The sequence below is a fragment of the Vitis vinifera genome, chromosome 9 (genome assembly GCF_030704535.1).
Source record: "Vitis vinifera cultivar Pinot Noir 40024 chromosome 9, ASM3070453v1".
NCBI lineage: Eukaryota > Viridiplantae > Streptophyta > Magnoliopsida > Vitales > Vitaceae > Vitis > Vitis vinifera.
In genome coordinates this window covers 13,688,414-13,760,502 of record NC_081813.1, presented here as the reverse complement: position 1 = coordinate 13,760,502, position 72,089 = coordinate 13,688,414, and the positions used below count along the sequence as shown (strand labels likewise).

The window sequence follows — 72,089 nt, the reverse complement described above, 5'->3', positions numbered from 1 at the left end:
ATCAATAAAGGAAAAACAAAGAAAGAGATAGGATCAAATTTTTTATTGAAAATCCTTCAAAAAACCATGGTATCTAGCCCAGGCAAAAGCAATGCACTAGGCAAATTTGAGTTTATAAGGAATGCTAATGATCACTAAAATCAAATAGTGTGAACCTTAGTTGTTATATTTGAATCAAAAACTTCACAAGAAACAAATCTACAAATCATATGGGGACTTACAAGCCGCACCATTTGAACCCATAAGTCAAATTTCTCAAACTACAAAATGAAGCCATAAACAACAAGCACAACACTCAAAATCTACAAGTTAAAGATGGAATATAACTGTTATTATGCATGTCTTTATCAATTTATAACAAAAAAAAAATGCAGATTAAACCTCTGCATGTCTTTTTATTCTGTGTTTTCTATCACAAATTACTTAAGAAAATATACCATCTAGATGTATTAGAGGAGATTGTAAATGAATTGAAGTTGTATTGGCAATTCCATGACCGTTTCAATTGTTAGCTTTGGTTTAGGATTGATAACTACTTCCAAGTACATATGATTAATTGATGACACCATCATGTTCAGATTCAAGCTTGCCATAATGCTCGACTAAAGATAATGCCAATTTGATGGTCAAGATAATGTAGGCTATAGAGATGAAATTGTTTCAAATCACATAAGATTAGATTGCAATCGTATAGGGGTATTTGAGGCATTGTGATGGCATATCGAGACCACTGAGGAAGCCCAAATGCTTGGGTAATGCTAGATAGGGAAAGTGATTAGAAAGGGCATGAAAATCAACATTTTGGAAGGTGACCAAATTGCCCATGGTTTGGACTCCTAACTCATAACGGATTGACAACAAAGGAGCACAAGTTAGAAAGTGGCCAAATTGCCCCGTAGATTGGCAACAAAGGAGCTCAAAACAGTCTCACATTTTAGAACCATTCCCTATTTATGTTTTAGCCCTTATCATACATCCTTCATCTATTCAATTCACTCTATGACTTGAAAACTCTAGCTTCCCACAATTCTGCATCAGAGAACCACAATCCAACTTCCTATCAAACTGCCCTGTGATTTGGAACTGCTCCCTAGGCACGGTTGATAGCTCACTTCTTCTTTAACAATTCTGAATTACCCCAAGGTTTTGCTTCTTCTGAGGTTTGTGGTGTAAACTCAAAAAAGGATAAAAATATTGGATTTCACGAATATACCGGTAGTTGGATTTTAGAAATATATTAGGATATATCATGAAACATTGATGGAAATTTTGACAAAAAAATATGTTGGAAGAAATTTTGAGGAAAAATTTAAAAAAGAGAAAAGATAAAACAAGAAATAATACACATATTAAAGTCGTTACTTCTAAATAACTTCTTAAAATGTTTATAATTTTATTTTTAAATTTATACTTTTGTTATATTATATTAATATAAAAAAGTTATTAACCAAGACCCATTAAAAAATTATGATAATGGTTTTTATATTTTTAAGACTTGATCATTTGAATTTGAATAAAAGATTATTAAAATTAAATTATTTATTGAAGTTTTATTTTAATATTTTTGTTTGATAAAAATGTATTAAAAATATATTCATCTCCAAAATTCATTTTTTATTAAAATGAGAGATGAAAAGTTAAGTAAATACTACATATATTTGTTAGCAATTATGTAATGAAGAACACATTAGTTCAAGTGGTCATGGACTCTTTTTTTATGTAGGAGAACAAGGAGGGTTCAAGTCCTAGCATGCTTTTCCAAAAATTTTTGGAGCTTTGACCAAAACATTGGCCATCGAAAAATTGGGAAAATCAGTATTTATCAGAAAAAAAATTGAGAAAAATCCTGAAATATCAACCAAAAGATATATCAACTAACATATCCTATAGATGGCCATGGAAATATGATATTTCAAGGAAATATCAGCAATATTTCCCAAAATTCTTATCCCCAAGCTTAAGAACTACTCTCCATAGAAGAACCAATTGGGATTCTCCACATGGCATTTTCTCTCTCTCTACACACATATGCTATAAATAAAGCCAACATGGCATTTGTAACAACTCTCAACAGTTCTCAACGAAATCGCATTAAGAACACATTTGAGAGCATTTTTAGGGCTTGAATTGAGCAATCCGATTATTATGTCAGATCATGAGAATTTCATCTTAGATTTGAATTAAATAAGGATTCTTGTGATCCTTATATCCCTTTTGGTGAACAAATTCAAAGCAAGTTCAAAGATCAAAGCCAAAGTGATTCCAAAGACTAAAGTTAAAGGGACTTCAATAATTGGCATGAAGCTGCAAATCTCGGGGTATGAGCAGGTCCAGGATTCATTTTGTGCATTTAGTTTTGGTAAGATATATTTTTGTAATCTGATTTTGATTAGTAGATGTTGAGTAGTCGAGATGGCTACTAGTTTTTTTAACTTGTAAAGAGGTTTCCACATATATTATTGTGTTTTATGTGGATGTGATTGGATTTCTATTAGCAAAATCCACAGCTTATTCAATTGAGATTAATTATGATCAGATAGAGATAGACCTCCAAGGTTAATTGCAATACTAGTCCTAGTTGAGACTTGGTTGTATTCCACCAATTGAGACACTTCCAAATCAAATTTAGAATTTTTCATGCTTGAAAAAACTTCCAAGAAGATCAAAGAGCCAAAAACTCTGCCACTTGTGTGCTCCTTGATTGATCGAACAAATTTTCACTAGATTGATTGAACTAACTTTGCAAGAATTTACTAGCTTTTTTGTTACTTGAATCGATCAAGCAGAACCTTCATTAAATTAAGAGTTTCTCAAACTCGAACTCCTTTCATCCAAAAACAATTCTAATCAATCTAATCACGGTTTAATTGTGATACTAAGAACTAAACTAGATTGCCTCCTTCACAATGCCTAAAGTTTGCTGATGAATTCATGCTTGATGATCTTCAAGAATAAACATGCAATACATCTTTCTGACACCTTTCTATACTACCTATGTAATTTGGTGGGCCATATTTTGATTAGGCATTGTTTATAATATTACTTTTTTGCCTTTAAAAAAATAAATAAATGAACAAGCAAAACAAGCACTCAGGGCATAGTCAAGGTGTATTGTTATGCAGACAATCTTGACATCATAAATCAATTTCATAACAAAATTTTCAAACCATATTTTTAAATTAAATATCCTACCACTAACAAGCATCCTAAGGATAAATAGACCAACTGAAAAGAAATTCCATGTTTGTGAAGGCCATGAAAAGCTTCTAAGGCCCAGATTAACAAGAAGATGACTTCACCATTCATTCTATCAAATTCAAGCAAAATATCATAAACATATGGCCAAAAATTTCTAGGAAAAAACAGATTGTATTCTAATCAAGCCATCAATAAGGTAGGAGGTATATCAAGCATACTACATTTAGAGAATTCCAATCTCCATGTAGATTGTACAGGACTTCTTAGTTCTAATGGTATGCCATTGCTTGACACTCCTAACCAGTTCTGTGAAAACAATGAATTGCTATTAAATTTCAAATTGAAGCAATGGAATTAAAAGCTAAAATACAAACCTCATACTTGTACTGTGCTCCTGATTGGAGATCAGTCTCAACTGCAAGGCGATCACAAAATATAGATGAGGGCATAATTAGGAAGAGCATTTTATAGTAGTAAAAAAAGGAACTAAGAAGTCTCAGTCTTACAATTTCCAGGATCAATATATGCAATAGACACAAGAAACCCAGGACCCATATATGCAAATAAGTTTTTCCAGCTTTTCCTCTGCACGATAAATCATTTAAGGCCATCAATCAAGGTATTCACATAAAGTAACTAATCTCAGTTCCAGCATGTATTATGACAGCATAGCCTGGAGTAAACCATCAAATACCTTACATTACTGACAAGAGAAAATAATGTCAATCAGGTAGGCGCTCAAATATATCACCTTGAAAGCATTTCTTGTTTAAATCTGAAGGCTACTGGCTCTCAAGATTGTCTTACAAGTTACAACTTAATTCAGTGAGTTAGATGGAAAAACAATAAATGTTTGGTGAAGTTGATCATCCATTGACAGTGTAAATTATAAACATCTAAGCTACTCATTAATCTTGCAAACTACATGTCAGGATCCACCACAGATCAATGTTGTGCTAATCAAATATCTACACTTAAATCTTTTGTTGGGCCCACTCTTAAGTTTGGCAACCTTCTTCACTTTCCTCACTATCTTGAATCAGGTATGTTTTCTTAAAAAGAAAACAAATAGGTTAAAATGCCCTGATTCTCCCTCTTATTCAATTAATCATACAAGTGATTTTTTTTTTGGCTATTAAACATAGAAATTCCTCAAAGTTGCCACCATATGAAAGCCAGAGTCTCATTTTGGAAACCAAATCCTGAGTTCAACGCCGGAGTCTTCTATGCCTCATCTAAAACCACAGACTTGTCAAAGACGAAAACCATAGGATAAACTCAGAGCCCAAAAGACATCCACAAAAATATCGAATCGTACTTACATCAGGCACAACAATCTGATCAGATTCGGGATTCTCGATGAGTAGCGCATTTGATAAACTTCTATTCCCAGTGCTTGCAATGAACTGTGGTTGCACCGGCGTGGAAGCCATTATGGCCAACCTCCTTCTCTACCTATCCAGATGAAAGAATGAAAAAAACTTCAAATCAAAAGTGACGGCGTGTATACTTCAATTTGTACATCATTGGAAACCTTTGCTCTGTTTGGTTGCTAAGAAAACAGAGGAACCAAAAGGGAAAAAAAAAAAAATCATTTTAATCTTGTCTTGGGGTTTGTAAATAAATAAAAAATAATAAAAAAAACCCTCGATCCAAGACCAAACACCTGCATTAAGATTCAAGTCTTCTATCATTTTGGGATTCAAGTCTTCCATCATTTTCCCACATTTTCTCAACACCCAAAAAGAAAGCAAAGAAGGAGAGCTTCACAAACCTAAGTGCCGCTGCTTCGGAGTGGGAGGGTGTCGGGCCTCCTCGCTCTTTTTATACAATCCTCTACTTTGTGTTTATATAGAAATGAGTATCGGCCACTTTTTCACAATAATTAGTTGATAATTCCCAACTGGGTACACATTTTCTCAATTAGTTGATAATTCCCTGCTGGGATACACATTTTCTCTCTCTAAAAAAGGAAGGGCGTCTGCATGGAGATGGAGGGAATCACAGAATCGGATCTCTCCGAGGAAAGGAGTGGAAGTGCGTGGGTCGCACGCATTCGGCATTTTTTTTTTGATATGAAGCGCTGCAGAAGTGACGCGTAAGCAAAAAGAAAATCGGAGTGGACCAGAGACAAAGTGAGCTTTTGACTCAATGTGGGTCCTTCACTGATCCCTGTACTTGATGAGATTGCCTTTTAAACGACGGCCGACGGTGGGTTTTCTCTTCAATGGAAAGAACCACTGACGGTGGCTTTTCTACCACCTATGCTTTTGATGATATGGATTAAAATCTTGGGTATATCATCCATATATCAGCATTATATCTAACATCTGTAAATACCAATACAAAATTCGGAAAGATACATCCGTTAACAAATATTTTGCTGATATTTTATCAATTTTTTTATTATTTTTTCGATAATTTTTTTATTTTTTTATTATTAAATAAATAAATTATAATTATTTTATTGTAATATTTAATTTAATTTACTATCAAAAATATAAAAACATAGTTTTTTAATAGGTCTTTTTTATATAATCTATATATTTATTAAATATAATAAAATTAAATATTAAAAAATTATATATATATATATATTATTATTTATTTGATATCATTAAATACATTTAAATTAAAATGGACCATAATTTTAATATTAAATATATTTTAAAATTAGACATATTATCATACTAATATTATATAACAATATATAATGCAACTTGATAATAAATGTACATTTATAAAATTTATATTTGTTATTCATGTAGAGGATATTATTATCAAATATGACAAATTATATATATATATATATATATATATATATATATATATATATATAAAATAAAAGTAACTTTAAAATATCTATTTTTACTTCTTATATAATTTTTTAATATTTTTTTAATATTTTCAGGATTTTATTAATTTTTACTTCACCAATATTTTGTATTAAAATATCCGTCGATATGCCTTCAATATATCTATAAAATCAAAGTATCGAATATATCCGTGATTATCAATATTTTCATCATTAATCCTAATTATGATGATAATATCATAAGCTGGCTCACAAAAATGGTAAAATCATAAGGAATTCAGGGGAAAAAGGGTACCCAACAAGAAAAACAAAAGAAGATATTTTGTACAATAATAATATAAAATTTTAATTAGGACAACACCCTTGTGCCCCATGAGGGTGGGGGATCAACTTTGATGCATTTGATAATGATTTGCATCTGACCCGTATAAATATTATTTGCTCTAGGCACAAAGAGACCCCACGGCTTTCAAACGCGTATATAGAATTAATAGAAATTCATACTTATATAGTACCAAGAATTTTCCTCCTATCCGAAGTAAGATGTCACAAACTATTTAAACATAATTTCAAATAATAATAATAATAATAATAAATCCAAAAGAAAGATAAACATTTGTCAATGTTGATAATATGATAGGAAATAAATAGATGACTCATTAAAGAAGTGAATATATTTCAAATTATTTTTAAATAGATGAAAATAATACCAATTTAAAAAATTTGAGGTTAGTTTTTCTATCCTAAGACATTGACCAACTTCTAAAATTTTCATAGAAATCCTTCGACTACTTAAAATATGCATAAAAATTAATTCCAATTTCTATTCAAAATAGAAAGAAAACATAAGTAAAAGTGGAAGAAAATAAATAAAAAATAAAAAAATAAAAAATAAAAAATAAATCTAATGTTTTCTACTTCAAAATTTCATTTATTTTAATTTAATTAATATTAAATAATTTAAAAATATATAAGTTTTTAAATGATTTTTAATTATATTTGATATTTTTCAATAAAACTAGATATGAAAAAATAAAAATTTTCTTAGCTGGGTGCATAACAGGGCTAGTTGAATTCAAAATATCCAAAGTTGCATGGAAACAAAACAATCCACCAACCTCGGTGGAATCAACTTTTACAAAATCTAATAAATTAAATAATTTATTTTAATTATTTTTTAAAATATTTGTGTAGGATAACTAAATTGACGTTTAATTTTTTTTATTGAATAGGAAAAGTTAAAATATTTTATTTTTTTATATTTAATAAGAAATAATTTATTGATATTAATCAATAATCCTAAATTGAATTTATTAAAATCTTAAATATGTGGGATAATCTTAATATATTATTTTTAATTGAATAGAAAAAATTAAATATTTTAATTTTTTTATATTTAAAAAAAATATAAAAAAGAAAAAAAATCACCCCACCCATCTTACAAGAGATGACATCGGGAACCAATTACTCTTTTTATAAGATGTTGAAAGAAAATCTTCAACCACTTATGACTGAAAGCCGTAATGTTTGTAAAAGGTTGTCTTGATATTAAAAAAGCAAAGTCGATCATCTTTGGCATTACGTACAAAAGGAGCCGAAAGAATAACAGGACTTTATGATAAATAATAAATATAATTTTAAATTTATCCTTAAAAGTATAGTCACTAATTATTATTTTAAATTTAAATTTAAAATCATAATTTGTAACTATAATTTTATAGATTTAAAAAAAAATTATAACTATCGATCATGATTTTATGACATGGATACCTAAAAAAATATTTGTCACATGGACTCCAACCATGATCTTAGAAAATTACACAAACACCCCTTGTTATTTTAAGTGTTTTGTTACCAAACAAATTGAGAATATTCACACAGGTCAACGCCATAGTCACGCACTCCAATGCCGTCTTAGCAGTCCACATGGATAGACACGTAGGATTGAAAATAAAATATGAAAAAAAAAAGAGGAAAATTTATGTAAACATGGTGCATTATGAAATAAAAGAAGAAAAGAGAACTCAAAAATGATCATTTAAGAGAAACTACATTTTAATAATAATAATAATAAAAAAAAAATCTCCATTTCATGCACTATAATAGTGTCATCCTCATTGTGCCCGAAAAAGCCCTTCCACCAATTAAAAGTAGGTTGTCAAGACAAGCTGATAAATACACCTAATTAAACCCACGTACATAGATATCATATCACCCGTCACCACTTCAACCTTTACATCCAACATGCAAGTCATTAGAAATAATAACAATTTTTTTTACCTAAAAATATCAATGTAAATATATATTTATTATTCATCACTGTTTTAACCTCTATATTAAATATGTTATTGAATATAGTAATATTGTTTTTACCTAAATAACTAAAAGTATTATTATAGATAATAAAATGTATTAACTTATTATGTGCTTTTTATTGTTAATGTTATGAATTTGACAATGATTGTTAAATAATATGTCCAAAAAAAGCACATAATGTACTTTTTATTAACATTATTTATTAAAATAAAAATAATTTTAATGATTTAAATTTTTAATTAAACAAAAATGTACTTTTTTTAAACATATTTAATAAACAACATTAGTTTTTTTTTTTAATGTAATATGATGGGAATTGTGAATTTATTTTAAAAAAAAATTAATGCAAAGACTTTTAAAATTTTAATTTTATCTACCTTCAAATATTGTTTTTAAAATTAAATCCTCTTAAAAATGATCAATTACTATTTTTTTTTGTTAAATGAAATTAAAGGCAAGTTAATATTTTTCTAATATTATTTTTCTTTTTTTATTTTGAAGAAAACAAAAAATTTAGTTTCAACACATGTGGATTGTGTTTTTTATTTTTATTTTTTAAAAATCTAGGTTTAATATTCTATAAAATATTTAAAAATAAAGAATATAAAAAATGAAATCCATAATATAAGAATTATAAATATAAAAATAGTATGATTGTGAAACAAAATAAAATATTATCTATATATATATATATATATATATATATATATATATATATATATATATATATTTGAAATCAATATTATTTAAAATATTAGTATATGTTTATTTTTTTATTAGATTATTAATTATAGGTGAGTATATTTTTATATTAAAAACTAATTTATTTTAATGTATTAATTACACATGATGTTAAAATAAATTTTTAATAAAGAAAATGAAATAAATAATGAATAAATGAATTGTATTTGGCTCAGCCATTGTATTGTGATTGCAAATTGCTTGTAGTCAGTTAATGCGGTGTTCTTAAAAAACTGAAGCTGATATTAAGTTGTAAAAGGGTCTGATTTTCAATCATCTGATCCATGATGTAAAATATGAAAGCATGAAAATATTACAAAGAAGTGCAAAAATATTGAACCACTGGGAATTTTAAGCTGGCTCATTCAGTCTCAGTCTTACAATTTCCAGGATCAATATATGCAATAGACACAAGAAACCCAGGACCCATGTATGCAAATAAGTTTTTCCAGCTTTTCCTCTGCATGATAAAACATTTAAGGCCATCAATCAAGGTATTCACATAAAGCAACTAATCTCAGTTCCAGCATGTATTATGACAGCATAGCCTGGAGTAAACCATCAAGTACCTTACGTTACTGACAAGAGAAAATAATGTCAATCAGATAGGCGCTCAAATATATCACCTTGAAAGCCTTTCTTGTTTAAATCTGAAGGCTACTGGCTCTCAAGATTGTCTTACAAGTTACAACTTAATTCAGTGAGTTAGGTGAAAAAACAATCAATGTTTGGTGAAGTTGATCATCCATTGACAGTGTAAATTATAAACATCTAAGCTACTCATTAATCTTGCAAACTACGATGTCAGGATCCACCACAGATCAATGTTAATGTCCAAGTGCAAATGATGTGCAAGGATCCTGCCTAAATTCAGCTATGTTGATTTGATGGAATGTCAGCCAGTTTTTTTGTCACCCCTGAACTATCATGAGAATCATTGTGCAAAATGAGTGAAATATTGAGCTAAAATTTTGCAGAAATATGAGAAGGAAAAAATGGTTCTATTTTTTATTTCTTGAATAGAGTAGAAAATACACTGCTATAAATAATGAAGTGATTGAAAATACCATCCCATTATTCACATGATACATCTACTAACTTACCTAGAAAGATTCTCTAATTTTAGGAAACAAAATAACTATGAGATTTGATAACATGCCACCAAAATCTCCTTATTATAGAAAATACCAAACACAATCAATTAATTCCACACTCCCCCTCAAGTTAGGTTGTAGATGTGATAAAACCTAGCTCGGTATCCTAATCTTCAAAGTTGATCCTCGGTAGAGCTTTAGTGAGGATATTTGTTGTGTATCTAGCTGGATTTATCCCTTCATCTATTTTTTCCTTTATGAAGTGACGATCTTCTTCAAATTGATAAATGGTAGTTTTTTCCATTCATACTTTCATTCGTTCATGTACAGAGAATATATAGAGGGTAATCACCATTCTAAGAATGGGAAGGAATGATACAAGGAAAGAATGATATAAAGAAATAACAACTAATATCCTAATATTTCAACTTTCCTAATATCTCAATATTTTTAATATCTCAATTTTCTTAATATTTAAACATTCCTAATATCTCAACACTAAATAATATAAGAAAAGAATGATATACGGAAAGCATTCCTAATATCTCAACACTCCCCCTCAAGTTGGTGCATAGATGTCACACATGCCCAACTTGTCTAAAAATTTTGAGAACACTTGACTTGAGACAGCTTTGATGAGGATATCGGCCAATTGGTCTTTTGATTGAATCTTAGGCAATTCCACAATCTTATCATCCAACTTTTCCTTAATGAAGAATCTATCCACCTCGACATGCTTTGTTTGATCATGTTGTACTGGATTATGAGCAATGTCACATGCGGCTTTATTGTCACAAAACAATCGGATTGGTTGCCTAGATAGGTAACCTAAATCCTGTAAGAGAAGTCTTAGCCATAATGCCTCACAAAGTCCTAGAGTCATACCTCTAAATTTTGCTTTTGCACTTGAACGAGCGACGACATTCTGCTTCTTACTTTTCCATGTCACAAGATTACCACCTACAAAGGTAAAGTAACCAGATGTAGATCGCCTATCATCCACTGCACCGGCCCAATCAGCATCAGTATATACTTCTATACTCTGATGATTAACATTTTTAGCGAACAAAATTCCCTTCCCAGGAGCATTCTTCAAATACCTCAAAATACGCATAACTGCATTCATATGTTGCTCTCCAGGATTATGCATGTATTGACTCACTACACTCAATGCATAAGCAAGATCTGGTCTTGTATGAGCTAAGTACATTAATCTCCCCACAAGTCTCTGGTATCTTCCCTTATCGGTTGATACTTGATTAGGCTCAACACACAATTTCAGACCTTCTTCTATTGGTGTATTAACAGGTTAACATCCCGACATTCCAGTCTTCTATAAAATATCTAAGGCATACTTTCTTTGAGACAGAAAAATTCCTTCACTTGATCGAGAAACTTCAATCCCAAGAAAGTATTTCAGAGGACCTAGATCTTTCATTTCGAATTCTCTAGATAGATAATTTTGCAGAGCTTTTCTTTCTTCAGGATCATTCCCTGTAACTACCATGTCATCCACATATACGATGAGTGCGGTAATCTTACCATGTTACTTTTTCAGGAACAAAGTATGATCTGAATTACTTTAACGATAGCCAAAAGCTCTCATTGACTTTGTGAACCTTCCAAACCATGCTCTCGGGGATTGCTTCAACCCATACAATGACTTCTTCAATTTGCACACCTTCTGACATTGCTTTTCTGACACCATGCATCCTGGTGGAAGATCCATATATACTTCTTCAGATAACTCGCCATGCAGAAAGGCATTTTTCACATCGAACTGTTGTAATGGCCAATCTAGGTTTGCAGCTAAAGACAGTAATACTCGAATTGTGTTGATCTTAACTACATGTGCAAATGTCTCTGTGTAGTCAATTCCATAAGTTTGAGTGTACCCTTTTGCTACCAGTCATGCTTTAAATCGTTCAATACTACCATCTGCCTTGTACTTCACAGTATAGATCCAACGACACCCAACTGGCTTCTTTTCTGGTGGACATTCTACGAGTTCCCATGTTTCATTCTTCTGCAATGATTTCATCTCTTCATTCATGGTTGTTTTCCACCTTGGATCAGCTAAGGCTTCCTACACACTGTTAGGAATAGCTACAGTAGATAATTGATTTACAAATGACTTATTTGATTCAGACAAACGATGGTTAGACACATAGTTGCTCATGGGATATTTGACTTTGGTAGACAATTCAGGTTCATATGTGGGTTTAGAAATACCTCTATTATGACGGTGTGATAACCGTTTCATGAATGGATCAAGTTCCAAATTAAGAACACCTTCAACAGACGACGATTGGTTTGGTATTTCAATGAAGACATCTTCGGACCCAAATTGTTGACCACTCATATCCAACTCACCCGCTTCTTGGTTCACTAGTTCAGATTGTCCAGATTAATTCTCCTTAAAGATATGATAATCATAATCGAGAGTCTGAATTTCCTTATGGTACTCCCCTTGAAGTTCAGACTCAGATGAAAAATACATCGAATCTTCATGAAACACTACATCCATTGTAATATACATTTGTCGAGTTGGAGGATGGTAACATCGATATCCCTTTTTGTGCAATGCATATCCAACAAACACACATTGCAATGCATGGGAAGTTAACTTGGTGTGTTGGTGTTTGTGTAGATGCACAAATGCCACACAACCAAAAACACGAGGAGGTAGATTTGGGACAGTTGGGGCAACTACGACATTAGTAAGAGCTTGGAGAGGTGTTTGGAAGTTAATTGAGTTGGAAGGTACCCGATTGATCAAGTATGCGGCAGATGTGATTGCTTCTTCCCAATAAGATATCGGTGTTTTTGCTGCTATCAAGGAAGCACGAACAACCTCTAACAAGTGCCGATTTTTTCGTTCAGCGACTCCATTTTGCTGGGGTGTATTGGAACAAGTAGTCTGATGAATGATGCCATGTCCTTCCAAATACTTTTGAAGATCAGAACTTTGATATTCTCCACCATTATCACTACGCAGAACTCGAACCTTTGCATTGTACTGAGTTTCAATCATTTTATGAAAATTTTGAAACAACAAGTTCACTTCATCTTTGATCTTCATCAAGCATAACCATGTCATTCTGGTACAATCATCAATAAAAGTAACAAACCAACGTGAGCCACTCAAAGTTAGGACTTTGGATGGGCCCCAAACATCAGAATGTATAACCATAAAAGGAAACGGACTTTTGTTCAAAATTAACGGAAACGAAACACGATGGCTTTTAGTCAATTCACAAATATTACAACGGAAACCATAAATATCACTCTTTGCAAACAAACTAGGAAACAATTTTTTTTAAATAACCAAAGGAAGCATGTCCCAAACGTCGATGCCACAACCAAATTTCAGAATTTTTCTTCTCCCCCTCAGATCCATCTGCCATCAAGGCTTGTTGCAACTTATTTGAATCCTTTGACTGCAAGTCCAAGTAATAGAGTTTTCCCCGCTTAATACCACAATCAATCGTCTGTCTTGTTTGGATGTCCTTAATCACACAAAATTCAAGCCAAAAAATGACAATACAAGATAAGGCTGCGGTGATTTGAGAAATTAACAAAAGATTGTAATCTAAAGATGGAACAACTAAAACAGAATCCAAATTCAAAGTATCAGTAAGAGTTAAGGATCCTTCCCCAATGACTGGGGTTGTGTTACCATTGGTTGTGGAAACAATTTTTTGTGAGGAAGGTCTAAGGGGTGAAACCTGTTTAGAATCAAAAAGTCATATGATCTGTAGCACCAGAATCAATTATCCATGCACTATTAATAACAGGTGTAAAAGTATTTAAAAACTTACCACCATGATCTGTAGCGGCTACCAATGTAGAGGCTTTCTCAACAACATTAGCCTCTGTTTTTATTTCGGCAACAGTTGCAATCGAGGTTTTCTTGGAATCCTTCTTCTGTTGATCACGATTATTATCATTAATAACAAAGTGTTGATAGTCTAAACATGATCTAAAGGTCCATGGTTCAAACCCTCGGTTCCTCATTGTTTTCCTGGTCATACCAAGAGTCGTTGCTTTGAAATTATGGGATATCCAGATTGGTGGGATCAATAATATTAGGGCTTGTCTTAGGATGGATGATTGCTGTCGGACTACCATAGCGGCAAAATATCCAGGATTTCAGTTCCATGGCTCTGATACCATCTTCAAATTGATAAATGGTAGTTTTTTCCATTCATACTTTCATTCGTTCATGTACAGAGAATATATAGAGGGTAATCACCATTCTAAGAATGGGAAGGAATGATACAAGGAAAGAATAATATAAGGAAATAACAACTAATATCCTAATATCTCAACTTTCCTAATATCTCAATATTCTTAATATCTCAACTTTCCTAATATTTAAACATTCCTAATATCTCAACACTAAATAATATAAGGAAAGAATGATATACGGAAAGCATTCCTAATATCTCAACAGATCTATCTCCATAGGTTTTGTCCAGTCATGCTGAACTAGATTCTTAGCAATGCTTATGACTGGTTGTTGCAGAATATCTTCATAGGTTTCTCAATTAAAAATAAAATATGAAAAAAAAAATTATGTAAATATGGTGTATTATGAAATAAAAGAAGAGAACAGAACAAACAAAATAATCATTTAAGAGAAAGTATAGTTTCATCCAAAAAAATCTCCCTTTTATAACAATTTTATTTACCTGTATTAATCTCTATATTAAATATGTCACTGAAGTTAGTAACATCGTTTTTAGAAGTAGCAATGTAAGTGGTTAAAAGTACTATTGTAGATAAGAAAATATACTAACTTATTAAGTTTTTTTATTGTTAATGTTATGACTTTGGCAATGATTATTAAATAACATGTCAAAAAAACACATAATGTACTTTTTAAAAATCATTATTTATTAAAATAAACTTTTTTTAATAATTTAAATTTTAATTAAACAAAAATGTACTTTTTTTAAACATATTTAATAAACAACATTAGTTTTTTTTTTTAATGTAATATGATGGGAATTGTGAATTTATATTAAAAAAATTTAATGCAAAGACTTTTAAAATTTTAATTTGATCTACCTTCAAATATTGGTTTTAAAATTAAATGCTCTTAAAACTGATCAATTACTAATTTTTTTGTTAAATGAAATTAAAGGCAAGTTATTATTTTTTAATATTATTTTTCTTTTTTTATTTTGAAGAAAACAAAAAAATTTAGTTTCAACACATGTGGATTGTGTTTTTATTTTTATTTTTAAAAAATTTAGGTTTAATATTCTATAAAATATTTAAAAATAAAGAATATAAAAAATGAAATCCATAATATAAGAATTATAAATATAAAAATATTATGATTGTGAAACAAAATAAAATATTATCTATATATATATATATATATATATATATATATTTGAAATCGATATTATTTAAAATATTAGTATATGTTTATTTTTTATTAGATTATTAATTATAGGTGAGTATATTTTTATATTAAAAATTAATTTATTTTAATGTATTAATTACACGTGATGTTAAAATAAATTTTTAATAAAGAAAACGAAATAAATAATGTGTTTGTTTTTTTAATTAAGTAGATTCTAAAAAAGATGAGAATTGTTTTATAAAATTAATTGAAATCAAAGTATTAAAAAAAGAGCAAAATTTAATTTATATAATTATAATATAAAATTTATAATGCGTTTGATAGTAATTTTAGAAAATATTTTTAGATTTTTTTATGCTTAAAAAATAAAAAATTTTAAGTGTTAAAAAAATTAAAAATATTTTTTAAAATTATCATCAAACACAATCTTAATTTAATTTGGTGAGAATGTGAGAATAAGGAGGCAAAAAAGAAAACAGTAAAAAGAAGAAGAAAAACAAAAGGTGGGGGAAATTGGGTCGTTCAACTGAGGAAAACAAAGTCAAAAAAAAAAGGAAAAAGAAAAAAGGGTTTTAATTAGTTGAAGGACATTTTCGAGAAAAATATGGAGGACAGTGCATGAAAGGGTTTTTTTTTTTTTTGTCAAAATGTACTTTTCCTGAAAAAAAAAATCATTTTAATCTTGTCTTGGGTTTTGTAAAAAAAAATGGAAAAAATAAAATAAAAACCCTCAATCCAAGACCAAACGTACAAAATCCCAAGATTCAAGTCTTCTATCATTTTGGGATTCAAGTCTTCCATCATTTTCCCACATTTTCTCAACACCCAAACAGAAAGCAAAGAAGGAGAGCTTCACAAACCTAAGTGCCGCTGCTTCGGAGTGGGAGGGTGTCGGGCCTCCTCGCTCTTTTTATACAATCCTCTACTTTGTGTTTATATAGAAATGAGTATCGGCCACTTTTTCGCAGTAATCAACTGGGATACACATTTTCTCTCTCTAAAAAAGGAAGGGAGTGGAAGTGCGTGGGTCGCACGCATTCGGCATTTTTTTTGGATATGAAGCGCTGCAGAAGTGACACGTAAGCAAAAAGAAAATCGTAGTAGGACCCAGAGACAAAGTGAGCTTTTGAATCAATGTGGGTCCCTTCACTGATAACTGTACTTGATGAGATTGCCTTTTAAAGAACGACTGACGGTGGGGTTTCTCTTCAATGACTCACTTTTGCTTTCGATGATATGGATTAAAATATCGATATAAAATTTGTAAAGATAATCCGTTAACAGATATTTGATCAATTTTTCAAGTTTTTCCTGTTTCAATCGATATTTCTAGATATTTTATTGATTTATTGATTTTTTTTATTAAATAAATAAATTATAATTATTTTATTTTTATATTTGATTTAATTTACTACCAAAAATATAAAAACATAATTTTCTCAATAACATAGTTTTCTTAATAGATAATTTTTATATAATCTATATATTTATTAAATATAATAAAATAAATATTAAAAAATTATGCATATATTATTATTTTTTTATATCATTAAATACATTTAAATTAAAATGGACCATAATTTTAATATTAAATATATTTTAAAATTAGACATATTATCATACCAATATTATAAAATATCTATAATACAACTTAATAATAAATATACATTTATAAAATCTATATTTTTCTTTTATCTATGTAGAGGATATTATTATCAAATGTGACAAATTATATATATATATATTAAAAATAATTTTAAAATATTTATTTTTACTTCTTATATAATTTTTTATTTTTAAAAAAAAATATTTTTATGATTTTTATTAATTTTTAAAATTGTGATTGCAAATTGCTTGTAGTCAGTTAATGCGGTGTTCTTAAAAAACTGAAGTTGATATTAAGTTGTAAAAGATCTGGTTTTCAATCGCCTGATCCTTGATGTAAAATATGAAAGCATGAAATATTACAAAGAAGTGCAAAAATATTGAACCACTTGGAATTTTAAGCTGGCTCTTTGTTCAGTCTCATGTTTTGCCTGTTGACATGTTTTAATTGTACATTCCAAAACTCTGTACCTACTTTGTACCCGTGATTCTGTTGTAATATGCCACCAAAATCTCCCTATTATAGAAAATTCCAAACACAATCAATTAATTTACAACCGTAAAACTCCAAGAAATTAGACCAATAATTGAAATATTTCCACACTTCCCCTCAAGTTGGGTTGTAGATGTGATCAAACCTAGATCGGTATCCTAATCTTCAAAGTTGATATTGCTATTTGAAGGCATGTTGGTGTGTATACTAGCTGAATCTATCCCTTCTTTCATTTTTTTCCTTCATGAAGTGACGATGTATCTCCATAGGTTTTGTCCTATCATGATGGACTAGGTTCTTAGCAATGCTTGAATCTATCCCTTCTTTCATTTTTTTCCTTCATGAAGTGACGATCTATCTCCATAGGTTTTGTCCTATCATGATGGACTAGGTTCTTAGCAATGCTTATGACTGGTTGTCGTAGAACATCTTCATATGTTTCTTAATTGAAAATAAAATATGAAAAAAAAGAAAAAATTATGTAAATATGATGCATTATGAAATAAAAGAAGAGAATAGAACAAAAAAAAAAAGGCCATCTAAGAGAGTATAGTTTGATCCAAAAAAAAAAAAAAAATCCCCCATTTATGCACTGTAATAGTATCCTCCTCATCGTGTCCAAAAAAATGTGGTTCGATAAATTAAAAGTGGGTTGTTAAGGCAAGCCGACAAGTACACCTGATTGGATCCACGAACATAGTTGTCATATCACCCATTATTACTTCAACTTTTACATCAAACATGCATGTCATTGGAGATAGTAACAATTTTTTTTTTATTATCTAAAAGTATCAATGTAAATACCTATTTATCATTCATTACTGTATTAACATCTATATTAAATATGTCACTAAAGATAGTAATATTGTTTTTAGCTAAAAGTAACAATGTCAGTGACTAAAAATACTATTGTAGATAAGAAAATATACTAACTTACTAAGTTTTTTTTTATTGTTAATGTTATGACTTTGACAATGATTATTAAATAATATGTCAAAAAAACACATAATATACTTTTAAAAAATCATTATTTATTAAAATAAAAATAATTTTAATAATTTAAATGTTTAATTAAACAAAAATGTACTTTTTTACATTTTTAATAAAAACCATTAGTTTTTTTAATGTAATATGATGGGAATTGTGAATTTATATTAAAAAATTTAATGCAAAGACTTTTAAAATTTTAATTTTATCTACCTTCAAATATTGTTTTTAAAATAAAATGCTCTTAAATCTGATCAATTACTAATTTTTTTGTTAAATGAAATTAAAGGCAAATTAATATTTTTCTAATATTATTTTTCTTTTTTTATTTTGAAGAAAAAAAATTAGTTTCAACACATGTGGATTGTGTTTTTTATTTTTATTTTTTAAAAATTTAGGTTTAATATTCTATAAAAAAATTAAAAATAAAGAATTAAAAAAATTAAATCCATGATATAAGAATTATAAATATAAAAATATTATGAATGTGAAACAAAATAAAATATTACCTATATATATATTTGAAATCAATATTATTTAAAATATTAGTATATTTTATTTATTTATTAGATTATTAATTATTATAGGTGAGTATATTTTTATATTAAAAACTAATTTATTTTAATGTATTAATTACAAATGATGTTAAAATAAATTTTTAATAAAGAAAATGAAATAAATAATGTGTTTGTTTTTTTTAATTAAGTAGATTCTCATAAAGATGAGAATTGTTTTATAAAATTAATTAAAATTAAAGTATTAAAAAATGAGTAAATTTTGATTTATTCAATTATAATATAAAATTTATAGTGAATTTGGTAGTGATTTTATAAAGTATTTTTAAAATTTTTTATGATTGAAAAATAAAAAGTTTCAAGTGAGAAAAAAAAAAGTCAAAAAGAAAGAACGAAAAAAAGGTATTAATTAATTGAAGGATATTTTCGAGTAAAGTACGGAAGACAGTGTTACTGTACATGAGAGGGGGATTTTTTTTTTGTGAAAATGTACTTTTCCTGATATGGTCATTTTTGGGTTCTATTTTCTTCTTTTGTTTCATGATACAACATATTTACATAATTCTTAAAAAAAAAAACACAGAAATCCCAAAATCAATTGAAGAACCCAACTTGTTTTGAAAAGCAAATCCTTGGGTTATTGAAAATGTCTTTTTTTTTTAATACAACGCATACGTGTATAATTGCCCCTAATAAATAAATCACAATGTCTTTTTAATTTATGTGAAAACTTTTTTTTTTTTTAATCTATTTGACTCTTTATGAAAAAAAACATAAATGCTATGTTTGGTTCCCGAAAAATTTAAGGAAAATATAAGGGAAAGAAAATAAATAGGAAAAGTAGAAAAAAAAAGAAAAAGTAAAGTAAAATAAAAAATAAATTTAAAGTCAATAAATTTTTTTTATTTATTATTTCAAACTCACTTCACTTATCTTAACTCATTGATATAAAGATTAAATAATTAAAAAATATACAAATTTATAATTAGTTTTAATTATACTTTGTTTTTTTCTATCCTTAATACTTTCTAGAAATCAAACATAGGCAAATAATTTTATAATATTTATTTTATTAAATATTTAGAAATGAGTTTTAGCTATAATAACAGATAAATTTATTTTTATCCATTTTTATTATTATTTTCTCATCATACTAATTGACTATTAAACGAAAAAAAAAGTGAAAATGAAATTTATACATTAAAAAAAAGATAGAAATAAGAGTATTTTATTTATAATAAAATAATGAGATTGAATTCAATAACCCACAAACCTTCTATAGTATTATTATTGTTATATTTTTGAATAGTAATATAATTTTGTAAAAAAAAAAAATTATCCATTCGTCTCCTAAAGTTATAAAAATATTATTAATATAGTGAGGTGGGCTAAGAATCAAATAATATTCAAGAATGATTATAACTCCTCATATAAAACAAGAAGTTTATAATATTTAAATAAGAGTTGAAAGCTCAAACTAGTCGTTAAACACATGTTAGGTTTGATCAATTGACTAATTATTTTTTTTGTCAAATTTATAAAAGAATTGAAAATAAGTTTGCACTTTGATGATTTTAGACGTTTAAGTGAGAAATAAAATGCACAATCCTAATGCACCAACAATCTTAGAAAGAGGTTCTAGACAAATGGTATTGATTGATCTTCTTTTTTAGGTCTTCACCTTGTTCTTGATTTCTCTTTGACTTTATATATTTTTATTACATTTTTATGATATTCTTACTTAAACATATTTAGATATAAACCATTAGTTGTAGACCTTATTTTGTTATTATCAAAATTAAAATTAATCAAACCTTGGTCTAACACTGATACTAGTTATAAACAGATATGTTAAAAATAAGCTATTCTTATCAATTAATGTCAAATGATATATGGACATAATGTTCATGCAATGTACCTCTTTTTATGTAAAATATATTAGATTTTCTTAAAAATGTATCAAAACTTATAAAAGATGTACCTAAGTCATTCCGACATGAGTTGAGGTTATCAACCCTTCGCCATGCATGATGGGGCAATGAGAAATTAATAAATTTCATCAAATACTATTAAATAACTTGTAGACGTTCATACAATCTACCTTTTTCATATAAACTATATTGAATTTTCTTAAGAATGCATCAATTTTGTTTTAGGATGTATCGAAATTTTATGAAGAATGTACTATAAGTTTAGGTTCTTAACCCTTAGCCAATCATCACGATACAATGAGAATTGGATGATTCTCATTATTAACATCAAATGATTGCTAGTTAGTATTCATATTTTGTTAAGGATGTATCAAAATTCTTTTAATATAAGTTTAGGCTATTAACCTTCAACCAAACATGAAAAAAAAAAATTACTCACTCATGATGGAAGCATATAGACCTAATATAATATACCATTGGATTCAAGATCTGTTGGAGTTGAAGTTATTATAGCTTGATAAAATCCAAACTAATGATAATGGCTCAGATATGATGACCAAGATTTTTTCAAAGGAAAAGCTTATTCTTTGTAGTAATACGTGTTGGGAAGCCTTCCTCCATGTGAGTTGAGAGGAAGAAATTATTGGGTGTGGTTCGTGCCAAGTGAAGATGGTGGGATCCACTCACTCAATAAAAAAGTTGAAAAAGAAAAATAAAAAACGGTGTTGTGAGACTTGAGGGAGACAAAGGAGCATGTGAGATGCCCAACAAGGGGGAAAACAAAGAAAAGTGAGAGGAAAACAGGAAAAAATGGGGTTTCGTGGGTTTGTGTGTAGGGATTTTATTTCTCTTGGATCTTCAGCAATAAACCGAAGACGTGATTTGGAATGTGGTCCACATCATTCCATCAATTTAGGAACAAGGATTCATGTTCGAAACCACATTCGCATTACTACCCCATGTTCTGTGCATGCTCCAAGCAAACTCGGTGATGGAGAAAGTCTTTAAAAAGTGGCATAACACTAATGGGTAAGGTTCCTTAAGCCTGCAATCTCTTTCAATTTTTCAAAACACCATCTAAGTGGAGTTTGTGAAGGTTTAGAAGCACTTGAAACCTGAAAATTTAAAAACATATTTTAACTTGTAGAATGACAATGGCGGGAGGTATGTTTTCGATCTGTTTATAATTCCGCTTATGATCTAATTGCTATTTTATGATTGTTATAGCATGTTTAGATTAATTTTTGTCCATCAATTGGTATCAGAGCCTTGTATGCTTTTGCCTTGTTCGTTTTACAATCTGCGTTTTTCAATAAAAAAAAATACAGTGAGTTTTGGTATTTTGGAGTTTTTGGTTTTAGAAGTTTTTGATGAAAAATATTGTTAGAAATTATTAGGAGATGAGATTTATAACATTTCGGTGTTTTAAATCATCACTTTGGTGTCTGGAATACTTGGAAATTGTCTGGTTTCATTTTGGGTTGCAAATGGGTTAAACAGACTTGGCTGAAGGTAAGGGACGACTACAAAGGCTTATTGTTTTGACTGTAAATAAGGAATAAATAAGTAAACTAGAAATAAGAAAAGGGGCAGAACCCTAGTTGGTCACAACTTTGTCTTCCTTCATCCACTGCACAGGTTCAACCTATAAAGTTTTTTAAAAATTCATAAAATTTAGTGTTTTAAGATATGTTAATTTATGGATATTTTATGTGCTAGATTATTTATTTTTGTTAGTTGAGTGTGTGTGTGTGTGTGTATATATATATATTTATTTATGGTTTATTGTGCATACAACATTAAATTAAATAATTTTGCACATTAAATTTATTCTTAAAGGCTCTTTATGGATTTAATTTTAGATATTTATGTGCTTACAATTTATACAATTTTAGAAATTTTGCACATTGATATTGAGTTTTGTGTACATATTGCTTGTGGTTTCATACAATTTATATAAGTTTTTCTTGTGAATTAATTAAATGTCAAGTGATTCATATAATTTTAATTAATTAAGGAGTAGCCACAACATCTTTAATTATGCAAAATTATATATTAAGTGTTTTGGGATCACATATAGGAAAATGACATTATGGGTAATTAATTATATTTGATATAATAAAATTTTATCCCACAAGAATTTTTTATTATATTTGTATAATTAATTAGAATGAAATATCAAATTATATTTCTAAATCACCCACAGGAATTAGGAAATGGAACATAATTTGATAGTTTTATCATAAGGTTTTACATGGATCTAATTGAATTAGAACTTTAGCACACAGACAAGTTTTATGTCACTAGATTCATAATTTTGGAACATGAGTTACATTGGTAAAACATGATATTTGGTTATTAGTCTCAATTTTGAAGTCTCAATTTTGATTTATAAGCATGTATGTTTAATTTTTGTGCAGTCATGCAACCTGCGAATTTCTCTAATATAAAATGTGACATTCCCGAATTGAAAGGTGATAACTATAAGGTTTGGAAAGAGAGAATTCTCCTTCATTTGAGGTACATGGACATTGATTATGCTATTAGAAAAGACAAACCAACCATTATTGACACCGACACTACAACAGAAAAGACTCTTTATGAATAATGGGAGCGATCAAATCGCCTTAGTATGATGTTCATAAAGACCAAAATCTCTTATGGTATTCGTGATTCTATCGATTAGCATGACAATGTCAAGGTATTACTGAAGGCTATCGATGAGCAATTTGTGACTTCAGATAAGGCACTTGCCAACACTTGATAATGAAGTTTTCATCCTTAAGGCTCACTGATGTGAGTGGTGTGCGAGAGCACATAATGCAAATAAGGGGTATTACAGCACAATTGAAGACACTTGAGGTTGAAATGTCTGACTCCTTCCTTATGCACTTTATTTTGAACACTCTTCCACAACAATATGGACCCTTCAAAATCTCATACAACACACACAAAGATAAGTGGTCAATTAATGAGCTTCTGACCATGTGTGTTCAAGAGGAGGGAAGGCTGAAAATGGAATTAGGTGAGAGTCATTAATGGCAATGGAAGGAAATGATCAAAATTAGGGCAAAAAGAAAGGGAAAGGTAAAATACCGCACCAAGGTGGAATCAAGAAAGTCAATAGGTGCTTCTTCTGCAAAAAGAAGGGGCACATGAAAAAGGGTTGCACCAAATTCCAAAAATGGCTTGAAAAGAAAGGTAAACCAATCTCATTTGTTTCTTATGAATCTAATATGGTTGATGTTATTTATAACACATGGTGGATTGATTCTGGTTCTACAATCCATGTTTTGAATACATTGCAGGGTATGTGAAACCTAAGGAAGCCAATGCCAAGTGAGCAATGCATTTATTCAAGAAACAAGATGCATTCACATGTGGAGGCTGTTGGAACATGCAGTTTAGTTTTAAGTAATGATTTTATTTTAAATTTAGAAAAGACATTTTATGTTCCAAATTTCTCTAGGAATTTGATTTTTGTTTCAAGAGTTGTACATTTGGGTTATTCTTTTAGTTTTTATGAGACATATTTCAGTTTGTTTTATAAATCTAATCTTGTTGGAAATGGTACATTGTCTAATGGTCTTTTCTTTATTAATTTGCAAAACGATACCACTAATAACACTATGCATGTTCACAATGGTACAAAACGATGTGTTGTGAATGAAGATTCCTCCATGTTGTGGCACTAGAGATTTGGACATATCTCCATATAGAGAATTAAGAGATTAATAAATGATGGAGTACTTAGTACTTTAGATTTGATTGATTTTCACACTTGTGTGGACTGCATTAAGGGAAAACAGACCAACAAGTCTAAGAAGGGTGCCAAGAAGAGCATAGACATATTCGAGATCATACATTCAGATATTTGTTGTCCAGACATGGACGCGTGTGGTCCGAAATACTTCATCTCCTTCATAGATGATTACTCACGATATATGTATATCTACTTGCTTCATAACAAGAATGAAGCATTGGGTGCCTTTAAAGTTTGTAAGGCTGAAGTAGAGAAACAATGTGGAAAGCAAATAAAGATTGTGAGAATGGATAGAGGTGGAGAATATTATGGTAGATACACCGACGATGGACAAACACCTGGTCCCTTTGCGTAGTTTCTTCAAGAACATGGGATAGTTGCTCAATACACCATGCCTAGTTCCCCAGACCAGAATGGTGTGGCTGAAAGAAGAAACCAAACATTACTGGACATAGTTAGGAGTATGCATAGCAACTCCAAGCTTCCTGAATCCTTATGGACTGAAGCTCTTAAAACAACAGTGTATATATTGAACTAAGTTCCAACAAAGGTTGTCCTCAAGATGCCATTTGAATTATGGAAATGTTGGAAATCGAGTTTGCGATATATACGCGTTTGGGGATGCCAGTATGAAGTAAGAGTTTACAACTCACAAAAGAAGAAACTAGACCCAAGCACCATTAGTGCATATTTCATTGGATATGCCGAAAGGTTTAAAAGGTATAGATTATATTGTATATCTCACAACACTAGAATTGTGGAGTCAAGAAATGCTAAGTTTCTTGAGAATGACTTGATTAGTGGGAGCGATCGATTTCAGGACATTGTTTCTAAAAAAGATCATATTGATACTCAACCCTCCACTTCAAGTGATAGATTGATTGTCATTAACAACGCCTCTCAAGTTCAAACAGGTGATAGACAACCAATCATTGAAGTTCCACAAATTGCTAATGACAATCCAATAGATCAAGTTGTTCAAAATTCGCCAGAAATTGTTGAACAACCAGTTGAGCAATGTGATCCTCAGGAAAATATTGATACAACATTAAGGAGATCTACTAGAGCAAGAAAAACAACAATAATTAGTGATTATGTTGTGTATCTGCAAGAATCGGACTATGACATTGGAATCGAAAAATGATCCTGAAACATTTTCACAAGCCATAAGTTGCAAAGAGTCAAATTTATGGTATGACGTTGTGAAAGATGAGATGAATTCTATGGCATCAAATGGAGTCTGGAATCTTGTTGAGTTGCCTGATGGTGCAAAAGCCATTAGATGTAAATGGGTCTTCAAGACAAAGAAAGATTCATTGGACAACATTGAAAGATATAAAGCAAGACTCATTGCTAAAGGATTCACTCAAAAGGAAGGAATTGACTATAAAGAGACTTTTTCTCCTGTATCTAAGAAAGATTCTCTTTGTAACATTATAACATTAGTTGCACATTTTGACTTAGAGTTGCAACAATTGGATGTGAAAATGACATTTCTCAATGGAAATCTAGAGGAAGAGGTTTACATGAAACAACCAGAAGGATTTTTCTCTAGTGGTGGTGAGCATTTGGTATGCAAGGTTAAGAAATCCATTTATGGATTGAAACAAGCATCCCGTTAGTGGTATTTGAAGTTTCATGATGTTATCTCTTCATTTGGTTTCGTGGAGAACATTATGGATCAATGTATATATCAGAAAGTCAATGGAAGTAAGATTTGTTTTCTTGTTTTGTATGTGGATGACATTTTACTTGCAACCAATGATAAGGGTTTGCTACATGAGGTGAAACAGTTTCTATCTAAAAACTTTGACATGAAAGATATGGGTGATGCGACTTATGTCATTGGCATTAAGATACATAGAGACAGATTTCGAGGCCTTTTAGGTCTGTCTCAAGAGACTTATATCAACAAGGTTTTAGAGAGATTTCAAATGAAAGATTGTTCACCAAGTATAACTCCCATTGTGAAGGGCGATAGGTTCAATTTGGACCAGTTCCCAAAGAATGATCTTGAGCGGGAACAAATGAAGAACATTCCTTATGCTTTTGCTGTTGGAAGCTTGATGATGTATGCTCAGGTCTGCACAAGACCTGACATTACATTTGTTGTTGGGATGTTAGGAAGATATCAGAATAATCCAGGTATAGACCACTGGAAAGTTGCAAAGAAGGTGATGAGGTACCTTTAGTGGACCAAAGACTACATGCTTATGTATAGATGGACTGATAATTTGGAAGTAATCGGCTACTCTGATTCAGACTACATTGACTGCATTGAATCAAGAATATCAACTTTAGGATATGTCTTTATGCTAGCCGGTGGAGCTGTTTCTTGGAGAAACGCAAAGCAAACTTTGACTGCAACTTCCACTATGGAGGCTGAGTTCCTGTCTTGTTTTGAGGCTACCTCGCATGGTGTATGGTTAAAGAGTTTCATTTCTGGGCTTAGAGTTGTGGATTCAATTTTTAGGTTATTGAAGATATATTGTAACAATTCAGTTGCAGTTTTTATGGCTAAGAACAACAAAAGTAGCAGTCGAAACAAGCACATCGACATCAAGTATTTAGCCATAAGAGAACGTGTTAAAGAGAAAACAGTGGTTATTAAACACATTAGCATTGAATTGATGATTGCTGATCCTTTGACTAAAGGCATGCCACCGTTGAAATTTAAGGATCATGTAGATAGATTGGGACTTGGTTCCTTTGTATGATTTTCGTTGTAAGAACGAATCTTATTTTCAATGAAACTCTATTTGTGATATTTTATCATATTTGATTTTCTTTGTGAACACTTTTATTCATTTATTAAGAAATATCATTGATGTTTGGACCTAAAATAAACTTAGGGTTTATTCATTAAGCTATATGGGCTGGTGTTTAAGAGACATGATGCATTGTGATACATGGAAGATAATACTCGATTTTAGAGGACCTATCACCATGATTCATGTGTTTTGTTCTTGCTATGATGAATGATGGAATATATAGATCAAGTGGGAGAATGTTGGGATTTTATTTCTCCTGGATCTTTGATAATAAACCAAAGACGTGATTCAGAATGTGGTCCACATCATTCCATCAATTTAGGAACGAGGATTCATGCTCCGAACCACGTTCGCATCACTACCCCATGTTCTGTGCACGCTCCAGAAAAACTCAATGATGGAGAGAGTCTTTAAAAAGGGGCAAAACACTAATGGGTAAGGTTCCCTAAGCCTGCAATCTCTTTCAGTTTTTCAAAACACAATCTAAGTGGAGTTTGTGAAGGTTTAAAAGCACCTGAAACCTGAAAATTGAAAAACTTATTTTAACCTGTAGAATGACAATGGTGGGAGGTACGTTTTCGATCTGTTTATAATTCCGCTTATGATCTAATTGTTATTTTATGATTGTTATAGCATATTTAGATTAATTTTTGTCCATCATTGTATCTTATGAAGGACACAAGATCTAAGGATGTATCTTATTTCCATTTTTATGAACTTTCTTTATGTTAATGTTGACAATCTAAGCTATGTTTCTATCTGTTTGGACCGTTGATTTTCTTTTCTATTTTGGTGTTTTTTTTTTGTTTAATATTGAAATTCATACTTGGGTGAGTTGTTGATGAATGATCATCTCAAGTTTATTGCTAAAAAAGAACTCATTATACCTTATTAATTTTTATGATTGAAAGTTTTGAGTAAATTGTAGCCCATAGTTTTTCCCTTTAAATTATAGAGTTTCCCACGTAAAAATTGGTGTCTTAATTTTTGTGGGTTTTAAAATTTATTTTTAATCTTTGTAGGTTGTTTTTAGGGATGAGAATGGCGAGAGTTCAAAAGAGGTTGTCCCATCCACACATCATTCCGTTTATTCAAAATAATTCTTATCTTTATCCCATTAAAAAAAATTAAACAGGACAAGGTGACATGGATATGAGAAATTCACATATACACCTTCTCTTGCACTGCCCAATTTAACCTCTTTTTTTTTTTTAAAAAAAAAAAGTTTTTATTTTTAATTTTTTTAATTACATTAAAATAATTTTTTTATAAATAATTAAATTATTATATTTTTATAATTTATTTTATTAAAAAATATTTTATTATCAAGGTGGGATGGGATAAAACAATACTCAAACAATTCGTTTGAGTTTTAAAAAAAATCTCAAATTTGTTCAAAATCCATTTATTTAAATTTCAAACCCGTCTTATTTGGGATAAGATTAAGTGAGTACCTAAAAAAACCTGTCTCATTGTCATTCCTAATTGTTTTAATCTATCTTTATCATTTTATTCAATTGATATTGCTAGATTTATTTGTATAATATAAAATTATTATTTTTCAGAATATATAATTTACAAATTAATTTAAAATTTTAAAAATTGCAATATTTTTACATCTATATTTTTAAAATTTATTGCAAAAAAATTCAAAAAAAAAAAAAAAAAAAAAAAAAAACAACTAGAAAACAAAAGGGCAACTAAAGCAAAACCTTGGAGAATAGACAACAATTAGTAGGGAGGGGAATCACTTTATGTTGGAGGGTGGTGGGCAAGAGCTGTAGGGGTTGAACTCGAACCCATCTCCTCTTGGGTAATCAATTGATAACTCAGTTTCCGAGTGGAGAGTGCGACTTGGTCTCCTTTCTATTCTCATTTTTGTACAACTAAAAATTAGATGGGATAGTACGTAGTGGTGCAAGTATAACAACTTCTCTTGTTATGTCATGTTCTATTTTAGTTTCTTTTTAAAATTTTAAATTATATTAAATATAAATATATTTTATAATTAAATTGATATTATAAATTTTATAACTTATTTTTTTCATAAGTGAATTTGCTATAATTCTATATATATATATTAAAAACAAACAATAGAAAAAACAAATTTAAAAGGCAATATCTAACTTTGTCCTAAATTCGATCTTATTTCCAAAAAATTCTCAAACCTAACTCTAATAAATGTATTTTCATTCTAAAATATATAAATCTATTTTCATTTTTGTCACAACAAAAAATTAGATGGGACAGGACGCGGTAGGACAAGTATAATAACTTCTCATACTTGTTATGTCATGTTCCATTTTAGTTTTTAAAAGAATTTTAAATTAAATTATATATAAATATATTTTATAGTTAAATTGATATTATAAATTTTATAACTTATTTTTTTCAAAAGTGAATTTGATATAATTCTATATACATATTAAAAACAAAAAATAGAAAGACAAAAAATTAAAAAGGCAATATCTAACTTTGTCCTAAATTCGACCTTCAAAAAAAATCTCAAACCTAACTCTAATAAATGTATTTTCATTCTAAATATATAAATCTATTATCATTTTTATCCCAACAAAAAATTAGATGGGACAAGACACGGTATGACAAATATAATAACTTCTCATACTTGTTATGTCATGTTCCATTTTAGTTTTTTTTTTTAAAATTTAAATTATATTAAATATAAATATATTTTATAATTAAATTGATATTATAAATTATATAACTTATTTTTTTCACAAGTGGATTTTCTATAATTCTATACACATATTAAAACAAAAAATAGAAAAAAAAATTAAAAAGGCAATATTTAACTCCGTCCTAAATTCAACCTGATTTCAAAAAAAAAATCTCAAACTTAACTCTAATAAATTTATTTTGATTCTAAAATATATATAAATCTATTCTCATTTTTGTCCCAACAAAAAATTAGATGAAACAGGACACGGTAGAACAAAGTATAATAACTTCTCATACTTGTTATGTCATGTTCCATTTTCACTTTTAATTTTTTTTAAATTATATTAAATATAAATATATTTTATAATTAAATTGATATTATAAATTTTATAACTTACTTTTTTCACAAGTGAATTTGCTATTACCCTATATACATATTAAAAAGAAAAAATAGAAAAAAAAACATTAAAAAGACAATATCTAACTGTGTCCTAAATTCGACCTGATTTCCAAATAAATCTCAAACCTAACATGTATATTCATTTAAAAAAAAATATAAATCTATTCTCATTTGTGTCCCAACAAAAAATTAGATGAGACACCATAGGACAAGTATAATAACTTCTCATACTTGTTATGTAATGTTCCATTTTAATTTTTAATAAAATTTTAAATTATATTAAATATAGATATATTTTATAATTAAATTGATATTATAAATTTTGTAACTTATTTTTTTCACAACTAAATTTGCAATAATTATATATACATATTAAAAATAAAAAATAGAAAAGAAAAGTTAAAAAGACAATATCTAATTCTATCCTAAATTCGACGTGATTTCCAAAAAAAAATCTCAAACCTAACTCTAATAAATGTATTTTCATTCTAAAATATATATATTTATTCTCATTTTTGTCCAAACAAAAAATGTGATGAGACGCGACGTGGTATGCCAAGTATAATAACTTCTTATACTTGTTATGTTATATTCCATTTTAGCTTCTTTTTTTTTTAAAAAAAAAAAATCAATTATATTAAATATAAATACATTTTATAATTAAATTGATATTATAAATTTTATAACTTATTTTCTTCACAAGCGAATTTGCTATAATTCTATATACATATTAAAAACAAAAAATAGAAAAAAAATTAAAAGGGCAATATCTAACTTTGTTCTAAATTAGACCTGATTTCAAAAAAAAATCTCAAACATAATTCTAATAAATGCATTTTCATTCTAAAATATATAAATCTATTCTTATTTTTGTCCCAACAAAAAATTAAATGGGACATGACGCGGTAGGACAAGTATAATAACTTCACATACTTGTTATGTCATGTTTAATTTTAGTGTTTTAAAAAAAAAAATTATATTATATTAAATATAAATATATTTTATAGCTAAATTGATATTATAAATTTTATAACTTATTTTTTTCACAAGTGAATTTGCTATAATTATATATACATATTAACAATAAAAAATAAATAAATAAAAGTTAAAAAGACAATATCTAACTCTGTCCTAAATTTGAAGTGATTTTCAAAAAAAAAAATCTCAAATCTAACTCTAATAAATGCATTTTCATTCTAAAATATATAAATCTATTCTCATTTTTGTCCCACCAAAAAATTAGATGGGACAGGACGCGGTAGGTCAGATATAATAACTTCTCATACTTGTTATGTTATGTTCCATTTTAGTTTTTTTTTTTTAAATTATATTATATTAAATATAAATATATTTTATAATTAAATTGATATTATAAATTTTATAACTTATTTTCTTCACAAGGGAATTTGCTATAATTCTATATACATATTGAAAACAAAAAATAGAAAAAAAAAATTAAAAAGGCAAATATCTAACTTTGTTCTAAATTCAACCTGATTTCAAAAAAAAATCTCAAACCTAATTCTAACAAATGCATTTTCATTCTAAAATATATAAATCTATTATTCTTTTTGTCCTAACAAAAAATTAGATGGGATAGGACGCAGTAGGACAAGTATAACAACTTCTCATACTTGTTATGTCATATTTCATTTTAGTTTTTTTTTAAAAATTAAATTATATTAAATATAAATATAGTTTATAGTTAAATTAAAATTATAAATTTTATAACTTATTTTTTTCACAACTGAATTTTCTATAATTATATATACATATTAAAAATAAAAAATAGAAAAAAAAGAAGTTAAAAAGACAATATCTAACTCTGTCCTAAATTTGAGGTGATTTCCAAAAAAAAAAAAATCTCAAACCTAACTTTAATAAATTTATTTTCATTCTAAAATATATTAATCTATTCTCATTTTTGTCCCGATAAAAAACTAGATGGGACAGGACACGATTGGACAAGTATAATAACTTCTTGTTATGTTATGTTCCATTTAAGTTTTTAAATTATGTTAAATATAAATATATTTTATATTTAAATTGATATTATAAATTTTATAACTTATTTTTTCACAAGTGAATTTGCTATAATTCTTTATACATATTAAAAACAAAAAATAGATAAATAATTTAAAAAGGCAATATCTAACTCTATCCTTAATTCCACTCGATTTAAAAAAAAATCTCAAGCTTAACTTTAATAAATGTATTAAATTAGATGGGACAGGATGCGGTAGGACAAGTATAATAACTTCTCATACTTGTTATGTCATGTTTCATTTTAGTTTTTTTTTTTTAAATTTAAATTATATTAAATATAAATATATTTTATAGTTAAATTGATATTATAAATTTTATAACTTATTTTTTTAACAAGTGAATTTGCTATAATTCTATATACATATTAAAATAAAAAAAATTGAAAAATAATTTAAAAAGATAATATCTAATTCTGTCCTAAACTCGACCTGATTTCTAAAAAAATCTCAAACCTAACTCTAATAAATGTATTTTCATTCTAAAATATATAAATCTATTCTCATTTTTGTCCCAACAAAAAATTAGATGGGACAGGCCGTCACTAGGACAAGTATAATAACTTCTCATACCTGTTATGTCATGTTCATTTTAGTTTTTAATAAAAATTTTAATAATTTTAAATACAAATATATTTTATAATTAAATTGATGATATAAATTTTATAACTTATTTTTTTAAAAAAAGTGAATTTGCTATAATTCTATACACATATTAAAAACAAAAAATAGAAAAATAATTTGAAAAGACAATATCTAACTCTATCCTAAATTCGACCTGATTTCCAAAAAAATCTCAAACCTAACTCTAATAAATGTATTTTCATTCTAAAATATATAAATCTATTCTCATTTTTTTCCCAACAAAAAATTAGATGCGGTAGGACAAGTATAATAACTTCTCATATACCTGTTATCTCATGTTCCATTTTAGTTTTTAATAAAAATTTTAATTATATTAAATATAAATATATTTTATAATTAAATTGATACTATAAATTTTATAACTTATTTTTTTCACAAGTGAATTTGCTATAACTCTCTATACATATTAAAAAGAAAAACTAGAAAAAACAAAATTTTAAATGCAATATTTAACTTTGTTCTAAATTCGACCTGATTTCCAAAAATATCCCAAACCTAATTCTAATAAATGTATTTTCATTCTAAAATATATAAATCTATTCTCATTTTTGTCCCAACAAAAAATTAGATGGGACACGACATGGTAGAATAAGTATAATAACTTCTCATACTTGTTATGTTCTATTCCATTTTTGTTTTGTTTTTTTTTAATTTAAATTATATTAAATATAAATTTATTTTATAATTAAATTGAATTTATAAATTTTATAACTTAATTTTTCCACAAGTGAATTTGCTATAATTCTATATACATATTAAAAACAAAAAATGGAAAAAAAAAATTTTAGTAAGGCAATATCTAGTTCTTTCCTAAATTCAACCTGATTTCCAAAAAAAATTCAAACCTAACTCTAATAAATGTATTTTAATTCTAAAATATATATAAATCTATTCTCATTTTTTACCAAAACAAAAAATTAGATGGACCGGCGATAAGACAAGTATGATAACTTCTCATACTTGTTATGTCTTGTTCCATTTTAGTTTTTATTTTTTTTTAAATTATATTAAATATAAATATATTTCATAATTAAATTGATATTATAAATTTTATAACTTATTTTTTTCACAAGTGAATTTGCTATAATTCTATATTTATATTAAAAACAAAAAATACAAAAAAAATTTAGAAGCCAATATCTAACTCTGTCTTAAATTCCACCTGATTTCGAAAAAAATCTCAAGCCTAACTCTAATAAATATATTTCCATTATAAAATATGTAAATCTATTCTCATTTTTGTCCCAACAAAAAATTAGATGGGACAGGATGTGGTAGAACAATTATAATAACTTCTCATACTTGTTATGTCATGTTCCATTTTAGTTTTTAAAAAATTTTAAATTATATTAAATATAAATATATTTTATAATTAAATTGATATTATAAATTTTATAACTTATTTTTTTCACAAGTGAATTTGCTATAATTCTATATACATATTAAAAAAAATAGAAAAAAATTTAAAAAGGCAATATCTAACTCTGTCTTAAATTCGACTTGATTTCCAAAAAAATCTCAAACCTAACCCTAATAAATGTATTTTCATTCTAAAATATGTAATTCTATTCTCATTTTTGTCCAACCAAAAAAATTAGATGGACCGGACTGTAGGACAAGCATAATAACTTCTCATACTTGTTATGTCATGTTCCATTTTAGTTTTTTTTTAAAATTTAAATTATATTAAATATAAATATATTTTATTATTAAGTTTATATTATAAATTTTATAACTTATTTTTTTCACAAGTTAATTTACTATTATTTCATGTGCATATTAAAAACGAAAAATAGAAAATAAATTTAAAAAGGCAATATCTGACTTTGTTCTAAAAAATTTCAAACTTAACTTTAATAAATGTATTTTAATTCTAAAAAATATATAAATCTATTCTCATTTTTGTCCAAAACAAAAAAATTAGATAGGACCCGACACGATAGGACAAGTATAATAACTTCTCATACTTGTTATGTCATGTTCAATTTTAGTTTTTAAAATTTTTTAAAATTATATTAAATATAAATATATATTATAATTAAATTGATATTATAAATTTTATAACTTTTTTTTTTCACAAGTGAATTTGCTATAATTTTATATACATATTAAAAACAAAAAATAGAAATCAAAATTTAAAAAGGCAATATCTAATTCTATCCTAAATTCGACCTGATTTCCAAAACAATCTCAAACCTAACTCTAATAAATGTATTTTCATTCTAAAATATATAAATCTATTCTCATTTTTGTCCAAACAAAAAAGTAGATGGGACAGGACGCTGTAGGATAAATATAATAACTTCTCATACTTGTTATGTTATGTTCCATTTTAGTTTTTAATTTTTTTTAAATTATATTAAATATAAATATATTTTATAATTAAATTGATATTGTAAATTTTATACCTTAGCTTTTTCACAAGTGAATTTGCTATAATTCTATATACATATTAAAAATAAAAAATAGAAGAAAAAAAAATTCAAAAATGCAATATCTAACTCTGTCCTAAATTCGTCCTAAGTTCAAAAAAAATTTAAAACCTAACTCTAATAGATATATTTTCATTCTAAAATATGTAAATCTATTCTCATTTTTGTCTCAACAAAAAATTAGATGGAACAGGACGTGGTAGGACAAGTATAATAACTTCTCACACTTGTTATGTCATATTTCATTTTAGTTTTTTTTTTTTAATTTTAAATTATATTAAACATAAATATATTTTATAATTAAATTGATATTATAAATTTTATAACTTATTTTTTTTCACGAGTGAATTTGCTATAATTCTATATAATATTAAAAACAAAAAATAGAAAAAAAAAATTAAAAAGGCAATATCTAACTTTGCCCTAAATTCGACCGGATTTCCAAAAAAATCTCAAACATAACTCTAATAAATGTAATTTTATTCTAAAATATATAAATCTATTCTCATTTTTTGTCCCAACAAAAAATTAGATGGGACAGTACATAGTAGGACAAGTATAATAACTTCTCATACTTGTTATGTCATGTTCCATTTTAGTTTTTTTAAAAAAATTAAATTATATTAAATATAAATATGAATATATTTTATAATTAAATTGATATTATAAATTTATAACTTATTTTTCTCACAAGTGAATTTGCTATAATTCTATATACATATTAAAAACAAAAAATAGAAAAAAATAATTAAAAAGGCAATATCTAACTCTATCCTAAATTCGAACCAATTTCAAAAAAATCTCAAACCTAACTCTAATAAATGTATTTTCATTATAAAATATATAAATCTATTCTCATTTTCGTGCCAACAAAAAATTAGATGAGAGAGGACGTGGTAGGACAAGTATAATAACTTCTCATATTTGTTATGTTATGTTCCATTTTAGTTTTTTTTTAAAATTTTAAATTATATTAAATGTAAATATATTTTATAATTAAATTGATATTATAAATTTTATAACTTATTTTTTTCACAACTGAATTTGCTATAATTCTATATACACATTAAAAACAAAAAATAGAAAAAAAAATTATAAAGGCAATATCTAACTCTGTCCTAAATTCAATCTGATTTCCAAAAAAATCTCAAACCTAACTCTAATATATGTATTTTCATTCTAAATTCATTTAATTAGAGGAAATGTGACCATATGAACCAAGTTCCTCATTAAAGATGTAGATTTAAGAATAAGTTAATTGTTTTTACTTATTACTTAAAGTTGTTTTTTACTTTAAATTATCTGATTAAGTTATTTTATCAAACATACTTAATTTACTTAATAACTTAAATAAAATTATTAAATCACTTTAAATTATTAAGTTGATTTACTAAATACCCATTAAGACTTGGTGCAAACATTAACTCAAAGCATGTGATCAGTTTTAGAGCAAATTTCCACTATTATATGTATGTATGCATGCAAAATCCGAAAGCAATTGGGAGGCAAAGATGGATCATGGATCATGCATTAATTAAAACCTTGCCAAAACTACTTTGATATACCCTTTGCCACCACCATTGCCCTTTGCTTCCTTTTGCTTTTTCGTGTTATCTTCAATGCCAAAAAGGATGGAAACTAGTAAAAGCGCCAACACAAGTTCCCATTTTCAACATTTCTCTTAGTAGGCTATGGTGCTAACTAAGAGAGAATTTGGCTTTGGGTAGGGCAGTATCAAAATTCTTTTAATATAAGTTTAGGCTATTAACCTTCAACCAAACATGAAAATATAATATACCATTGGATTCAAGATCAGTTGGAGTTGAAGTTATTATAGCTTGATAAAATCCAAACTAATGATAATGGCTCGGATATGATGACCAAGATTTTGTCAAAGGAAAAGCTTATTAGTTGTAGTAATAGGTGTTGGGAAGCCTTCCTCCATGTGAGTTGAGAGGAAGAAATTATTGAGTGTGGTCCGTCCCAAGTGGAGGTTGTGGGATCCACTCACTTAATAAAAAAGTAAAAAAAAAAGGAAAATAAAACTGTGTTGTGAGACTTAAGGGAGACAAAGGAGCGTGTGAGGTGCCCAACAAGGGGGAAAACAAAAGAAAAGCGAGAGGAGAACAGGAAAAAATGGGGTTTCGTGGGTTTGTGTCCTATGAAGGACACAAGATCTAAGGATGTATCTTATTTCAATCTTCATGAAATTTCTTTATGTTAATGTTGACAATCTAAGCTATGTTTCTATCAGTTTGGACCGTTGATCTTCTTTTCTATTTTGGTGTTTTTTTTGTTTAATATTGAAATTCATACTTGGGTGAGTTGTTGATAAATGACCGTCTCTAGTTTATAGCTAAAAAAGAACTCATTGTACCTTGTTAATTTTTATGATTGAAAGTTTTGAGTAAATTGCAGCGCATAGTTTTTCCCTTTAAATTATAGAGTTTTCTAAGTAAAAGTTGGTGTCTTAATTTTTGTGGGGTTTTTAATTTATCTTTAATCTTTATGAGTTGTTAATAGGAATGAAAATGGGGCAAGTTCAGAAGATGTCGTCCCTTCCCAACATTATCTTGTTTATTCAAAATAATTATCATCTTCGTCCCATTAAAAAAATTAAATAGGATAAAATGGCGTGAATATGAGAAATTCACATATATGGTCTCACCATGCACGGCCTAGTTTAACTTTTTTATTTTTTTAAAAAAAATACATATTTTTTAAAAATAATTTATTTAAATTTTTTTTAATTACACTAAAATAAATAAATTTTATAAATAATTAAATTCTTATATTTTTATAACTTATTTTATTAAAAAATATTTTATTATTAGGGTGGGACGGGACAAGACAATAACTCCAAATTCGTTTGAGTTTTAAAAAGAATTTCAAACTTGTTCAAAATCCATTTATTTAAATTTCAAACTCGTCTTATTAGAGATAAAATAAAATGAGTACCTGAAAAAACCTGCTCTATTGTCATTTGTAATTATTTTAATTTATCTTTATCATTTTATTCAATTGATATTGCAAGATTTATCTGTATAATATAAAATTATTATTTTTCAGAATATATAATTTACAAATTAATTTGAAATTTTAAAAATTGCAATATTTTTACATCTATATTTTTAAAATATATTGCAAAAAAATTAAATCAAAATATAATGGGTTATCATCGTCAAAAATAATAAAAAAATAATTAAAAAAAAACAACTAGAAAACAAAAGGGCTACTAAAGCAAAACCTTGGAGAATAGACAGCAATTAGTAGGGAGGGGAATCACTTTATGTTGGAGGGTGGTGGGCAAGAGCTGTAGGGGTTGAACTCGAACCCATCTCCTCTTGGATGGAATTGAATATGGGAAAGGCATCTGTACTCCTACATCTATAAACTTTCTACCTTTCTAGGATAATCGATTGATGGCTCAGTTTCCGAGTGGAGAGTGGTCTCCTTTCTCAGCACTCGGCCATCCATTCAGTCTTCCTTTTCAAAACAATTTAAACCATGTAAAGTGTGCAACTGCAATTGCAGGACCCCATGCGCTCCTTTTCAAGTGGAAAGTGGAACCAAGGATTGGATTTGGCTTTTCATCCAAAAGATGTCACTTTGCTTCATAATTTATATTCTCTTCTGCTTTGCCTCGCTTTTGTCCGAAAAGTCAATACCATAAATACTACAAAACAGCATTTGCTGATAAGACAAAGCCAATAGAATATTATGATAAATTGTATTATTTAACACCCCTAAAAATAAATACCACATGTTTGATAACTTTATAATGTTTTATAAAACAAAAATCTGCTTGAAAATTTAAAATATTTTTAAAATAATTTTTTATCACCACCTAGAAGCATCTATTAAGATCATAAAATAATAGAATGGTTCACATAGTGGATGGATAGACCCACACATGTCCTCATACATTCTTTCTAAAAAGATTTGTAACTCAGATATGACTTATGTAAAAAATGGTTTGACTATCAAATTACTTTGTGAGCAGGCAACACATGAATATTCATTGAGTAAAAGAATCTTTTGGTTCTTTAATGGATGCCCATGTGAGTGTTTGATTATTCGACGCTTCATTGAAAACCCTGGGTGACCTAGTCTGATATTCCAAAGGACAAAAACTTTGGGTTGTTGAACTTTTGGTTTACAACAACATATGATTCAATAGACTTTATAGTTGTATGATACAATCCAAAGGAAAAATGTGATGGTTTTTCCATTATAAGCTTCTGGTCAAATATAATGGAAATAATGTAAAGATATTCTACATTATCTTCATTCATAGTTTCAATATGATATCCATTTTTACGAACATCTTTAAAATTGAGCAACTTTTTTCTGGAATTGCTAGAATATAAAACATCATTTATATAAAATCTAGTTCCATTTGGTAGCATTATGTTTGCTCTTTCAGAACCTTCAACTAAGTCTGAACTAATCTTGTGTACATCACAAAAATGCAGAGAGAAAAGCTCCAATTTTTAAAGAAGATGCGTGCTTTTTCTTCTCAACTCTCTTAATTTTCTACCTTATAAAGTATAAATGAAAGAGACTTGAAGCTCCTACTAGCCTTACTTTTATCGTGTGGGTCTCAAAATCCACACAACCAAAAAGGAAGAAGGGCAAGTCAAAGATGGAACCCAACACACATCTGAATCACTAGTTGTTTTATCCTTTTTCCCATATGTGCCAATTTTTTCCTCTAAACCTTATCCTACCATCGCTATCTATCAAGACTTTTTACTTGATTGGTTTGGACTTCAAGAATATTAATTTGTATTTTTTAAATTCTTACAATTAGAAACGTTTGTTAAAGTAGAGGAAACTTGTTAGTGAAGAATATAAACACTATTTAATAATATATTCTTAAAGAAGATCAAAGGGATATTCCATCATGGTTTGGCTATAAATAAAGGGAGGGATCCAATGCCTTCAATGGTTGCTTTATTTTAATTTCTAGGATAATTTTATATTCTAAAATTCAAAGAATATTTTGTTAATATTATGGGTGAGTCTATTTAAAGAAGATATTTTAAAAATAGTTCTTAAAAAAAAAAATTGTCACTGTTATTTTCTTTTTTTCTCTCACCTAGAAGGAGAAAATAATTTTTAGTGTTGTTATCAAATAAATTATAAATGTATTTGATAATGATTTTAGGAAACGTTTTTAGTCTTTTTAATACTTAAATGGTAAAAAATTTAGAAACATTTTCTAGAATCATCATCAAACGATCTCTAAATATGACACGGAAATATGATGAATGGATTGTGGTTCACTATTGTAGCCAAATGTTTCACAATTCTAGGAAGGTGAATCACTGAGGACCCAAATGAATTCATGCTGGGCCTAGTAATTTTGATTGATTCTACGTTAAGTTAGGCTTGGTTATGGGGTATTGGCCCAGCCCAGCCCATTAAGTTTGTTCGCTTTCAAAATTTTCAAGCAATTCAAGAAAATTCTCCCTTTAGCTTTGGCTTGGTTATGGGGCTGAGGACCCAAATGAATTCATGCTGGCCCTAGTCATTTTGATTGATTCTACACTAAGTTAGGCATGGTTATGGGGTCTTGGCCCAGCCCAGCCCATTAAGGTTGTTCACTTTCAAAATTTTCAAACAATTCAAGAAATTTTTCCCTTTAGTTTTGGTCCAAAATTCATTACTCCAACAAACATGAATGAATTTTTCTAACCCTAATGAATATTGAGAAGAAGAAGCAAGACAAATTATTGGGAACTAAACATGCCTACACACCATGGAAACAATGTCAACCCAATCGCTTGTTTGAGGGACAATATGTAAATATCATACATTGTGGGCATGATGCCCGAGAAGGATAGAATAGCCTAATGTTATAACCTAAATCGGTCGAGTTGTCTAAGTGTCGCATGAGAACTTAGGATATACCGAGATACTAAGATGATTTTGTTGATGTATTTGAATTCTTTGCTATATTCTTATTATAAAACAAACTTTCCGAATCTTGAATAAAGTAGCAAGAAAATGCACAAATTCATGTTAAAAATAAATTTCTAATTTCAAGAACCATTTTCAGACATTACACATACGAAACCAGTTTCCTATTACAGCTAAGAAATAAAAACCACCAAACTAGGAGCCTTACATGCCAAATGTATTCTACTTTAGCATACCAAAATTTCAAAGCCTGCTAACTTCACATTTCAGGCTAACTTTCTACAATTTATGAATGGGCCTGGCTGGCTGCCTTTATGGGATTTTTGATATTTGTTAGACTCTTTTTAAAAAACATTTGTCAAAAATATTAATTATAAAAAAAAATTATAAAATATTATAATATTAAAGTTGTTTCTTCAATATTTTTTAAAATTAATTTTATCTATAGTAATTTATTTTTAATTATTTGTTATATTTATACAATTATTTTTTAAAACACTCCACGGAAAATAAGTAAGAAGTGAAAATAACTTAAAACAATTTTAAAAGATGATTAAAAAAAATATTATTTCTAAAAAATTATCAAATGTGTTTTACAATTTAAGGAATAATTTTCTAATCTTGAGAATAAAAATATGTTTTTAAACATAATTCTCTTACAAGCTCTATATATATATATATCCAACACAAAAAATTAGAAATTATTAATTTGACTTTATGATAAATATACAATGCATAGAATGCATCTAAGAAATAAAATGAAAAAAAAAAAAGTTTTTTATTTAAAGAATGTATTCACCTAGACAATGGTGTAGCTAGAAAATTGGTTGTGGGGAAGGGGCATTATATGAAACTTATTTTAGGGGACAAGATAATAGCAAAGTGGAAGACAGGATATTATCCTACTAACACCAACATTTAAAAAAAAATATCAGGAGGGGCTATGCCCCATGCCAACACTTAGGTGGTGTTTGTTTTTTTGACTTTTTGCTGAAAATCATTTAGTTTTAGAATTTAGGTTGTTTGTTTTTTTATTTTTTCATGACTTATTATAAATTTTTTACTAAATAGAAAAAACCAGAATATGTGACTTTTTCTAAATAAAAATAATAACACAATGATACTTTTTATTTTTTAATACTTAATAAAAATAAAATACTATAAAAACAAACAACCTAATATTTAATACTATTAAGTATTAAAGTTCTATTTAAAATTAAATAAAAAAACAAACGCTACCTTACATCAACCTCTATTTTATTTTTATTTGTATTTAGAATATCATATTAGATAATGAATATTTTTTTTTGTAGAGGAGGCATGTGCCCCCTCTAAGCCCTACCTAAATGCAGTTTCAAAGCCTAGTGGGTTCTTTTTTGTCGGACTCGTTAAGGAATTAATAGTTGAAGTCTAGGCATTGTACTTGAATGCAATGCTTAAGGGGCATTTGTTTGTTTGGAATTTTTTTTTTTTTTGACTAAATTTTAAATAGAATTTAAAATTAAATAGTTAAATATTTATTTATTTATTTTTTAATATTTTATTTGTATTAAGTATTAAAAAAAATTTAGTATTTAGTAAAAACTAAATATTTTAGTTTGTTTTATTCAATTAAAAAATTTACAAAATCAATAAGAAGTGAAAACAAGTTACCTAATGATCAAGTTGCATCCCCAACTTGATGATAGCCCTGGGCTACAAGGTTTGTAGGTACCTTGCCACTGCACTTTCTAGATATAATTTAATCTTAAGGGGGCCCATGCCGACCATCAACAAGCCCAATTTTGTCGTCATGTGGTCTTGGAATTTGATCCCAACTTTTGCTCTTGACTAATTGGTCAAACTACGATTCCTGGACTAATTTTGGGGTGACTCATTACTTACATAAAATAATGTTAGGAATCCCAAATTTATAATTTTAGATAACAGTCCATAGTAATAATTATTTTTTTTTTACTTATGTTATGTCATGTGATGACTAAGTTTTTCAAGATTGATTTTTTTTTTTAAGAATTTGAGTATTTTTTTTCAAGATAATAGAAATTAATAGAACTATTGTAAAAAAAATTATTTCATTTTTTTTTATAGCCATAATAATTTTTGTTTTTGAAAATAATTTGATTTTGATTTGATGTATAATTATTATTGACATAAATATTGTCTTAGTTCAAAATTTGAATATCTCAACGTAGTTGAGCTTTAAAGAGTGTTATGAAAATGACATTTTAATTGTCTTCTTATTTGTACTTTATTAAAAATATTTGATTCATGAAATCATATTATTTTTTTTTATCGGGTTTGAACTCATTTCCTCGATTGATTATTTTTCTTTCGAAACTCTCAATTTATCATGCCTAAAAATTTATAAAATTATATTTTATCAAAAACAGAAGAAGTGTATTTATTATCATATTTAAATTATATATATATATATATATATATAAATTATATTTTATCAAAAACAAAAAAAGTGTATTTATTATCATATTTAAATTATATATATATATATATATATTTTAAATTCCTAAGGTAAAATAGTAAGTTTATGCTCATAAAATGAGTGAATTAGAATACTATATATTACGAATTACAATTCCACTTACAGACAAGATTTGATTTCTATCCCGTTCATTCTCACTCCTCATTCCCGTATATCAAAACACTCCTTTCGAGTCTTTATAACAATGGGTGTGAAGGCAACAACTTATCATATATATATATATATATATATATATATCAACAATCCAAGACATAACAAACCCCTAACCCATTATCTCTTAACATTTATCAACTTACATCCCATTAGTAAAAGATAAAGAGGTAATAACAAATCCCATCTTATCTACTACCATTGAATCAAATACCTACCAAACCAGGTGTTCCTCACAGCCTAACATTACTCATCCACATATTGAAGGATTTGTGACTTAGAAGCTGGAGGAAATATTAGGGTCGCTATTAGAATTTAGAGTTGCCAAATCCACAGTATGGTCAGACCCCATGTCCAAATTCAGAGTTGCCAAATGCACAACATGGTTAGACCCCATGTACAAATTTATGTAATCAATTGAGAAGGCTAATGTACCCAATTGTTGGGAGACTAGTTTAGGTATTAAGATAAATACCTTGTTATCCATCATTCAACAAGGAACTAGTTGGTAGAAATAGACTCATATGGGTTCTGTAACCAAATGGAAGAAATTCATACATCCAGTTGGTCACAAGAAGTAAGATGTTTTCCTTGTGTTCTACTCCACATCCTTCAAAATGTGACCACTCTAGAGACAGGGAAGGTCAGGCTCCATGGAGCCACAAAAATTGGTCCACCACCCTAAAGTTGGTCAATAATAACAACATATTTTTGTCGGATTCGTTAAGGAATTAATAGTTGAAGTCTAGGCATTGTACTTGAATGCAATGCTTAAGGGGCATTTGTTTGTTTGGATTTTTTTATTTATTTATTAAATTTTAAATAGAACTTAAAATTAAATAGTTAAATATTTATTTATTTATTTTTAATATTTTATTTGTATTAAGTATTAAAAAAAATTAGTATTTAGTAAAAACTAAATATTTTAGTTTGTTTTATTCAATTAAAAAATTTACAAAATCAATAAGAAGTGAAAACAAGTTACCTAAATGGGATCAAGTTGCATCCCCAACTTGAGGATAGCCCTGGGTTACAAGGTTTGTAGGTACCTTGCCACTGCACCTTCTAGATATAATTTAATCTTAAGGGGGCCCATGCCGCCCATCAACAACCCCAATTTTGTTGTCATGTGGTCTTGGAATTTGATCCCAACTTTTGCTCTTGATTAATTGGTCAAACTACTATTTCTGGACTAATTTTGGGATGACTCGTTACTTACATAAAGTAATGTTAGGAATGCCAAATTTATAATTTTAGATAATAGTCCATAGTAATAATTTTTTTTTTTTACTTATGTTATGTCATGATGACTAAGTTTTTCAAGATTGAAATTTTTTAAGAATTTTAGTATTTTTTTGTTCAAGATAATAGAAATTAATAGAACTATTGTAAAAGAAATTATTTCATTTTTTTTATAGCCATAATAATTAAAAATTTTTTTTTGAAAATAATTTGATTTTGATTTGATGTATAATTATTATTGACATAAATATTGTTTTAGTTGAAAATGTGAATATCTCAACATATTTGAGCTTTAAAGAGTGTTATGAAAATGATGGTTTAATTATCTTCTTATTTGTATTCTATTAAAAATATCTGATTCATGAAATCATATTAATTTTTATTTATTTTTATTGGGTTTGAACTCATTTCCTTGTTGATTATTTTTCTTTCAAAATTCTCAATTTGTCATGCCTAAAAATTTATAAAATTATATTTTATAAAAAAAATATATATATATTTATCATCATATTTAAATTATATATATATATATATATATATATATATATATATATATATATATATATATATATATATATATTAAATTCCTAAGGTAAAATAGTAATTTTATGCTTATAAAATGAGTAAATCAAAATACTACCTATTTATTACGAATTACAATTCTACTTATAAGCAAGATTTGATTTATACCCCAATAATTTTCTATTTTATTTTACCTTCATAAATTTTTCCAAACATGGATTGAGAAATAAAAGAAATAAGACGTTCATTCCCACTCCTCCTCGTTCCACTCCTTTTGAGTCTCTATAACAATGGATATCGAGGCAACAACTTATCAATCCCAAGACATAACAAACCCCTAACCCATTATCTCTTAACATTTATCAACTTAGATCCCATTGGTAAAAGATAGAGGTAATAACAAATCCCATCTTATCTACCACTGAATCAAATACCTACCAAACCAAGTGCTCCTCACAGCCTAACATTACTCATCCACATATTGAAGGAATTGTGACTTAGAAGCTGGAGGAAATATTAGGGTCGCTATTAGAATTTAGAGTTGCCAAATCCACAGTATGGTTAGACCCCATGTCCAAATTTAGAGTTGCCAAATCCGCAATATGGTTCGATCCCATGTCCAAATTTAGAGTTGCCAAATCCGCAATATGGTTCGACCCCATGTACAAATTTATGTAACCAATTGAGAAGGCTAATGTACCCAATTGTTGGGAGACTAGTTTAGGTATTAAGATAGATACCTTGTTATCCATCATTCAACAAGGAATTAGTTGGTAGAAATAGACTCATATGGGTTCTGCAACCAAATGGAAGAAATTCATACATCCAGTTGGTCACAAGAAGTAAGATGTTTTCCTTGTGTTCTACTCCACATCCTTCAAAATGTGACCACTCTAGAGACAGGGAAGGTCAGGCTCCATGGAGCCACAAAAATTGGTCCACCACCCTGCCGTTGGTCAATAATAACAACATAAAGAAAAAGTGTAATAAAACAAAACTTAAAATTTAAAATTACTCTCAGATAAATATTTCTTGATACTTCACAAGATTTTACTTTCCTCTCAATATGTATAAATTAAGCAGGGAGAGACTCACTGCACAAATTGAATTGAAATGAGCATATTCTAAATCAGTTCCCAACTTGATCCAAACTTGTCCCGACTGGGTTTTGACTCCCTAAAAGCTCAACCTTTTCAATCCCGTCAAATTGGGTGGCTTTTACCACAATTCTCAGCATGAAATCAAACTCAATTGGCCAACTTTGGAACCATCATTCTAACTTTGAAATGAAAAAAGGGCAGCTTTGGTTCAATTCCAAGACATGATTCCAAGAATCACAGCAACTATAACCAAAATCAATGGAGAATCTCATTGAGTGATTGTAGAGTGATAAATCAAATGTTTTTATTGTTCTAAATTAATTGCACACCAATAACTAGCAACAATCAAAGCAATTTTCATCCAAAATTGGCTGCCAATTCTCTTGGGGGGTTGTACATGTTTTAACTCAAGGAAGTTGCAAAATCCGGAGCAGGCTAATTCACCAAATCGTTGGGAGACTAGTTTAGGTATTAAGATAAAGGTTGTGTTTGTTCCCGGAAAATACTAAAGAAAAAAAGAAAAAAATATATAAACGTGTTAGGGTGAATTCACAATATTCTAACAAACACAAAAAATTTTCTACCTTTTCTTTGTGTAAAACTAAATAGGCAATATCAATTAGTAGTAATAAATAAATAAACTCATGCAATAGAAAAATAAATCAAACACCATAATTTTTTTTACGTGAAAAACCCCAAATGCGAAGAAAAAAACCATGGGGCCTAGTCTGGTTCAAACTTCTACTATCAACAATAATGGGTTACACCTATCTTTTCTAGAATAATATCTAGAGGCAGCCAAATACATCAAGAACACATAGCTTTGGATTATACAATCTCTCTAGACAAAAAAAACAAAGAAAATTAGAAAAAGTATACCAAAAATGTCGTTATTGTTCATAGGCAGTAACATCAGTTCCCAAGTTCAAAATCTGATGTCCACCATTTAGATTGTAGCTACTTGAGTTTCAAACCTTTCCTCCAAATTTCAACTCAATTGAACCACAGATGAAGTGGGATCGACTCGTTGATGAATGGGTAGTGAGATGCATTTTTATTTTTTTGGTCCCTTTTTGTCTTTTCCAATGCAACCAACTCAGTCCCCAAGCATATAGGGACCACTTCCTTACATTCGAGGGAGCCCAACAAAATTATTTTTTCATGTTTGATTATCTTATAAAAATTATTAAAGAAAATCAAATATAATTAAAACTATTTAAAAATTTATATATATTTAAATTATTTAATTTTTATATCGACGAGTTAAAATAAATAAAATTAGTTTTAAGTACCAAATACAAATAATTTATCGACTTTTAATTTATTTTTTATTTTTTTTCATTTTTTCTTTCCTTCTATTTTTCTTTTATGTTTTCTTTCTCTTACATTTTTCCTCAATTTTTTTCAAGAATCAAACATAGCCAAAGGGTATTTTTTTCTTCCATCTTATAAAACATTCATTTTAGATAAAAATGTCTTCATGGTTTGTTTGGATAAATAACATTTTCTTTAAAACATACATATATGAATGATCAAAATTTTGAACGAAATTTATGATAGAACTGGGGTTAGATTTACAAATTTATATCTTTTCATCATTTTTAGTCTATTAATTCTAAGACATTAACGGTTTGTTTGGTAACTATTTTAAAAAATAATTTTGAAAAATAGGTTTTTAGAATAGTTTTTGAAAAACTGTTCTCTAATTTTTGTATGCCAAAAGTTTGTTTGGAAATCTAAAATGTTTTTAATATTTTTTAAAATAATTTTTATATTTAATATTTTATTTTTAATCATTCTACCTATATAATTATTTCTTAAAACCGTTCAAAAAAATAAGTGAAAATAAAAAAAATAACTAAAAAATATTATTTGAAAACAATATATTTCTTGTTATTGAAAACAGAAAATAAAAAAAAGCTTTTTATATTTTTTCTAAAACAAAAATTTATTGTACCAAACATACGCTAAATTACTCTAAATATCTTATGTTCCATCATTCAACAAGAAATTAGTCGATAGGAATATAATGATATAGAAGAAATTCATAGATCCAGTTGTTAGTTGGTCACAAGATGATGCTAGATGTGTTCCTTGTCTTCTACTCCACATTCACTGCTGATAAAACAAAAGACTAAGCCATTCTTGGTGTCCCAGCTTAACCACACTAAACTAACTCTTTCTCCTTTCTATGATATGAGGGGCTGTAAGGATCTTACCGTTTCTTCTTCAAAGACGCGGACGGAATAACGTATAGAAGTTGGAGTGCTCTCTTCCGATTGAAGAGGAGACGAAGGAGATGAAGAAGAAAAGCACTCTAGAGACAGGGAAAGGGCAGTCTCCCAATCAGATAAATTTTTCATGATTACTTTTCTCTCGACATGTATAATTAAGCCACTATTCATATCCCATGTACATCCATTGTATATACAATGATTTCAATATTGTCGTTTCATGTATTTTAGACTTCGATTTGCTTGTGCTAATTTTCATGGTTCGTTCGAATTTTTGAGAAAAATGGGTAAATTAGAACTGTAACAGCAAAGCCCAAATATGGAATCGAATGAAGTGGGGAGAGACTCACTGCACAGATTCACCTGAATTGAGCATATTCTATTTCAGTTCCCAACAGATCCAAACTAGTCCCGACTGGGTTTGACTCCCTAAAAGCTCAACCTTTTCAATCCCGTCAAATTGGGTGGCTTTTACCACCATTCTCAGAATGAAATCAAACTCAATTAGCTTGACATTGATTCCAAGAATCACAGCAAGTATAACCAAAATCAATGGAGAATCTCATTTAAGTGATAAATCAATTATTTTTATTGATCTAAATTAATTGCACACCAATAACTAGCAACAATCAAAGCAATTTTCATCCAAAATTGGCTGCCAATTCTCTCGGGGGTTGTACATGTCTTCAAGGCTTCAAGCAACTGCCGAATTTTGGGTTGCTGTCCAGCCTATGCCCTCCACTGCTGGTCTCAACTCCTTGCCGCAACTCTGATTGTACTGATCCACACTGTCTCCTCCGAGAGCTGGAGTCATCGGAAACATCCCAGGCTTGGTCAGCTCCTCTAGCTTCAATACCACGTCGCTCATCGACTTTTTTAACGTCGCAAACCTCATCTCCTCTTCCTCCTCCTTCTTCTTCTCCTCAAACAGAGGCGACAGATCGAACCCCTCCGATAACGAGATTATGTGAAAGGCGTTAAGAGCCTCAGGCACCTTCTCTTTCACTTCCATTTCCTCTTCGACGGCAACACCACTAGCAGTAGTCTGCACATTTTTAGGCTTTGTTTTCTTAAACCAGGATGTTTCCTTGAGCTTGGAAATGGTGATTCTGGTATTGGGGTTTGGATCAAGCAGCCTACAAACAACTCTGCGCGCTTCAGGTGAGAACCAAGGCGGACACTTGAAGTCCCCTCTGTAGATCTTTTTGTACATAGCAATAAGGTTGTCATCCTGGAAGGGCAAAAATCCAGCCATAAGCACGAACAGTATCACCCCACAAGACCATATATCTGCCTTTGCGCCATCGTAGCCCCTCTTCGCAATCACCTCCGGCGCAACATAGGCCGGAGTCCCACAGGCGGTGTGCAGCAAACCATCCTGCTTCAAGTGATCCGACAGCGCGCACAGCCCAAAATCAGTGACCTTGAGGTTCCCCTGTTCATCCAGGAGGAGGTTCTCAGGCTTCAAGTCCCGGTGAAAAACCCCGCGGCTGTGGCAGAACTCCACGGCTGAAATCAATTGTTGGAAATAGGACCTGGCTGCATCCTCCCGCAGTCTGCCTTTGGCAATCTTGGAAAAGAGCTCACCCCCACGAACATATTCCATGGCCAGGTATATCTTGGACTTGCTTGCCATGACTTCATGGAGCTGGACGATGTTGGGGTGGCTCACCTTCTTCATCACCGATATCTCACGCTTCATTTGCTCCATCATCCCCACCTTTATCACCTTGTCTTTCGCAACCACTTTCATGGCTACACTCTCCCCATTTCTTAAGTTCCTGGCATGGTACACCTTTGCAAAGGTGCCATGGCCAAGCAGGCGGCCTAGCTCGTATTTGCCATGGAGCAGGCTTGAGTAGTCTAACTTGTCTTGGCTAATCTTAGCCATCGGAAACTTTTGCTTCTACTAGCTCTGGTTCCGATTCTGGTCTGGTGCACTACCCGTCTTCAACGTGTTTCCTATGGCAAGTCCGGTCGCCGATGGACTTGTTCCCCTTCACCGACAACTCAGAGTTTGAGAGAGAAGATCTCTCCATATTTCTGCATTCCCTGGAAGAGGAAGCTTGATTGGGATAGTGTGATTCTGGGGTGTCTCTTGCTTGTGTTTAGACCAGGCTCGGCTGTCTCCAATGTATATATAATCGGTGTTGGGCCCTCAGCAGTGGCAACCTCGGTGGAGTTGTGGCAAGGCAATTTCCAGCGCATAAATAATTGTTCAATGTCCCACAATAGTTAATTAGTTATTCTAATTATAATTTACAAATATGGATTCATATTTACTTTATAATAAATCATACCTAAATTAAAATACAGAATAATAATTTCATAAATATAAATATAGAAATTAAACGTAATATTTAATTAACAATATCAAATTTCCATTTTATTATAGGAAATTAATCAAATATTTAATTGTTATATCGGCGTATATGTTAAACTTGGTAGAAAAAATAAAAAAGAAAAAAATTTGATCAAGTGAGTCAACTAACATAAAAAATATTGCTTTATTTACTATATTTGATTCCCAAAATTATAAGGAAAATGATTTTTTTTTGTTTTATAATGAAAAATACAAAAACAATAAAAATAAAATAAAATTAAAATTAATTAGAAATTTATATATTTAACTTTTATTTTATATATGATTTTGGCAAAGTACTTAAAAAAAATGTTAAAAAAATAATTTTTTTCATATTTTATTTCACCATAAAAAATATAAAAGAAAATCAAAATTAAAATTAATTAAAAATTTAAATAAATATAAATTATTTAATCTTAATATAACAAAAAAAAATAAGTTAAATGAGTCTAAAAGGACATATAAAAATAAATTTTTAATTTTAAATCTATTTTTTTTATTTTATTTTCTTTTTTTTTATACTTTCCCTTAAATTTTTCATAAACTAAACATAATCTTAACATTTGCATAATAGAGGGAAATCAATTTAACGAGTTTAATAAATCATATAAAAATAATTTATTACCTTCTAACTTATTTTTAATATTTTTATTACTTTTTTTCTCTCTATTTTTTTCTTGTAATTCCCCTCAAATTTTCCGGACCAAACATATGATATCCTTAGGCAAATCAGTTATGATAAAAGTATTTTACTCATTTTTGTAAATCTAATATCTTTAATTTCACGAAAACGAAAAATAAAAAATATAAAGAAATAATAAGATTAAATATGAGTGGGGTGGTGGGAGTTTACGACTGGAACACGGAAGGCGGTGAGAAAGAGGGAGGAAGCCAAAGCGAACAAGGCAACAAAGAAGAAAAGTCAGACATCAAAATCAAAGATGTACCGCGCGGTCATATTAACGTGGCGCTTTATATTTAACAGACTTTGATGGTCGGGGCCACAGAAGAGAATCTTAGGACCAGACACATGTCCATCAGACGGTCAGCAACAGAGAAGGGGACTGATTGGGGGCAGTGCCTGATGACTGCCAATCCCAGTCGGCAGTAGTCAGTCGTCACGGGGTCGTCAAGTGATTGATGCGTAGCACGTGGAGACCACGTGAGCGGCACCCATGTGTGTGTTCATCGCACATAGCCCACCTTTCTAAGACCAAAACGTGTGCACATGTTACATGTTTTGTCTGTTATGATGATGTGTTCAGTCCATGGAAGTCTCTCGCCCGCCCACGGAGACTCACCCGGTCACCCCTCCTTCCTCACCGATTGGGTTGTGCCTCCCACCGTCCCACGCAGCTTCTCACTAAATTACTGAACTATCAGTCACCACATTTCCGAATTCAAGCCTTGACCAAGTTCCCTTTAGAATATCATGGAAAAACATTTTTTCAAAATAATTCTTAATTATTTTTAAGAAATTTAATTGGATAATTCAAATATTAAAGACCCCTTTTTTTAGTTTACTGTCTATAAAAGTATTATATATTTCTACATAATATAAAATCTTTTATTTTTTTTTTTCACATTTTTTATTATCATATTTAAAACATTAAATAAAAATATTATCTAAAAACATTTTAAAAAATAAAAAAATTACTTTCTATTTTTTATTATTAAATATTTTTTTATATTATTTTTTAAAACAATCAACAAACATGCACTAAATTTGTTCTTTACTTCATTTTCTTAAAAAAAAAAAAAGTAAAAGATATTTTCATAGTTATTACCAATTACATGCTAACATTTTCACAAGGTAATTTTAGTATTGTTGGTAACAGATGAGGAAGTGAGGAAGAAGGGGGCCAGTGGAATTTTAGAATTAGAAACAAGAAGTGAGATATTTTTTGTGGTGGTGAGAGCGGGCGCAAGGGCATGGCTCATATGGCTTGCAGTGTATGTCGGGGAAAAGTGAGAGGGAGTGGGGCAGTGGAGGAGTGGTCCACTCTGCAACCAACACTGCTGCATTGCATTTATTGTGTACCTTCTAATACAAAGCAGTAGGGCTCTGTGGCCCAGTGTCTCCCGGCCAACTTAAAACCACATTTCAGATTACCACCTTGTTTTCTCTCCCACTTGCTTTGCCTCTTCAACCATGTCCTCTCATATGCCCTTCTAGTCTCTACCGGCCAAATTCAGATTACCACCTTGGTTTCTCTCCCACTTGCTTTGCCTCTTCAATCATGTCCTCTCATGCCCTTCTAGTCTCTACCTTCTATTATTTTGGACCAATCACTTCAACAACAACTTTTGCTTTGTTTAACTACTTTATTAAAGAATTTTTTTTTAAAATAAGATAGTGGAGAAAATATTACTTTCCATAAAAAGTCAATTTTTTATTTTATTTTAAAAAAATTACTTCATATTTTCTACAAATTTTAGTCAATTTTTTTTTAAATTATTTCTTATTTTCTACACATTTTATAATATCAATATTTTTTTTTTTTTAAATTACAGATCTTTGTAGCTTGAAACATTCGCTGACACCAAGAAGAATCTTATCGAAACAAAAGGAATCATATAGAGAAAAAATTATTGAATTCACCAATGTTCCTATTATTTATGACCGATCTTATCGGTGAACTATAAAAATTTTAAATTGAATGGATAAGTATTACCATCGTGTTTTTAACCAATTTAATTAAAAAACAAATTTTAAATTTTATAAAATTTTATCTTGTTATTTATCTTCTTTTTAATTTAGCCCATATATGGATAGTGAACTTAAAAATATTTAAATTCTAAGAAATAATAATAAATTTTATATGAAACATAAAAACTCTTAAAAATTATTTTTAAAAATTTAGAGCCTATATTGAACTTGTGATTTAAAAATAGTTTTTTTTTTTGTTTTTAAAAACAAAATGAAATATAGAATAATATTTAAAGAATAAGTATGAATTGTTTTTACAAAATTTTTAAAATAAAAGGAAACATGAGTTCATTTGATCATGTTTTTTAAAACTTGTTTTTAAAAACTATTTTTAAATTAAAGAATAAAAATAGTTTTTAAATACAAGTTTAAGAAAGTATGATCAAATGGGTCTTGATGTCAAAATTTTTTTATTAACTTTAAGTTTAAAATTTTTAAAAAATATAAAATAAGTTTATACTTTTTTTTATAAGATATTATTCTTTCATAGAGAAAATTTTTGTTTAAAAATAAAAAACAAAAAATAAAGCAAAAAAAAAAAAATCCTGTCATGAATTTATAATTTATAATTTATATAGCATTTAATTGCTAAACCTTAGCAGTGAAAATCAATTCCCAATTATGATATTAGAAAGGAAAACGCCGGTGCATGTATCCTTAAGGATTCAACCTTGGGCTCCAAGGCTCTGATAAGATAGTTTAATTTGTCATGCTTATCTTGTGTTGAAATGGCCATACATAGTATCAAACATATCTCAATGACATCACTTTCAGCCTTCAGGATAACGATTCCGTGTTCGTACATTCAGCATGCCGACATGGGCACCGAATACATCTACCGCTCTCTCATTGCCTTTAAACTATAGTGTTGAAATTAAAGTATGATGTATTTTAACCATTTTTTGACTTTTGACTATCTTATATTATATGATGATTGTTGAAGAACATCTTTGGATTTTGGCTAAATTACATTATGATGATTGTTGAACAGTCCGATCAGGGCTGTTGTTTTATTTTTTAAGATGATGCAAAGAAGGATTCTTGGACTGGGTCTTACTCTAGATGTCAAGAATTCGTATTTTGAGTGTCTCTTTGCAAGAGTATTTGGCCATGTCTAAGTAGTAATTTCAATCAAACTTGAATTTGAAGTGTGTTTGTTTTTTTAAAATAACGTGTTGATATCAATTAATATAATTAAAATGAACTTGTTATCAATCATTTCAATTTACTTTTATGGGTTGATATCAATGAGTTATTTTAAGTTGAATGAAAAAAAGTAAATATTTTAACTTTTTCTATTCAACAAAAAAAATAAACATTATCTATAGTTATTGTTTAATTTAACTTTGAGAAACCATTCATTATAATAATACTAATTAGTAAGAGCATTTATTATTGACTAATTTTATTTATTATTTAATTTCAGTTTAGTAAGAGCATTTATCATTGACTAATTTTATTTAAAATAAGAAATCTTTATCGGTTCTACCTCCTAATTTTTGTGAAAAGAATGAATCTTTGTATCAAAGGATAAAAAAAAAAAAAGTAGGTTCGGATTTCCTATGGATTTGGAAGATCTAAAACAAAAAATAACGGTATTTGCTAGCAACAACATAATGGAGACAATCAATCAATATATATTGATCTGAAATATGATTCAATCTAACATACCACCTATCTGTACATAAGAAATGTATTGAATCCTTTTTACCATTTATAATTTAGTAAGTAATTTTTCATTCATTTGCTACTAATATTAATGATTAAAATATTAAAAATTTAGAAATAAAAAAATATTATATTATATTTTTAATATATTAAAATAATTTGTATATTATTTAATAATACATAAATTAATATTATTTTACCATATGTTCTATGCATTTCTTTTAATTCCTTTTTTTTTTTCCTAATTACAAATTAATTTTTTTAATTAAAGTTTTTGTTCATTTTGTAAAATGAGTAATATAAAAAATTAAAAAAATTAATAAAAACCTATAATATAAGCATACTAGAAAAAGATTTTGCAAAATATTTTATTTGGATGAAACTACTAAGTCTAGATTTTCTTGTAATCACACAGCCAACCAAAAGCATATTTTCTCTATGTACTCTTTTTTTGAATCAATGAATTGAGAAACTTAATACACCATGTGTTGATTCTAGGTCAACTGGAGTTAGGTTTGTCCAATTATAAGAAAATCAGACAACCTTCCTCCTTTCTTTGTGTTTCTCAAAGAGTTTACCAAGCAATAATAAAGTTGGATGGATTCTTTTCTTGCACAAAAATTTTTTCCAGACGGGTGGTCCAGGTACACCTCTCCGAAGCTTAAGTCCAGCAAGAATAGCTTAAGCTACTTAGTGGGAGAAAGTGGATAGGCATATGAGCGTGCGTACCTTGTTTGTGCTTTTTTGGAGGGTTTTTATAGTGTTGAAGAGAGTGCTACTGTAATGCTAATTAGACACTTTGACTTTCTTTGTAATGATGATTGTCTTGTAGGCGGCTGGGCAATCATCATAGTTTTGGGTGGCTAGCAGGTGTCATCAGCTGACATGCCATGAGTTTGGATTGTGCAATTGCCTATCCCCTCAGCACGTTGATGGCCTGAAGCTATGTGCAACAATTAATTGACATGGACTTGAGGGCTAGAAGAGATCTAATCGACCGTTCACATGTCAGGCGTGAATGATCACGCATACCTGTGGGTCTTGAAGACTTGATTGGATAACCCTATCTGTTTGGGGGGTCCGACTTGCCGTCTGATCTTGTAGGGGAAAATGACCTTCTTATGCCTAGTGTAAGACGGAACTGATCATGATCCAGATGAAATGATCTAGACGGGTTGCGTACTTATGCTAGCCGGTCAAGGTGTTCGAGTTGGAAAAGGGACACGTGGAGGGGAGTTTCCCACACCATGGATCCAACATACTCTAATCTTAGAATTGTACATATAAGTAAATCAAAGAGTAAAGACCTAAACTCATTAATCCTTTCAAGTTTTAGAGCACTCACTTTTAAAAAAACTAGTCAAGTTTTACACTTTATGATATTCATTTATTAGTGAAACTATTTAGTTAGTAATCCATGCTCAACGTACCAAGGATCAATGTGTACATTGTGAGCTAAACCATCGCTTTGAATAAGTTAAACCACACTATAAATGTTGTGACATTGCAAATTTGCAATCAATCAAATGGATTACCTATTTCTACTTGTGATTATAAACTATTTTAGTTAGAAAAGAATTAACAACGGTGAATATGACTAATGTTATTATACACAATGGTGCATATAATTCTATTTTGGGCATGAATCACTTAATTTAACCCAAATAAGGTCTTAATTAATTGATTAACCTAACAAGACTCTAATGAATCAATTAGCTCAATTCAAAAGTGTCATTCACTAACTTTTGTGCAACTTTGCATGAAATAAGAACTGATCCAACTTTTACAAATCGTGTTGTCAAGGTATATGAGCTCGAGTGGAACTATTGAGACCTATAGGACAATACTAGCTCCCTCAGAATCCAATTCTAAAGTTAATTTAATATTGTACTATAAAGACTCAATTGCATTTTAATAACTATTATCCACCATATACAGTCTCCCCATGAACTAGTGTTTATAAGCTAACAATGTGAAAACTATCAATCTCTCAAGATTATTTTTACCATCCTTGTGATCAACTAATATATTCTGGCTCACAAAAGTTTATGTTAAACTTGACATAAAGAATTACTACAACCACAGATTTCTTGATCACATGTCCTTAGGATCACCTAAAAGGTCATCCCGATTTCCAATACCAATCATTCCTCCAACTAGGAGGTAGTGCATTATAACCTTAAATGGATTGCCTAAGTCCTCAAATTGGTTATAAACAAATCATCAACTTGTAAGAGACCCATGACTTGGATCTTCTATGTAACTCCTAATGCACCCAAGTTATGTACAATACAAAAAATGTAGACTAGAATGTTTATAAGGTATAATGCATGGAGTAAAGATAGATAAAAGTAAAATTAAAATATTGTTAAATAATAAATCCCGATTTGTCACATCATGTCATATTTTTAAGGACTCTATCCTAGCAAAAAATTTATTATATAATCATCTATTATAGTCTAGAAGTCTAAAATAATACATAAAACTAATATAAAGTTTGTTTACATGCCACATCCCATGTTCAATATAGTCATTGTAGGAATTCAGAGAATAAAATTCTTATTAAATAAGGATTCGTTGACCTATTTATCTCCTTTTAAATAAAGAGATATGGATTCATTCCAAATCTGATTTTTGTATTTCATTTTTATGTGTATATCCCTTAGTTTTAGGGATAGCTTTATGGTCTTAGAATTAAGGAATTCTCTATGGCAGGTTGTTGCCATCTTTCCTATTTATGTATTATCATTTTTTATAATAAAAATAAGAAAAATAAAGTTTTCCTTTCTATCATTCTTGATGGTATTAGAACCAAATTTGGCTTCTTAGGGTTTCAATTTTTTTTTCTCCAGCTTTCATCATTGGTTGTTTAAGAACCTACAAAAATCTATTATTTGAAGAAAAAAAATCTGCTTTTTTTTTTTAATCCAAAAGCAAAGCATTTCTTGTTGTGGCCTGCATTGCTGTAACTTTTTCATTGACGATTAGATTTTCTATTCCAACACTACCTTATAACCCTTCCTCAACCTTCATTGCCATTTTTCTCTAAAAATTCAAATGGTGAAATACAACATGGTGACGAATAGGCAAGAATCCTCTTTTGAGGTAACCTTTAGTCAGGAAATTGTATAGTCCAATAATCATGGTGGTTTAGTGATTATTATTCTTCCTATCACTGGACACAAACTCAATAACCAGAATCATCTCTAGTGGTCAAAGTTAGTAGTGATGTTTGTGTGTGGAAAATGAAAAAGTGAGTACCTCATCGAAGCGATCATTGTGCCTCCACTTGAAGATATGAAGTTTAAGACATGGAAATTAGAAAATAGCATGGTCATGTCTTGTCTTATAAACTCCATGACTAATGAAATCAGTGAAGACTTCATGTTTTATGAGACAACTAAGAAAGTCTCGGATGTTGCAAAGGAGACCTACTTGGACAAAGAGAATACATCCGAGTTATTTGAGGTAAAAAGAATCCTTAATGATCTGAAATAGGGAGAACTCACAGTCACACAATATTTCAATGCACTTAATAGGTGTTGGCAACACCTAGACTTGTTTAATGAGAATGAACTCGACTGTTCGAATTGTTGCCGAAAATATAAGAAAATTGCTAAAAATGAGAGTCTTTAAGTTCTTATTCATATTGAATGAAAATTTGGATGAAGTTAATGGACAATCTTTAGAACAAAACCTCTTCCTTCCATCTGAGAGACATGTTTCGAGGTAAGAAGGGAAGAAAGTAATGTTGGGAAAAAACTATCAGCATGTAACAAAGATCTGTTATCCGATCTTTATTCAAATTCAAATATTTCTTTGTATATAGCAGAGTAGTTAAGTCTTCCTTAAGACTAGGACTTCCTCTTGTATCTAGGAGTGATCTTGTTATTCCTCTATGTATATGTACTCTATTTCGGTTAATGAAAATCAGTGGAAAAATCATAATTGATTCTCATCTCGACATGGTATCAGAGCCCATATCGATTCCTCCCCATTAATTTTTTTTTCTTCTCTTCTTTCCTCTATTGTTTCCCTCTTACTCTCTTGCTATCAAACACCACAATGACAACACCACACTCCACCAACATTACCTCTATTGCTAGTCCTCCAAACACTGAAATTCCTCTTATCACCATCAACATATCGGCTCAAGCACCACTCAAAGTCACCTCCATAAATTACCTATCCTGGAAACTGCAATTTGAAACTTTATTCATTGGATATGACCTCATTGAGTATATCAATGGATCCAAACCATGTCCTCCCACCACCATCATAGCAAACAACACTGCCATAACCAATCCTTTTCACAAACTCTGGATTCGTCAAGATCAACTGCTGCTAAATGCCTTAATTGGCTCTCTTTCCCCTACTATCATTCCCTTCATTGCCCAAGCCAAGACTGCCAAAGAAGCATGGACCATCCTTGCCAATACCTATGCCAAACCCTCACATGGTTGCATCAAACAAGTCAAAACCAAACTTAAGAATCCAACAAAAGGCAACCAAACTGTAATCGAGTATTTTCATTCTGTCAAAGCTTGTGCTGATGAACTAGCCATCCTAGGTGCACCATTGGATCCTGAAGACCTTACCAACAAGATCCTCGATGGCCTAGGCGACGACTACAAGGAACTAGTCCGTGCGGTACAAGCTCGTGACACTTTCATCACATTTGATGAGCTCCACGAGAAGCTACTCTCCTTTGAAGCCTTTGCACCTGCAATCACAAGTTCAGAAACTTCACTTCCAATTACTGCCAATCCAACAAACAAAACAAACCACCAATGGCGCCTAAACAAACCAAATAATTGGCATACCCCCTCTCCCTCACATGCACCTGCTGGCAACCAGAATTGGCGTCCACCAACACCCAATAATGGTCGTCCACCAATGAACTCAGATCAACGCTTCCAAAATCGTAGCAACTGTCTTCCATCTAGACCTTATCAAGGCTTCTGTTAGATCTGTGGCATCCAAGGACATACAACCAAGAGATGTCCCTCATTTCAAGTGCTTCCCATTCAATCCTCTACCACTGCACCCTCATCCTCCAACAACTCAACTGCTCCTTGGCAGCCACGAGTTAACTTTGCTGCTAACAACACATCACCAAACCCGACCTGGTTACTCGACAGTGGCGCCTCTCATCATGGCACAGCTGATCTAAACAATCTGTCCCTTCACTCACCTTACAATGGAATAGATGATGTTATGATCGGGGATGGTACAGGTCTCTCCATCACACACACGGGCTCCACTACTCTCTCATCTCCACAATCAACTTTCACTTTATCTGATGTTCTTTGTGTCCCAACCATGAAAAAAAACTTAATTTCTATTTCTCAGTTTTGCATCATTAACAATGCATCAGTTGAATTCTTACCATCTTCTTTTTTTGTGAAGGATCTTCGCTCAAGGGCAATTCTATTCCAAGGCAGTACTAAGGATGAAGTGCATGAATGAACGACTCCCAAAAACCCGATTCTAACATTCTCTACAGCCAAAACAACATCCATCAACTGGCATCATCGTTTAGGACATCCAACTCTTCCAATCTTACAGTATATTCTCTTTAATTCTTGTTTAGAATCATCCTCCTCTATGCCAAAAGATTTCTCATGTACTGCATGCCTCTGTAATAAAGGTCACAAATAACATTTTTCTACTTCATCACTTGTGTCTACACACTCTCTTCAAAATATTTTTTCTGATGTTTGGACCTTTCCCATTATGTCTTCCACTATCCATGGCTTCGTCCTTATTCATTCCACAAACTAGCCCCCAAGTCCACACCCTATGTCTTTCTTGGTTACTCTTTGTCCCAAAGTGCCTATCTCTGTTTTGAACCAACCACCTCTAAAACATATGTCTCTCGTCATGTCCAATTTGTTGAATCCATATTTCCTTACACCACACTCAACATTCAGCAACCACGTCTTACCACCACTACATTTTCTGATTGGATTCCACTAGTTATCACATTCTCATTCCTCCTCCAGCACAACCACCTTTTTACACTCCAGAAGTACAAGCTTTAGACTTGGCCTCTACTGTAGATCACATCTCAAACACGTTTCCACCACCCCATCAACCAGGACCTACATCGCAACCAGAACTTGCCTCACAACAAGTCTCTACACCAGCTCCTCGCCATTCCATGACTACCCGCGCCAAAAACCATATCACCAAACCTATCCAAAAACTCAATCTCCACACACACCTAGCCTCTTCCCCCAGTTTTGAACCCACATCTGTAGCTTAGGCCCTCAAAGACTCAAACTGGCGCAAAGCTATGTTCGAAGAGTATGATGCCCTTGTTCGCAATGGGACTTGGGAACTTGTTTCTCCAATTGGCATCACCAACCTTGTAGGCTGTAAGTAGGTGTTTTGCATTAAAAGAAACTTTGACAGTTCTATTGACAGGTTTAAAGCTCGCCTTGTAGCCAAAGGCTTTCATCAAAGACCAGGTGTGGACTATCTTGAAACATTCAGTCCAGTAATCAAGCCAACTATTGTGAGACTTCTGCTCAGTATTGCCGTAAGCAATGGCTGGTCCCTTTGCCAATTAGATGTAAACAATGCTTTCCTCCAAGGTACTCTATCAGAAACAGTATATATGGTACAACTTCTTGGCTTCATTGACGCTAATAAACCCACCCGTATGCAAGCTTCACAAAGCCATTTATGGTCTCAAACAGGCTCCTTGGGCCTGGTATCATGAATTGTGCCAATTTCTTGTAGATTCTGGGTTCAAGAACTCTCATTCTGACACTTCTCTGTTTATTCTACATGCTGGAACCAACCTCCTCTATCTACTGGTATACGTTGACGACATTATAATCATTGGGGATAGTAACGATCTTGTATCCCAAGTTGTTGAGTGTCTAGCTTAGCGTTTTTCTCTCAAAGATCTGGGCCCTCTATCATATTTTCTTGGTGTAGAAGTTGCATCGTCATGACCTCCTACTTTCACAAAGGAGACATATAAAGGATCTGCTCACTAAAACTAATATGCAAGCTACCAAACCAGTTCATACACCTTTACCAACCAGCTCGTCCTCCATCAAGTTATCATCTGGATCACCTCTCTCTGACCCCACGGAATACAGAACTGTAGTGGGCAGCCTTCAATACTTGTCTCTCACTCGTCCGGACATTTCATTTGTTGTTACCAAAATGTCTCAGTTTATGCATCAACCAACAGATGAACATTGGACTCTAGTTAAACGAATTTTGCGTTACCTCAGTGGCACCGTAAATGATGGCCTTCTTCTTCATCGCACCTCACCGCTATCCCTTCATGTTTTCTCCGACTCGATTCATGCCTTCTCCGATGTTGATTAGGCAGGTAACAAGGATGACTACTCTTCAATTGGTGCTTACCTTGTTTACCTAGGCAACAATCTCATTTCTTGGAGCTCTAAGAAGTAGAAAACTGTGGCTCGTTCTTCTACTGAGGCAGAATATCGCTCAGTTGCTGCTACTGCTGCTGAACTCTACTGGGTTTGCTCTTTGCTCTTTGAACTTTACATCAATTTGGTTAGCCACCCAGTTGTCTACTGTGACAATGTCGGTGCAACACGGTTAAGTTCAAATCCGGTCTTCCATTCTTGAATGAAGCATATGGCAGTTGATTATCACTTCCTCTATGATCAAGTTCAATCTGGTGCTCTTCGCGTGGCTCATGTTTCATCTGCAGACCAGCTTGCTGATCTTCTAACCAAACCTCTGCCTCATTCTCAATTCCAGAAATTACGAGTCAAGATTGGCCTCTTTCCACGTGGCCTATCTTGAGGGGGCATATCATCATGTAACAAAGATCTGTTATCCGATCTTTATTCAAATTCAAATATTTCTTTGTATATAGCAGAGTAGTTGAGTCTTCCTTAAGACTAGGACTTCCTCTTGTATCTAGGAATGATCTTGTTATTCCTATGTGTATATGTACTCTATGTCGGTTAATGAAAATTAGTGGAAAAATCATAATTGATTCTCATCTCGACAAAAACGTCTTCCTCAACATCCAATGAGAGTTTTGCTCTTGCTGCTCATGTTTCAAATCAATCCACTTATGCAAACAAGCAAAAGAAGAATGATAGGCGTTGGTGTAATCATTGCCATAAACTTGGGCATACAGAGGACCGTTGTTGGAAAATATATGGCAAACCAATGGATTGGAAACCTCACAGAAAGTCAAGGTCTATTAGCTAACTCGGGGGAAAAAAAGGAACAATAAACATTTGATAGCTCCACTTTTTTTAGCAAGGAACAAGTGGGGATCATTCAAAAATTGATCACTCAAGCAACCTCTTCCTAATCAACTCCAATAAGAGTATCGTTTGTAGCTCATAAAGGTAAATTTTCAATGGTCTTGAACTCCTAAAAAGAGAAAAATAACCGTTGGATAATTGACTCTAGAGCCTCCGATCATATGATGGGTAATATTGATTTATTCCACACATAAAACCCATGTTCTAAAACTTCTATAATTTGTATTGCTGATGGTTCTATGTCTAAGGTGGTTGAATACGATCAATAGTCATTACTGAAGATTCAACTCGTGTTCTAAAAATTCTACAATTTGTATTGCTGATGGTTCTATGTCTAAGGTGGTTGGAATACGATCAATAGTCATAGCTGAAGATTTAACACCCAACTTTGTCTTGTTGATTCCAAAGCTTGTTATCAATAAGTAAGCTTATGCATGACTTGAATTGTGTTACTAATTTTTATCCAACACATTGTGAATTTCAGGACTTGGAATCAGGGAGGATGATTGGCAATGCTAGGGAATGTGTTGGACTTTATCGTCTCGAGGATCCTAATAATCCTAAAAAACAAACTCAAGTTGCATGTAGCGCTTCTCTTCCTAATTCTTTTCATGTTTCAATAATGATAGTGCAATTATGTTGTGACATTATAGACTTAGACATCCAAATTGTTTGTATTTGAAAAAACTATTTCTTGATTTATTTAATAATACCAATGACAAGTTTCTTCAATGTGAGATTTGCCAATTGTCGAAACATGCAAGAACCAATTTTCCTATTCAAGGGTAAAAAGTATCTTTTCCTTTTGCTCTCATACATAGTGATATCTAGGGGCCCCCTAGAGTCAATAAAAGTACAGGAGTTAGATGGTTTGTATCCTTTGTTGATGATTACACTAGAACAACCTAGTTGTACTTTATGAAAGAAAAATTGAAGTTAGTCCTATATTTTAGAAATTCCATACCATGATCCAAAACCAGTTTTAGGCAAAAGTTAAGGTATTCTGGTATGACAATGATTGAGAGTTCTTTAACACAAACTTAGGAAATTATCTTAGGAGTTAGGGGAGTGTACATCAAAGTGCATGTGTCGATACTCCTGAATAAAATGGAGTATTTGAGAGAAAAAATAAACACCTTTTAGAAGTTGCTAGATCCATTCACCATGAATGTTCCCAAACACTTTTGGGCGAAACAATCCTTACTTCCACTACCTTATTAACAAACTGTGTTCCAAAACTCTTTAATTTCAAACACCTCTCTAGAAACCCCTCTAAGTCTATCCTAATACTCGAATAATATCCACTTTGCCACCAAAAATTTTCAGATGCATTTGTCCATATCCATCAACACAATAGGAGCAAACTTGACCCTAGAGCCAACAAATGTCTTTTCGTTGGATATTCCACCACTCAAAAAGGGTACAAGTGCTATTCCCCTACTACCAAAAAATTCTATGTCATCTAAGATGTCACATTTTTTGAAAATCAGGCGTTTTCCACAAAAAATAACATTCAGGGGGGGAACATACAAAACTATGATTTTTGGTTTCAAGAAGTTCCTAGAATTGAACCTAGTGCTTTAGTTAACCAACTTATACCTAATATACCTTAGCCTATCCTTTTTGAAATTCCTAAAATTGCTCCTAAATAACTCATCCTTTCAACCACTCAATCTAAGCCAACTATTCCTACCTCTTCTTCTACATAACATGTGGATATCGCCGAGTTATGTGTTTATTCATGGAGGAAAAGGCCTCAAGAAGAATTAGAGAATCATATTGTTCCAAAGCAAAACCAAGAATCCAAACCAAGATACAAAAGTCCAGGTAACTCAATTCAAGAAAATAAAGTTTATGATGTCCCTAATGATCTTGATATGCCTATTCCTCTAAGAAAAGACGGGAGATCATCTACCCAACATCCAATCTCTAATTTTGTTTCTTATGACAATTATCATCAAAATATCATGCATTTGTTACTAACATGTAAAATGTAGAGATTCCAAGAGTCACTTCAACAACTTTTGCATCGTTTAACTATATTAAAGAATTTTTATTTAAAGATAATGGAGAAAATATAATTTCCCATAAAAAGTCAATTTTTTTTAATAAAAAATTATTTAATATTTTCTACAAATATTATAATATTAATATCATTTCTTAAGAATTACATATCTTTGTGTCTTGAAATCTTTTTCAGACACCAAGAAGAATTTGATGGAAAAAAATAGGAAAGGTATAGAGAAGTTCAAAAGAAAAAGATTATTGAAGTAACTTATTTATAACCGACCCTATGGGTGAAAGATAAAAATTTCAAATTGAATAGATAATTATTACCATCATGTTTTTAACCAACTTAGTTATTTTTTAATTTTTTTTAATAGAATTTTATCTATTTATTTATATTCTTTTTTTTTTTTAACCCATATATCCATAGTGAACTTAAAAAAATTTAAATTCTAATGAAGATAAAAAATAATAGTAAATTTTATATAAAACATAAAAACTCTTAAAAACTATTTAAAAAAATTTAGAGTTTATTTGATCGTGTGATTTAAAAATGGTTTTTTATTTTTAAAAACAGAAAACTTTTTTTAAAATTTGTAACACTATTTGGTTGTTGTTTTCTAAAAATAATTTTTAAAAACAAAGTGAAATAAAAAACAATATTTAAAGAATAAGTAAGAATTTTTTTTACCGGTTTTTAAAAACAAAAGGAAAACATAAACCTATTTAAACATGTTTTTTTAAACTTGTTTTTAAAAACCATTTTTAAGTTGAAAAAAAAAATAGCTTTAGAAAACATGAATAAATGGGCTTGATGTGTCAAAAAAATTTATTATCTTAAATTTAAAATTTTTAAAGTCACTTTTAAAACTATGAAGTAAATTTATACTTTTTTTTAATAAGATATTATTCTTTCATAGAGATATTTTTTGTTTTAAACATAAAAAACAGAAAATATATGCAACCGGGCATTAATTAACCTACCAAAAAATCCCCAAAAAAAAAGAAAAAAAGAAATTCCTGTCATAAATTTGTAATTTATATATAGCATTTAATTGCTAAACCATAGCAGGAAAGCAATTTCATTTATAAAATCAATTCCCACTTATGATCAGAAAGAAAAACGCCGGCGTATGTATCCTCAAGAAGGCAACCTTACGCTTCACGGCTCTGATCAGATAGTTTAATTTGTCTTGCTTATCTTGTATTGAAATGGACGCCACGTGGTATCAAACATATGTCAATCACAGATTCACATGTCACTTTCAGCCTTTAGTACAACGATTCCATTCCGTGTTTGCATATTCATTATTCAAGAAGCGGCCGACATGAGCACAGGACACATGTGCATCTCTCTCGTCGCTTCGCCTTTAGACTACGTAGTTGAAGAGTATGATATATTTTAACCATTTTTATAATGACTTTTTTTTTTTTTGATTTTTTTTGGCTATCTTATATGATGATTGTTGAATTCCATTGGATTACGTCTCCAAATAGATATTCCTTGACACATAATTTTTGTGTTATTTTCTTCCTAATTTTATTGAGAAATGATTTTTTTTTGGATTGTTTTATCCTTCTTTGTTCTATTAATGGTGTTCACTATTGGAGTTGAGTTTGATTTACAAAAAAAAAGAATCTAACTAAGGTTAAATTATCAATTATAATGATAATTTGAACTATATTATAGTTAAGTTTTAAAAGCTTAATTAAAGTTAAGTTTTTATTTAATTTGAATATAGTGGTTTGGACTATATCATGATTCATGGAAAACCTAGGGGAGAAGGCCCCTGGATTGTTGGGGGTGCATGGTCTCATTTCCTCTAATATTTGGCTTTTGCATCTAGCGACCAAAAAATTACACATACAAACACATTTAAATAATTAATATGACCCTTATCTATATATATATATATATATATATATATATATATATAGATAAATAGAGAGAGAGAGAGAGGAATTTTTTGGTGATCAAAGGGAGCTAAATGTCACGGGCCTAGAGTTCCAATGTAGCAACACAACCCGTGCGACGACCCCATGGGCAAGAATCAAAAGGACTCGGCTTGCACTCCATGCATTTCAATGCCATTATACCGATTGGTTTCATCCTACCATGGATTCATCAAGAAAACGACTCTAGCTCCTGATCAGTTTGTATAGGAGATGACCAAGTTTCTCTTCATTGTCAAGTCTCTGACTAGTGATAAGCTCCCCAAACTTAACCGAGTTGACCTGCTTAAACTCTGAAGAAGTATTCTAATATCACTTACGCGTCATTTCCCTAAAGCAACTCCCATTACATTAAGCTCAAACCAATCAACATACTAATCTGGATCAGCACCTTCGCTACGGTCATAGATACCAAACAAACAGTTTGTGACATAAATCCCACATAGGGATGACAATTTCCAATGCAATCATTGAATAAATCCAAACCCAACCAATATGATTTCTGGTTTAGGAACCAAACTAGACAGACAGGTTGTAAAGCATCATCCCAAAAGGTGAGCAAATCAACTAGGCAGTTTTTATTTCCCATGCACAATACAAGCTAATACATAATAATGTGACTATAACAATGCCCAATTTGGGTTAGGCTGTGCTCAAGCTTTCATTAGCTGCAAGCCCATATGACTACCAATGTTTAGAGAATTCAAACTTCAGAAAATCAGATGAAAAGAACAAACTTACTCCTATCAGTGAGATCAATTAAAAACTTCCTACATTAGATGGCTAGTTCAACGACTTTGTGCACACTTGCAGGCTCCCTTTGTATCTCAACAACAGAGTATCATCTTGAAGAGCAAACAGAGGCAGCTTTTCTGCACAATATTTTTAAAGATATGAGAATGGAACAGAATGGAGTTTGCTCAACAACCAGTTCAACTTCAGTTTATCTTATCTTCTGTGGTTGCAATCAGTGTTTTGGAAAGACAGCAACCAACTGCACCTGAAGACATCCTGCCCCAGCCAGAAAAGAGTGTAAAAAGGAAGTATCTGAAGCGGGAGCTGTGTCATTAGACTGTCCATAAGTTAAGTACATAGCCAGTAAGAAAAGAGCATAATTTCTCAGATAAATTTGCAAGAAGTTATAATGAAAGCAAAAGCAGAGAATTAATAAAGAACCTGCCAAATGCATATTTTGAAGAAAAGACCTTGCTGCTTCTTCATCAAGTGATCCAACCAACAATGGTAGAACACACTGTATCTATCTCAAGGGCATCACACACAGGCTTTGGTACAGAAGTTCCCGCTGTCTTTTGGGGCTAATTTGCTTTCAAGCAAGTGGAAGAACCTACAAGTGCAACATAGTGAGTAAAGGTTCTTAAGGGAGGACAACAAAGCGAGCCTTTTTAAGTTTCAATGCTAATAGAAATGGAAATGATTTTGTAGAAGTTGTTGGTTTGCACTTTGATAATTAAAAAAAAGCAGCAAACAGGTGCTTGCATGTCCCTGCCCATGCCATCCAACAATGGTTGACTCATAGATAGCCAACAGAATGATATGGCCTTGGTAAAACTTGATAGTAGCTGTCAAACAGACCAATGATTTTATTGTGTCAACAAAATCCTAACCTCAATTTCTTCATTGTGGAAAGTGCTTCTGTGTTGTATTCATTATTTGATCAGCCTTTAGCCCAACTTTGTATAAAATTCAGCAGAGTTGGCTCTGTCCCTTTGTATGCTTTCTTATCAGGCACCTAAGTTTGTCAATTTCCATGTTCAAGCCAAGGGCTTTGAGGAGTTCCAATTTGTCATAATTGATTGCCTTTACGAAAGGGTTAACTAATCCACTTTTGAACTTTGGGATGCTGCAGTATATTCAAAGGAAACTATGTTTGCCAGAAAAATGAAAATCAAATAAGAAAACGTATAAGAATGCAGATGAATTTTCAGATAGCTGTATCTTCATAGCTGCCTCAGCTATATCATTAACTCTCTTTTTATTGCATTATGCCAATGCAATATTTCATCTATCAGACACGCCACAATTGAAGCTGATTAAGTTCCTTGCCCCAGAATCAAGACCTCTGTCCTTAGGATTACTTTCACAACTTTTGTGGATATTTGAGAGACATGAGCTTTATTAGATGAAGTGTTTGACGGATAGAAACCAATGCAACATGGAAGAATATCCATATGTAACTAGAGAATAGCATTGCCATCTCAGAAAATAATATTCTCCTAGAAGAATTTCAAATGAGTCGTAAAGAAAACATTTCGGCCAGCATTATCCTAGAAAGCCTGAATGATGCTTCATCAAGTGATGATGAATTATACACTAGTTTATCCCAATTTTATCTATGACTTGAATTAAAATTTTCATAGATTAAAAACCCACTTCTTTAGCTTGATGGCCTCAAAACATATTTTGGATAAGAAGCAGGATGTCATTTCAAAACACTATGACCAGCTTCCTAGACCTGGAACTTGAACAAGCAAATGATCTTGACAAACCTCAAACCATGCATAAGACCCTGTAACTATTGCCATTTTCTTGACTCAATTGACAAGGTCACAATACTTGTTTCCTGACAGCCCTCTAAGAGGTGTAGCATTAATACACTCACTTTTATATTACTTACTAATCATATTCTCCTAGAAGGGTGACCATTTACAACAAGATTGGATGTAAATGGTTACACATGACTTTGTTTTCTTTCATTTAGCTCAATGTTTTCAAGAAAACCGAAGGGAAGGTAGGTAGTCATAATATACCTGTTGCCCCATCATGAATGCCCAGAATTCAGTCCATTTTTCCCCTCCACTGATCCCATTCTCACTAGTACAAAATTCTCTCTTTCTTTATCTTAGAAAAGGGGCACTTTAAAGACAAATCCATGGGAGATCAACATTTTCAGCAGTAGAATAATTAAATGTACAAGTCACAAGCATTGGTACTATGTACCGCCTGTTTTCATGCTAGGGCCAGACATCATTTTGCTGAGTATGTCTAATGAAGTTAAGATCCGACATAAGACAACAATAGTAGATGTTTTCTCCTGGAGTTCTTGTTTGTTGGCCCTTACAAGTTTGTTCACTTGTCACCATTCTTCAAGGGAAACGAAGTTGGAGTGGCTTTGATATCCCACGTAGAACTAAACTCCTGCATCACAACAGACACCGTACCCCATATGAAGATGTTCATTTGATATCGATTTGATTAATTCAATCATGTAGGCAGTCAACTTGCATGTGTGACAAGAGGCATGGTGGTACCATATGATACAAAGAGACTGGTGCATGTTTCAGTTGTGGCCAGTATGGCCATTTGATTCGGGATTGTCCACTGAAAAAGGATCCTCAGGCTCAGAAAACTAAAGAATGGAGGTCTAAGCCAAAGGTTGAGGAGGGAAGAGTATTGCAATGACATGCTAGGATGCTCAAGGCTTCATAAGATGTTGTCATAGGTAGTATTATTCAATTTCATTCCTAGTCTGCTAGAGTTTATTGAACCAGGAGTAATTAATTTATTTGTGCATCATTTGTTGATTTGTTGTACTTCCCAAATACTGCACTCCAATGGCACAAAATAGTATGACTTATTCCATGTAAAAGACTCATATCATTCAACTTAACTTAAATT

At 30.1% G+C, this 72,089-nt stretch overlaps 2 protein-coding genes across 4 annotated transcripts in view; both read right to left on the bottom strand.

Annotated features, from left to right (window-relative positions):
• Window positions 1–5,242, bottom strand: part of LOC100256746 (metal transporter Nramp1) — a 14,827-nt gene extending 9,585 nt beyond the window's left edge. The window contains exons 1-4 of one of the 3 annotated variants that reach the window (XM_010656720.3): window positions 4,865–5,242; window positions 4,521–4,653; window positions 3,705–3,783; window positions 3,573–3,613 (exon numbers count right to left, since the gene is read on the bottom strand). In XM_010656720.3, the coding sequence (XP_010655022.1) occupies window positions 3,573–3,613; window positions 3,705–3,783; window positions 4,521–4,631 (231 nt within the window). In that variant the 5' untranslated portion in view covers window positions 4,632–4,653; window positions 4,865–5,242. Of the gene's footprint in view, window positions 1–3,572; window positions 3,614–3,704; window positions 3,784–4,520 lie in introns of all 3 variants that reach the window. The other 2 variants (XM_059739673.1, XM_002273227.4) reach the window with 2 other exon arrangements.
• Window positions 5,243–50,017: 44,775 nt separating this feature from the next.
• On the bottom strand, window positions 50,018–51,656 carry CIPK02 (CBL-interacting protein kinase 02). The gene has a single exon (NM_001281245.2). It carries the CDS (start codon window positions 51,366–51,368, stop codon window positions 50,172–50,174), a length of 1,197 nt encoding a protein of 398 aa, NP_001268174.2. The 5' UTR covers window positions 51,369–51,656; the 3' UTR covers window positions 50,018–50,171.
• Window positions 51,657–72,089: the final 20,433 nt, after the last annotated feature.

Bases quoted from the DNA above. Each gene is read 5' to 3' on its own strand.
- CIPK02 (NM_001281245.2), bottom strand. From the start codon at position 51,368: ATGGCTAAGATTAGCCAAGACAAGTTAGACTACTCAAGCCTGCTCCAT.